A 72,089-nucleotide genomic window follows, 5' to 3' on the forward strand; every position below is an offset into this window, starting at 1 on the left:
GATCATATGGTTCTTATCCTATCTTTTATTAATGTGGTGTATCACGGTGATTGATTTGGGAATATTGAAGCATTCTTGCAGCCCAGGAATAAATCCCACTTGATCATGGGGAATGATTCTTCTACTGTGCTGTTGGATTTGATTTGCTAGTATTTTGCTGAGAATTTCTGCATCCCTGTTCATCAGGGATTTTGGCCTTAATTCTCTTTTATAGTGGGTCTTTGTATGGTTTTGGAATCAAGGTAATGCTAGCCTTGTAGAATGGGTTTGGAAGTTTTCCTTCCACTTCTATTTTTTGGAACAGTTTGAGGGGAGTAAGTGTTAACTCTTCTTTAAACGTTTGGTAGAATTCCTCTGGGAAGCCATCTGGTTCTAGACTTTTGTTTGTGGGGGTGACTTTCAATTACTAATTCAATTTCTTTGTTGGTTATCAGTCTGTTCAAGTTTTCTATTTCTTCCTATTTTAGTTTTGGTAGTTTGTATGTTTCCAGGAATTTATCCATTTTTTCCAGATTGCCCAATTTATTGTCATATGACTACTTGATACTATTCTCTTATAATTGTTTGTATTTCTGTGGTGTTCATCTCTCCTCTCTCATTCATGATTTTATTTGTTTTGGTCCTTTCTCTTTTCTTTTTGATAAGTCTGATGAGGCGTTTATCAATTTTAATAATTATTTCAAAGAACCAGCTCTTGGTTTCATTGATCTGTTCTAATGTGTTTGTTTGTTTCTATATCATTTATTTCTGCTCTATTCTTTATTATTTCCCTTCTACTGGCTTTAGGATTCATTTGCTGTTCTTTTTGTAGCTCCTTTAGGTGTAAGGTTAAGTTGTATATTTAAGATTTGTCTCGTTTCTTGGGGAAGCCTATATCTTTATATACTTCCCTCTTAGGACTGTTTTTGTTGCATCCCAAAGGTTCAGACTGTTGTATTTTCACTATCATATGTTTCCATGTATTTTTTTCCACATGTATTTTTTTTAAGATTTTATTTTTAAGAAATCTCTACCCCCAACCTGGGGCTCAAACTCACAACCTTGAGATCAAGAGTTGCACACTCTGCTGACTGAGCTAGCCAGGCAATACTCCATGTATTCTTTTTATTTATTTTTTGGTTTCCTGGTGGCCCATCCATTCTGTAATAGGATGTTCTTTAACTTTTGTGTATTTGTGGTTTTTCCTTTTTTTTTTTCTTGTGGTTGAATTCAAGTTTCACAGTTTTGTGTTCTAAAAATATGCATGATATTCTCTCGGTCTTTATACTTGTTGAGGCCTGATTTGTGGCTTAGTATGTGATCTATTCTGTAGACTGTCCAATAGGCAATTGAAAAGAATGTATATTCTACTGCTTTAGGATGAAATGTTCTGAATATATCTGTTAAGTCCACCTGGTCCAGGGTGTCATTCAAAGCCATTGTTTCCTTGTTGATTTTCTGCTTAGGTGATCTGTTGGTATAAGTGGAGTGTAAAAGTCCCTTACTGTTATCAGTGAGTTCCTTTTTGTTTATTACTAATTGTTTTATATATTTGGCTGCTCCCAAGTTGGGGGCATAAATATTTATAATTGTTAGCTGTTCTTGTTGCATAGACCCTTTATTATGATATAGTGCCCTTCTGCATATTTTGTTATAGTCTTTGGTTTTTTGTTACAATCTTTGGCTTAAAATCTAGATTTAAAATCTAGATATAAGAATTGCTGCCCCATCTTTCTTTGGATGTCCATTAGCATGATTAATGGTTTTCCATTCCCTCACTTTCAATCTGGAAATGTCTTTAGGTCTAAAATAAGTTTCTTGTAGAAGCATATAGATGGGTTTTGTTTTGTTATCCATTTGACACCTTATGTCTTTTGATTGAAACATTTAGTCCATTTACATTCAAAGTAATTACTTTAGATATGAATTTGGTGCCATTGTATAATCGGTAAAGTCATTGTTTCTAGAGATTTTCTCTGTTCCTTTCTTGACATTTTTGCTCTTAGTCTTTCACACTCAAAGAGTCCCCTTTAATATCTTGTAGCAGGGCTGATTTAGTGATCATAAACTCCTTTAGTTTTTGTTTGTTTGAGAAACTTAGGTCTCCAAATTTCAATTTTTTTTATTAAAAACATCATTAAAAAAACTAGTCTATTTTTTTTTCCAGTGGGAAAAGTAAGTGTGAGAATCTTTAATTAATAATAGGTTGTTAAGCCAAGATTTTTCCCAGTGTTTATTGCTTTTTCACATTTTTCAACTTGCCTAAACAATTTTTCTTGACTTTACAGTGCTTATATCTCTCTCCTACACACACAGAATGATCTGATTTCAAACAGAAGACTTCCACATGGAAATCATGTTTAGGTTGCATCCAGGTGGGTCATCTTGAAGCCCAGAGTGTTATTTTTCTGTATTAAATTTGTCTATCTTAGAGCAACAGATAAATATCAAGCCATTAAAAAAAAAAAAAACCTCTTTGAATACTTGAAGTACCAGTTGGCTTGAAAAAATGCATTAATGGAAAGAAAAAAAAATTATATATTATTAAAATACAGCAAACCATAAAATGGTAAATAATGGCATAGTGAAGCCATTTTTATTTTATTATCACTTATATGAAATTGCCTAATGTAACTCAATTGTAATATTCTTTCATGTAAGCATTCGAAAATAATGTGCATTATAACAATAAAAATCAGAGTAAAATCCGTGGTGACTGAAAAAAAAGAATTTGATAATTTTTAAAGTGACGTTTTCTTTCTAGTTCTGAAATATTGCAAGTATGTTACTTCAGTTGATTGCCTCATAATATCTAACAGTGTCTGGAATACAGTAGGCATTTTGAGAAGTTTTTTTTTTTTTAATTAAAGGAAGATGAAAGAGAAAACAAATGAATATTAAATGGATACATACATAGCTGTAAATAATGCTAGATCTTGCTATTATCCCAGTTCCCAGAGGCTGAAACAAATTTAAGTGTAAACTGAGTACATTAGCTTTATCCAATACACTTGAAGAACTGGACGGAAAATGTTAGCATGTGTCAATATATTATGTACGCTACTAAACCAGCAACAGTGGTTTGAGCTTTGAACTGAAACTAAAACTCATGAATTGAAATAGGCTTTACCCAGGACAAAGCTTACATAGCTTATAGAAAGGATACTTTTAAAGAAGGCATCTCATGACCACTTGACTATCCCACATTTGCCGCATATGTGGTACACTTATTGTCATGATAGATGTGACTGGGAGAGCATGGACAGATTCATCTAGGAAAGTTATCATCTCTGAGGTCACTTCAGCTTTTATACTTGCTAGATGGGTAGCCCTTAGACTTGTATGTAACTAACTCTTATTCTCCAACTGAACTGTGGTCACAAAGTTTACTCATTAATATTTCATTGATAAATAACTTTGACTATAAGATATAGAAACCTAGTTTAATTCATCGTTAACCTCACCAGATACTTGTTCCACTTAGATCTGGATTAATTCTATAAATGCCTTGAGTTAGTGTTGAAATTAAGATTCAAACCTCAGGCATTGCTCAGGCAAGAAGTAAGGTATAAACCAGCTCTTAACTTTTCTTTTTTGGGCTGTCAACAGAAACATCTTTAGAGAGAGTCTCTTGACAGAGCTTCTTATCAAAGACAGCTCAGAATACACAGAACAAACAAAATTGCATACAGATATTGAAGTTTGAAGAATCTCTAGTAATTTCTTTGGAGATCTCACAATTTATACTTTTCCCATTAAATCAGTGCTTGACCATTATTAGCCAACAACAACAGTGAGTTGCTCTCACAGTTAATTTTGCTTTTATCTTTTTTTATCTTTTCCTTTTATTAATTGAGATATTATTTACAATAAACCACATATTTAAACTGTACATTTGATAAATTTCAAATTTTAAAACTGTAGCCACAATCATAATAATGAATATATCTGTCATCCCCAAAAGAGTCTGTACCACCCTCTTTGAAACCTACCCCTTGAGCCAACCAGTAAATTGTTTTATATCATTGTAGATTATTACACATTTTCTAGAATTTATATTAAAAGAATTATAAAGTCTACTTGTTTTGGCTTGGCTTCTTTCACTCCACATAATTATTTTTGAAATATATCCATCTTATATCATGCATCACTCCTTTTCATTTCTGAGTTGTATTCTGCTGTGTGGATATAGCATGGTTTATTTTTTCATTCACATGCTGGTGGACATTTTGTATTGTTTCCATTGGAGGCTATTATAAATGAGGCTGCTGTGAACATTCCTGTATATGTCTTTTTATGGGCATATGCTTTCATTCCTCTTAGTTAAATACTTAAGTGTTAAGATTGTACAGTAGAAACATGTTTAAAATTTGTATATTAATTCAACAAACAAGTTTTGAATGGCTATTCTGTGCCAGGCACTATTCTATATATTGAGAATACAGTCAAGATTATAAGCTGCTGTCACACAGCTTATACTCTAGGAACTATTGTATTACAACTGTTTTTCACATAGTTTTTTAATAAGATAATGAAAGTCCCTTAAGTATATTCAACAGATTAGTATGTCCAAACTTAAAAAAAGAAAAAGCGGAAAAGATTTAAAAGGGGAGAAAAAAGAAGCATCTCTAAAGGAAGAGAATCCTTAAAGGACTGGCTGGAACACTTACAAGCTCTTTATTAGTTTCTGTATGTGTTTGTAAGTTCTAGTTATACTTAAGCCATATGCAGTAGGAATATCTGGGAGCTGGATATAACCTGAGTTATATATTGGAAATTCATGTATACGAGAATGATAAAAGAAATGACTGGTTTAATCATATTCTAAATCTGAGGGAGAAAGAAAGAGAAGTAAATTATAGTGTGCCCCACATAAGCAAATGTGAACAATTACCATAATAATATAAGTTTTAAATTTCTTTCTAATTAATTATAGAAACGATCATTTAGAATTCATGTATGTGTTACAACTACATACCCTTACGTGAATTTGTCTTGGAAACATACCAAACCAAGATAGTAAGTATATATACCTAATTGCCAATGATTTTCAACTTCATAATACATTTGAAAATTTTAAAGTCACAAGCTATTTAAAATAATTTTCTTTAAAAAACTCTTAGGAAAACAGAATATCTTTTTCATCAGTTACCCAAGCCTTTTAATTTTTAAATTTATTATAAAATTAGTTTTTCATTTCATAATTAATAAGATAATAGACTCATATTTAGTAGGTATTATTAAAAAAACCTCTTCAAAACTACATGGTTACAAAAAAATTCAGAAAAATATGTATTTTCTCAATGTCAGAGTTCTATTCTTTATATTAAGATAGTCCATGTTTCTTTGAGGATAAATATTAAAACAACATAGTTGAAAGCCATTTCTGAATACAGTGTCTATTTGCAGACTATATCTATATCTATCTATCTATCTATATATATGCATATATATATATATATATGTTAAATTTATTTAGGACTAATTTGAAAGGGTTCTGGGAGATGCTTTTTACAACTATGACCACCTCACTTCTCCTCCTTTAAGGACCCATTTCTCACATCACTCATTCTTGTTTTATTTTATTTTCAACTTGCATATACCCCTAATCCACTGGTAAATTTCCACTTAATTTACTCAGGAACTTCGTGATAATTTGCAAAGTGTTCAGATGTTTGTAATCATCTATTTCTATAGGTTTCAACTTATAGAAATTCTTACTTTTATGTAGCTTGGGAAATTCACTCTTCTTTAATATATGCTTTTGTAGCTCCCATCAAGAAATGGCTTCTAACTTGTACAGTTATGAGACTATGAGAAGTTTACCTTAAGAGCTACTTCCAGCTAAAACTCTATCTGAGAAAGTTACCCATATTAACATAATGTTACTTGCTTTGTCATATTATCCAATCATATTCCACATCTAACACTTAAAGAATGTCAGAAATGCAAAATCAACTATATGTAACCAATAATGGCATTTTGAAGAAACAAGAAATTGAAATATAATTTGCAAACTCAGTTTCCTTGCTGGCTGTCCTTAATGATAAGTCCAATGCAGAAACTATTATATTTTACAGGATTTATTTATTCAAGGTAATATTTCTTTTTTGTAACTACAGGTCTTTGTTCTGAAAATTTCAACAAAGGATTACCAATGCAAAAATATTTCACTAAAGCAATTAGATATATCACACGGAATATAATAATACACTGATTTTATGTCTAAATGGAAGGATCGTTTAAAGTTAAATTAAAATGATAATGAGAGGTGCCTGGGTGGCTCAGTAGGTTAAGCCTCTGACTCTTGGGTTCAGCTCAGGTCATGATCTCAGAGTCCTGGAATCAAGCCACACCTCAGGCTCTGTGTTAAGTGGGGAGTCCACTTGAGAATTCTCTCTCTCTCTCTCTCCCTCTGTCCTTCTCCTAATCTTTTCTAATTAATTTGTTTGAATTTCCTTTATTTTTAGTTGATGCTTCTTTCTTATAATGTAATATGTTCCCCCAGAGAATGATGATAGATTCTTTTATCTTTACTGTGGGTGGAATTTTCTCATTTTTTTCTGTCAGATAAAATCTAAATTAGACTAATTGTAGTAACACTGAGAACTAAATTTCACAGGCCCAAGTAGAGCTTCTTTGTCCAAGTCAAAATATTGAACAAGCAAATTCCACCTGCCTTAACAATAGGTGAATGGAAAATATTAAAAAGGAATTCTATCTTCTAAGGATGAAGATCCAAGAAAGATATCCTCATTGCTCTGGCAGGAGAAGAAGAGAAGTCAGCGTTAAATATGCCCCAGAGCACTTTCTATGACAAAGTTCTACTTTTCAGAGGAAGAACTTTATCCTAGATGAAGAAAGAACATTCACTTCACCCCAGCCTGATCTTGACTTCCTGACTCACTAAAGCACAGAAAGACACATAGCAAACAAGGTTCAGAGGATGCAGGAAACCTATTAGGAACACCATAACTGACGGAAAGTAGAGGTTGTAACATTAGAGAAACACTTCTGAGGTCATAGGCCTGAGACACAGGATCACTAAAACCTCAGATTTAATTTGGAAGTTTATGGAAAACTTCTGCTGCCCCAGACTTTACAATTCCAAGAACAGAATTTCAGTATAATAGCTGAAAGAGCTTGAATAAACAGAATTTCTCTGAGGAGTAATTTGAAAAGCACAAAGAGGGAGACAACAACAAAGATAAGAAGCCTCTGTAACCTATAGCCACTATAAATGTTAATCACAGCCCAACTCATATCAGGATTAATATATATCCTCACACTAAACAACTGTTTAAGTCAGTGCCCATTATCCAAGGCAACATGCACGACTTTCAATAAAAGATTGCAAGGCCTTTCTAAAGGCAACTTAAAACACAGTCTGAAGAGACAAAATAAGCATTAGGCCAAATTCACACATGGCAATGATTTTGGAATTAAAGGAGACTTTAAAACTATGATAATATATTAAAGCATCTCATGGAAAAAATAGGTACCATGAAACAACAGATGGGTAATATAAGCAGAAAGTCTGCAAATCTTTAAAAAAATCAAAAAGAATGTTAGAATTCATAAACATAACAGAAATGAAGAATGCCATTCAAGGACGCACTAGTATGTTCAACATGACCAATGAAAGGATCAGTCATTAGGAACATCCAAAACTGAAATTCAATGAATGAATAAAAAAAGAGTGTTTAAAAAAAAAAGAAAAAAGAACTAAACATCCAAGAATGGAGGGACAATTTTAAAAGTTATCACATATGCAAATTGAAATATGAGGTGGAGAGGAAATAAAGAATGGAGCAGAAGAAATATTGGAAGTAAAAACAACAGAATATGTGTTCTTCTCAAGCTCACATGGGATATTCATCAAGATATACCACATTCTGGGCCCTAAAATACACTGTAACAGTTTGGAAGAAGGGAAATCACACAAAGTGTATTGTATGTTCCCAGACAATGAAATAAATAAATCAATAACTGAAAGATAGCTGGCATATTCCCAAATATTTGAAATAAAATGACACACTTCTAAATAATACAGATGTATTCACCTAAATAAAAATGAAAGTGCAAGTCATCAAAATTTATGAGATGCACTGAAAACAGTATTTGCAACATCAAATGCATACATTTACAACATCAAATGTGTATTAGAAAATTTACAGCATTAGAGAAAAATTTACAGCATCAAATGCATATATTAGAAAATAAGATCCAAAATCAACTTAAGCTTCCACCTTAAGAAATTAGGGAAAAAAAAGAAATTAGAAAACAATTATTTTAGAGTTAAAGTAAGCCTAAGAAAAGGTATAATAAAAATTAGAGCAGATATGGGGCACCTGGGTAGCTCAGTGGGTTAAAAGCCTCTGCCTTCAGCTTAGGTCATGGTTCCAGGGTCCTGGGATCGAGCCCCACATTGGGCTCTCTGTTCAGTGGGGAGCCTGCTTCCTCCTCTCTCTCTGCTTGACTCTTTGCCTACTTGTGATCTCTGTCTGTCAAGTAAATAAATAAAATCTTTAAAAAAAATTAGAGCAGATAATCAATGAAATAAAAAATAGGAAAACAAATCAACAAAAGCAGATTGTTTATAAAGATCAATAAAATTAATAAACCTCTAGGCACATAAACTAAAAAAATTCAAAATATTTATCCACATATTTCAATCTTCTTTTATTATTTTACCACAATCAGATCCCATACATATACATATATATATGATAGATAGGTAGATAGATAGATAAGAATATACCCTTAGTAGTATATAATAAGACTGGTATTTATTTTATTTTTAATTAAAATATATCTAGTACTTTATGGTTCATCATCCCAAAACACATATCCCCAGAATAACATGAGAAAAAAGAACAGACAAATTCCAATTGAGGAACATTTTACAAAATACATGACCAGTATCCACCAAAACTATAAAAATCATCAAAAACAAGGAAAGTTTGAGAAAACTTTACAGCAAAGAGGAGCCTTAGGAGACTTGATGACTAAATGTAATGTCATCTCCAGTATGGGGCATAAAAGAGACTTTCAAACAGATATTTGTGGGACATGCAGTATATTCTCATTACTAGAAATACTCTGTGTCTAGAAAAATGATAAATGGTCTTTCTGATCTAAAAAATGAGCATTATCATATCAAGTTAGTGTTGTTGTTAAGATAAAAATGTGAGGTGCCTGGGTGGCTCAGTCAGTTAAGCACCTGCCTTCAGCTAAGGCCATGATCCCAGAATCTTGGGATCGAGCCCCACATCAGGTTCCCTGCTTGTGGGGGATGAGGGTATGCTTCTCCCTCTGCCCCTTACCGCACTCATTCTCTCTCTCTCTCTCTCAAATCATTAAGTAAATTAAATAAAATAAATTAAAAGAAAAGATTAAAATGATGTAATATATGAGTAGTTGCAAATGGAATGGTTGATAATGGGCAGCTGATGAGTAACACAGGTTGTTGCTGTTGTTACTGGTTTTGTTGTTGCTACTTTATGTAATTTTAGAATAAGTGAGCAGCTCTTTAAAAATAATGGATAGATTTGATTACAGTAACTATTTTATAGGTGAACAGGAAGATCAGATGAGTAGCCTACCCAAGGTGTCACAGTAAGGAGGAGAGCCTAAAATTACATTGGTCAAAATGTTATAAGTAATTTAAAATTAATCACATTCCTAATATAGACACATTGCTAACATATTTTTCATGAGCTCCCATTCTCATCTCACAAGCCTAATTTTCTTCTATAAAATTATAGTAACATGAAAGCATATTTAAACAGTATAACACAACTTTCTGGTGCTTGCTCAGATTCTCATAATAATCTCAATCTGGCCTTGAAAAAATAAAATAGGCAGCTTTATTTGGTAAACTATCAAATTATACATATTCTAATTATTCCACGGAACATACTACTCATTTCCACTGATCAATGATCAATCAGGCAAAAGAATTTCATTCATATCATTTGGAAGAATCTTACTTATTTGCCAAATAAGCCTTGTCTTAATGTGAGCAGAAGACCCATAAAGAGATGTATGACTGAAACAGACCAGAGTGTGGTCCATCTGCTTTAGTTGATATAGAACCAATTAAGAACCAGGTTTCCTCCAACCTACTTTCCATCCTAAAAATAAAATAAAATAAAATAAAAAAATTAGACTAAATTATCAAGTTCAGATTCATTTTAGAAATGATGGTTATGTCAAATTGCTGTTATTTCTACTTATAATCTTATGAATAAATACGGAAATATATTTTGCAGGTAAGTAGAAATATTTTGAAGATTAGTTAGCCTCTCATCATAACCCAAGTATGGGAAAGAGTACAATAAGTTAATATATCACCAAACACAGGAGGAGATGCTAAGTTAAATTAATGTAGATCAAGTAATTTTAGGGAACTTTCTTTGTAACTATAATGTTTGGAAAATATTTGCCCAGAAAAAATCTTCCCCACTTCCCCATTTATCTACCCATTGAACGCCTGTTAAAATGTCATGAGCTGGAAAATTTGGTTTCTAAAATAGTTTTAAATTCTTAAATTAATAGGCAGTTTGCTTTGAAAACTCAAATGTACATTGTCTATTACCCAACTGTGATTTAACATTAGTGGATAATATGAACCCATATGTTAGATGATACCTAGATTGTGTGAGTTTCAGCTAAATGATTGCTACAAAATAATAAATTAGCAATATTTACTTAGCTTCTATGCTTTTCTGCTCAGTAATACCACGATAAAGACAATAATGAAATAAAAAATATTGAACATTCTTAAGTAGTACGCACCATGTTAAGACCACCACTTGATTGTCTCATTTAATGTTCAAAACATCCTTTTTACAAATTTTAAAGATGGCATAAAGGCATAAAGAATTTGTTAAATGTAAGCCAAGTCATACACTAAGAAATAGGTTCAGGATTTACACTCTTATTCTATTCTTTGTCATCTATTAAGTCAGGATACTCCAGAGAAATAGATTGAGTAGATGAAGGAGGGAGGGAGAAAGAGAGAGAAAGAGAAAGAGTTTGATGAATTTCTATGGTGTATTATTGAGGCACAGTTTCTCTTCAGAGAATCTTAGTGTTGCTCTTAACACTTGGGGTCTTGAATGATCCCTTCCAATTATGAAGAGTAATCTGATTTGCTTAAAGTCAACTGATTATAAATGTTAATCACATCTAAACAATACCTTCATAGAAATATCTAGACCAGTGTTTGACAAAATTGGGTACCATAGTCAAGCCAAGTTAAAGTTCTGAAATTAACTTTCAGAACATGGTAGAATAATGGCAGTGCTGGACATATTAGTTGTGAAACTCAGATACCAAAAGTCTGCCTAGGGTCAAAGTGAGAGCACATGATATAACATCTTTCTTTGAATAGTAGTTATGGAAATGAAGAAAGCATATCTAAAAGAACATTGAAAAGTGTAATGCACTCTACTTAAATAGTGAAATTCTGTTTAATATCTATATTAATTAAACTTACAGAGGAAAATTTCTCTGACACATGAGGATTTTTTTTAAAGTAATCTTTATGCCCAACATGGGGTTTGGACTCATGACCCTAAGATCAAGAGTCATGTGCTATAACTGATCGAGCCAGGTGCCCCCAAATTAGGATATTTTAACACAAATGTAGTATCACAAGACATGGATATAAAATTTAAAAGGAAAGAAAGGAGGGAGGGAGGAGAGCATGGGAGAAAGATTTGCCGCAGTTCTGCTTAGAAGAATGAGTCTTGTCAAACATTTTATATATGATTCAATTTGTAACAATATTATTTGCATGCAATGTATTGAGACTACAGATATTATATAAAATTTTATGCGTATATATACATATTTATGATATGTAGAGATTATGAGAATATTTATAAATCATTCATTTTATTTTACATCAGCTAATTTACATAATTTTTATTTCTTTCAGCTATGTGATTTTGTAAATGTCACCCTTTTAAATTACTTCTTTTTAGATTCAACTGTGTTCAAATCTTCATTTATTTTTATAATAGAATGATGAATAGCCTTTCCTGTTATTTTTCTATATCCATTTACTCCTTTCCCCTGAAATCAACCTGTTGACTATTATAAATTTTTTATATCAAAAAGAATCTTACTATCCATGAATTTTTGGTATGTTTATTGACTTATGGATGCCAGTGATTTAGAACAGAATGGGACACATGGTAGAAGCATATTAACTATATTGATAAATTAGATTAATGACAAAAGCAGAGTGATCTTAGAACTCAGCATTATTTTTTTAAATATTTTATTTATTTGAGAGAGAGAAAGAGAGAGAGAGAGAGAGCATGAGAAGAGGGAGGGTCAGAGGGAGAAGCAGACTCCCTGCCAAGCAGAGAGCCTAATGTGGGACTCAATCCTGGGACTCCAGGATCATGACCTGAGCTGAAGGCAGTCGCTTAACCAACTGAGCCACCCAGGTGTCCCCAGCATTAATTTTTTTTAAAGATTATATTTATTTGTTTGTTTGTTTGAGAGAGAGTGCACGAGTAGGGGGAGCAGCAGAGGGAGAAAAAATCTTAAGCTCCCAAGTGACATAGGGCTTGATCTCACAACCTAGCAACCATAACCTGAGCCAAAACCAAGAGTTGGAGGCTTAACCAACTGAGCCAGTGAGGCACCTCCTCACTGTTACTCTTTATAATCCTTTACAAAAGATACACTTATTACATCATGATGTAATATTTTATGCAAAGTTTGTAAGGTAACTATAAAATTACTCACTGATCACTAATATTCTATTTACATGTTAATATATATTAGCATTAATATATCACCTTCAAATGGGGCTAGTTGCATGATGTCACATATTTAATTTAATAACAAAGCTCAGTAGAAATGACATTGAAATGGGGTGCCTGGGTGGGTCAATAAGTTAAGACTCTGCCTTCAGCTCAGGTCATAATCTCAGGGTCCTGAGATTGAGCCCCAAATTGGGCTTTCTGCTCAGCAGAGAGACTGCTTCTCCCTCTCTGTCTGTTGCTCACCTCCGCCACTTGTGCTCTCTTGCACTGTGTCAAATAATTAAATAAAATCTTTTAGAAAAAAGAAAAAGAAATTATATTGAAATCAGGAGTTTTTTAAATTAACTAAAATATTAACTTCTCTTAAAATGTGTTTGATTATCTTTGATTATGAAATTGATTTCCTATTCATATATGTGGCAACACTGCAATTTAACAATTTTAATAAATTCAGTTTTGTTCTGTAGAAAATAATGCTCACATTATAATAATACATAATTCCATTTGTGTTGCAATCATCATAAATTTGTAATTTTAAAAACCCAATAATCCTTGGAGTGCCTGAATGGTGCAGTCAGTTGAGCTCCTGACTCTTGGTTTCAGTTGGGGTCATGGTCTCAGGGTTATGGGATCAAGCCCCAGAGTTCGGCTCCACGCTCATTGTGGAATTTGCTTGGGCCTTTCTGTCCCTCTCCTTCTGCCCCTTTGCCCCATGCTCTCGGGCTCTCTCTCTCTTTCTCAAATAAGTAAATCTGTAAGAAAAATAAATCTGTAAGAAAAAAAAAAAAACACAGTAATCCTTACTGCTGACCAAGAGTTAATTTAAGCTTCATCTTTTTTAAGTGTAACATCCTCCCTTGCACTAAGTTGCTAATTTTGCATTTCTTTTTTGTCATTCATAGCCATGAATGTATCTGAAAGAGACTTGTCCTTTGATAGGTTGTTTACTCTTTGTTTTAATAGTCTGCTGAATAAAAAAATAATTTTTTTTTTTTTTTTTTTTTTAATTTCCATCCAAGAACCCTGGGACCAGGGTCAAAGGCAGATGCTTTAATGACTGAGCCATCCAGGTGTCCCCCAAATAACCTTTTTTTTTTTTTTAAGATTTTATTTATTTATTTGACAGACAGAGATCACAAGTAGACAGAGAAGCAGGCAGAGAGAGAGGAAGGGAAGCAGGCTCCCTGGTGAGCAGAGAGCCCAATACAGGGCTCAATCCTAGGACCCTGGGATCATGACCTGAGTGGAAGGCAGAGGCTTTAACCCACTGAGCCACCCAGGCGCCCCCCAAAATAATCTTTTTGATAGCATTTTTGAAAAGTGCAAGGAGAGTTAGTGTAGTTAACTAAGGAATATTAATATAGCACCATTCCTTACTTATATCTGTGTTCTAATTACTCTATTTACCCTTGTGCAACACTTGAAAAGGTCAACTTTATCCAGCTGATTCAATTTTAGGAAACAAAGACTAGTTGTATCTGGAATGTTCCTAGGCAACAGGAAATGACACTTTCATATAGCAGAGATGAAAATACAATAAAGACTGTGACAAGGCAGCTGGCATACTATCCTATGCTAAAACAGTCCTTGACCTCTGACCTGTTCTGTTAGTAGCCAGATGGTCTGGGATTTGTTTGTCAGTGTATGATACCAGATATGGGCCAAGAAGGAATATGAGGTTAGATCAATCACAATTCTCTATATATGTCATTGACCTAAATTAGGAAAAAAAATGAAAAGAAAAGCAAGCATCTTTTATCAGAAAAATGCTTGTCAGAATCTACCTAAAGATAATAAAGACAATTATTAAACACATTATCTTCCAGCATATTCTTTGCTTCCAAGGGAATATAATGTCTTTTTGTTGTAATGGCTGTTTTACTGATACTGGCTTAGTTTCTCAGGACATATGCACATTCTATCAGTAGGTAGGTTTTTAGAAGTTTCCATTTATCATCTTTAGTCCCTCAAGGATGTGATATTGAGTTTTCTTGGTTTTCAAAGTAATAATTATTATGATTGTCACCTTAATAAAAATCATATCTACCTGTGGTTAAATGAGCAGGTGTATTTGTGAATAATTTCATTCAATAGATGGAGACAATTTGACCCTTATTAATATATTTTAATTTACATTAAAGATTATTTGCATGGAAGTACACTTTAGTACACTAAAGTGTTTTTAGACATACTTTCCTATGTCAAAATGTTTGAAAATGATTTTAACTGACACTGTTACAGTGGTGCAAACCACAGTAATGTAAAAATTATTGTCACGAATGGCAGAATGTTCTTTTTTAAGGGGGAGCTATATTTCATTGTATGTGTATACCACATTTTCTTTACCTTTTCATTTGTTAATAAACACATGAGTTGTTTCCATATCTTGGTAGTGCAAAAAAATGCAATGAATATGTGGGTGCAGGTAACTCTTTAAGAACCCAGCTTCTTTTGAGCATATACTCAGAAGTTCTATTTTTAATTTTCTGAGGAACCCCCATATTATTTTGCACAGTAGCCGGACAGGTTTATGTTTCATCACATTCCAATTTCTTCACATTCTCACCAGTACTTATCTTTCATTTTATTTTTTATAATAGCCTTTCTAACAGGTATAGGTGGTATCTCATTATGGTTTTGAACTGCATTTGCCTAATAATTAGTGATACAGAGCATCAATTCATATACCTATTGACCATCCATATGTCTTCTTTGGAGACATGCCCTTTGCTATTTTTTAATCAGGTTATTTTATATATTTTTCCCCACTATTGAGTTGTGTGAGTTCTTTTTATATTTTTGATATTAATCCCTTATCAGATATATTGTTTGCAAATGTTTTCTCCCATTCTGCAGTTGCCTTTTTACTCCTTTGATTTTTGCTTTGCTGTGCATAAGCTTTTTAGTTTGATACAGTTCCACTTATCAAGTTTGGTTTTATTGCTTGTGCTTTTCGTGTCATAGCCAAAAGACCATCATTAAAACCAACATCATGAAGTTTTCCCCTATGTTTTCCTGTAGAAATGTTATAGTTTCAGCTCTTACATTTAAATCTTTAATCTATCTTCAGTTTGAATTTTCAATATGGTTAAGATAGATGTCTAGTTTCATTCTTTTGCATGTAGCTGTGTCCAGTTTTCCCAACACTATTTATTGAAGAGTCTATTTTGTTTCATTCTTTCTCAGGATTGTTTTGGCTACTGTCTTTTGTAGTTCCATAAAAATTTTACAGCTTTTTTTTTTCCCATTTCTTTGAAAAATGCCCTTGGCGAGGATGCGGAGAAAGGGGAACCCTCCTACACTGTTGGTGGGAATGCAAGCTGGTGCAGCCACTCTGGAAAACAGCATGGAGGCTCCTCAAAAAGTTGAAAATAGAGCTACCTTACGACCCAGCAATTGCACTACTGGGTATTTACCCTAAAGATACAAACGTAAGGATCCGAAGGGGCATGTGCACCTGAATGTTTATAGCAGCAATGTCCACAATAGCCAAACTATGGAAAGAACCTAGATGTTCAGATGTTCAGATCAACAGATGAATGGATAAAGAAGATGTGGTGTGTGTGTGTGTGTGTGTGTGTGTGTGTGTACAATGGAATACTATGCAGCCATCAAAAGAAATGAAATCTTGCCATTTGCGACGACGTGGATGGAATTAGAGGGTATTATGCTTAGCGAAATAAGTCAATCAGAGAAAGACAATTATCATATGATCTCCCTGATATGAGGAAGTTGAGAGGCAATGTGGGGTGTTTGGGGGGTAGGAAAGGAATAAATGAAACAAGATGGGATCAGGAGGGAGACAAACCATAAGAGACTCCTAATGTCACAAAACAAACTGAGGGTGGCGGGGGGTGGGGAGCGGGGTAGGAAGAGGGTGGTGGGGTTATGGGCATTGGGGAGGGTGTGTGATAGGGTGAGTGCTGTGAAGTGTGTAAACCTGGCAATTCACAGACATGTACCCCTGGGGCTAATAATATATTATATGTTTATAAAAAATAAAAATAAATTAAAAAAATATTGTGTGACAACTGATCAAAAAATTACCTGCGTCACAAAGTGGTATAGAATGTGGTCCATTATGAGGAGAAAAATCAGTCAGTAGATAGTGACTCCAACATAACACATGTGATAGTATTAGAAAAAAATGACACTCAATTAGCTATTATAACTATATTCCTTATATTCAACAAGGTACAAGAAAGACTAAACATTAAATAAAAACAGAAGATTTATAGTCATATGAAACTTCTGGAAATGAAAATCAGACTATGGGGAAACAAGTAAGGATTAAAAAATAGAGGGAAAATTAATGAAATCGAAGACATAGTAATAGAATGTATGTGAAATGGAACAGAAGAAGAAAAGAGAAAGAAGAGAATACCAGTTAACTGTAAAACAACTTCAAACATCCTAGTTTACATACAATGTGGGCCCCAAAGAGGGAGAGAGCAGGAAATATTTGAGGAAACAAGGTCAAAAATTTTCTAAAATTCATGAAAACTACAAACCCACAGTTCTAAGAAGGTCAAACAATACCAAGGAATAAGAACATGAAATACAAAAGCAACTAAACAAAGACACAGTATAATAAAATTGCTTAAAGCTAGAGAAAAAGAACAGTTGGATGGAATGGATTTTTTAAATCTCCTTTTCATACTTTTAGCTTTTATCATGAGGTATTTACATAATGAGAAGAATGATCTTTCATATGTGATTAAATATGATAACTCAAAATAATTTATGATTATCTTTCTTTTCTGAGCACTTTTCAGATGCTCAGAACTAATTAACACCTCCTTTTCAATGAAGCACACAGTAAAAGAAGCTCTAATAAGCTATAATTGGCCATAAGTGCCTAGTGTCAGCTCACCGTGGGAGTTCATGGTTTTGAGAGGCATGGTTTGAGTTCATGCCCCTGACTAAGACTTGATGTGCTAACCAGTTGTGCTTTTGCTAATGTGCACAAAATCACCAAGCTGCCAGTTGTCATGACAAGTGGGAAAGGTAGGAAACTATAAATTGGGTATGCAAATTAGGTATGCAAAATAAAGGCCAAGCCATTCTGCCTAAAGAGAGTATCCATAGGAGCTTAAAACTTTTTACTACAGTGTTCTAAGAAAGGTGTGATGACCACACAGTTGACTCGACTTATTTTTGTATTTTGCCACCCACATCATGAAGGTGATGTCCATAACCAAATGAAAATCTTAGGACGAATTTTGGAAAGGAAGAACCAGCATTTCCTTCAAGTTTGGTAGTTAATATAAGGTGACTGGCCCTGAAGATGATGATTTAATGCCTGAAGCTATAAGAATGTTAATGCATCACTCTTTGATGTATGGTTTTCATTTACATTGAGTGCATGTTCTTCCAAATTAATTTCACTCATTTTTAATCTCAAGAAATCTTTGGAGTATACAAAAAGTAAAGCAGCTCCTAGGAAAAAACATAAAAATGTTATTTATATTAAACTTACAGTCAAACAAAATGCTTTTATCTTGCAGACAGAACTATAACAAAGGAATAAGTATTAAGAAGTCCTTGACAATGGGGGCACCTGGATGGCTCAGTTGGTTAAGTGTCCGGCTTTGTCTCAGGTCATGATCTCAGGGTCCCAGGATCAAGCCCCAAGTTGGCCTCCCCACTCAATGGGGAATATGCTTCTCCCTCTCCCTCTCCCTCTCCCTCTGCCCCTACCTCTGAGTATGCTCATATTTTATCTCTCTCTCAAATAAAAAAATAAAATCTTTTTCTAAAAAAGTATTTGAAAATGCTACAATAAAGACTTTAACAAGTAAAATGGTTTATAAATTTATTGCAAAAATATAAATTCCAAAATTATTTTGAATCAATAAGACCATAAAGAAATGCATTTATATTCTTATGATAGAAGCTATTTTGAAGGACTGGTCTTTTGTCTAAATTGTAGTATTGTTTTGTAACACCTGTGATGTTATTGACATATCAAAGATAATAGCCATATATCAAATAAAATTCTTTAAAAATCCTATACCAATTGTACTTCTGTGATGATGTATTTTTAGTTTGTTGGCCACTTTATTTCTCATCCTGGACTTTTACAGTAGTTTCCTGGAGGTTCAAAAAAAAATTCAATTGCCAATCTGACTTAAATATTTTAAGTTTAAATGCATATAATTAATTATTTTAAGCAGATTTTGTTATATCTGTGTTTCTGTTTCTATGCTTATGTGTATGAAAGAGTGACTTGTCATGGGGTGTTAATTATGGAAAATTTACTTTTTAAATTTTTATGTTTTTTATCTAATCTGGGCTCCAGAAAAATCACTATCTTGTTATATGTTATTATGGAGGAATTTGGGTATCTTCCATCATAGACCATGAATTTTTAAAAAATATTTTCAGACTTATATTAGGATTAAGTTTGAAATCCTGATTTCTTAGGAGATTTTTTCCTATTCAGAGCCTTAGCAGTAGCAATCTTACATATCTCCTACTAGAGGTAATAGGCCAAGTTTTTCAGACCTCCTTTCAGTAAGAATTCTGAATTTATTTGTATCAGCTCATGCAAGCTTGAAATATGTTATCTTCCCCTACATGGATACTAAAACCCAAACTTTTAGCTTGTAATACTTTTTCCAGACTTGGATTTCTTCTGAAATAACAGATTTATCATCCTAACACAGTGGTTATAAAGTAGAAATATAGAGAAGATGATCATTTATACAAGAACTGGCTTTCTTCATTTCAGGATTAAACTTAAATTGTTTTCATTTGTTTTCCATGGGCTATGTTTCCAGTAACAATTCTATATATCTCCCTCTTGCTACCTTATTTTTCTGTTTTTGTTAGATTTTAATAAAAAAAAATCTACCCAAACTCAGTCCAAGTGGAAAATTTGATTAATTTAAAAATTGTGCAAAAACAATGTAATTAGAGACCTAGACAGTTTCTAAATAGCTTTCAGTTCCCTCCCACACAACAGGACATAAACCAGAAAATCACTTTGACTTTGATTTATAGTGTCTAAACTTTCATCTAATATTAAAATTTCATTGTTTCCAAAAATCCAAATGTGGAAAAGCACAAAGTATGATATATTATATGGGCAGAACTCAACTTACATCAATTTACACTTATGGCACTAAACAAGTTATATGTATATTATCAACTCATCACATCAGTCAGTCTGAAGAATTCTTTGTGCCACGGGAAGGGTTTTCTCAGGTCCCTGACCCTTCTCTAGATATTTTCTCAATTCTAAGACAATACAGATATGAGGTAGAAATATAAATATGTGGAAAAAGAAAAGATTGGTGTTAAGCTGAAGCATGCTAAGAGGGCAAATGTTTGTGTCTATTGTGGAAAAATGTTTTGTGTCTGTCCAAAGTTCCTGTCGAAAACTTACCAACCACTGTAATGATATTAAGAGGTAGGGCCTTTAGGGGCAAATTAGTATTAGTATTAGATGAGGTCATGAGAGTGGAGCCCTAGTGAATGAGATTAGTAACCTTGTAAAAGTTACTAGAGATCTTGCTTCTTGTCGCGTTCTGCCATGTGAGAATTTGCGAAGTTGGCAGCATGCATCCCAGAAGATGGGCATGTTATATGTTATGTGTGCGTGTGCATATACATATATGTGAGAGAGAAATGAACACATTTAAATTTATATCACTGAGTATGGAATTATATAGATGTTCAGAAGTGTGTATGTGTGTAGGTATATTCTAGAAAGCATGCCAAAATAGTAATTATATTAGTTTATTTATGGTCTAAGAATAATGATTATGGTAATTATTTAACTGTTTTCATGTACCGGGCACGTACTTGCAATTTCTTTAAACATTCTATGACTGCTATATAACGCCAAACCCTGAACATTGCCTACATGTCCTAATACAATTTGACCACTGGGTTTGTCTTCCAATTCACACCATATGCCAATTTTCTGAGGGGCTAATGAAGCATAAGCTATAGGTTACCTCAATTGCACAAGCTCCTTCTCTGTTGTGTGGGTCCCCAGCAATGCATTTTAACAGTTTCATGTCTTTTAAAAATAAAACTTGCAAAAGAGAGATATTATACCTATATAAATTTAAGACTACTGTCTTTTCTAACTTTTCCTCCTGCTGGTGATATTGGAATGACTGTGGGAATTTTTGGAATTTAGGGAGTTGACTTGAGAAATTTTGTTTTATTGGGTTAAAAAATACCTCCAAATAGAGTTAAGTTGTTACTGGTCATCCTTAGAGGGAGTAATATCTAGGAGGATAATGTTCTGAGGCTTAACAAATTGACTTACCTAGCACCATGGCCCAAATTTATAGTATCAGATTTTTTGCAAAAGGAATAGATCTTCAGGCTCTTGACAATGAAAATATATGAAATATGCAGAGGATGGAGAAGAAACAAAATTTTAAATGCATTTTAAGGCCAGAAGCACACTCTGGAAACTTAAAAAATCATTATATGTGCAAGATTTTTCATGGAAGATTTAATCCCATCAATGCCTAGTAACAATGAAATTCTCTTTCTCAGAATATTCTGAACAATGCAGCATTTTAAACTATCAGTGCCACACAAGCCTGTGGAGATTTTTCTATTGTATTTCCATAAAATATTTGCTGTAGGGCATAAGCTTAGTAACATTACTACAAATAACAAGATGTCTGTATGTGAAGTCTCATTTTTCACACATCCCAAAATATAGATTTGAATATTAGCATATTTGACTCACCATTTCTCTTCATAGAAGCTGGTAGTTCCAATAATATGGTAGGCTAACGTGGTAAAACTGACTAAAAGTGTACCAGTGAAAAAACTCCAGTAACTATGAATAAATCAAGGTATATAGTGTAAGAGGAATTTGATTACACAACTGAATATAAATGTGCTCAAAATTTTAAAGGCTGTTGATTATGTCTTCATATTAATTTTATATGTTCCTTCATTAGCACTTAAACCACATTTTGAAAATAAATAGAAAGAATTACCCAAGTAGAACCTAAAAGCATAAACAGGCAAAAGCAAAAACAGGCAAAAGCAAAAAGTTACCAAAAACTTCAAAATAACAAAAGCCTCTTTTTATAAACCAAAACCTCTCATGTTCAATATCATAACAGTAAAGGAAAACATCACTATAGCCAAAAACTGTAGATAATGAAATGATAATTAACAAACAGAAAAACAAATGATCAAGATGTACCCAAACTGGAAAATTATAAGCAGAATGAAGATGAAAATTAATAAAGAGACATATTAGTTGGCTGATCAAAACATACATGTGAAGGTAAGGAGCAACTTAATTCTATGTATCCTTTGAGGAGTACAGTAATTCTGTTATTTTGGTCTTTTAAAAAAATGATGATTTCATGGAAAGTCAGTATTTTTACAATATTATTCCACTTATATTTACAGAGAACCAAACCAAACAGATATGTGTAAACACATGATTTTTAGTAAGAATAGTCAAATGATCAGATCATCACTAGCATTTTCTTTTTCCAAAACCAGCGTTTGAATATATTCTGCAGTTGGTAACTTTTTTTCAGCAAGAAAGATATTACATTTGATGGGCTTACAGACTGGATAAATATATGAAAAATCCTAAAATGTCTTAAGGGTGCCACAGAGCACAAAGCTATGTTTATTTGTGTTAAGGGGGAAAATATTTGTAGTATTATGTTTTTAATATCTATAATGGGGATGCCTGGATGGCTCAGTGAGTTAAGCATCTGTCTTTGGCTCAGGTCATGATCCTGGGGTCCTAGGATACACCCTCGCTGGTCTCCCTGCTCAGCAGGGAGCCTGCTTCTCCCTCTCCCCTTGCCCCTCCCTGCTGCTAGTGCTCTCTCTCGTTCTGCTCTCTCTCTCAAATAAATAAATAAAATCTTTAAAGAAGTATATAACACTTTCCATTTTTATTCTAATTAAATATTCACTTTCTTATGTAATTTGCTCTTATAAATTTTTCCACAATTCTTATGAGAACGGCCCCAAGTTATTTCATTGTTATGCCTCATTAAACCTGGGTCTGCCCTTTCTCAATCCTTACCTCCTTACCAACCTTCATCACTCTTATCAAGCTGCTGGTTTTCTTGATTTTTCTATACATATAATTGTAGTTCCAGATCAGGAAATTTACACTCGCTGTTTCCCTTTCTCCCCCACTAAACTAGTTTTCTAATGGTTGCATGTACAGATCAGTGCCCACTTTGTCTAGAGATCTGCTCAAGCATCACCTCTTCAGTGGGGCTTTCTCTGACTGTCCAACCAAAAAAGTAGCTTCCATAACTTTCTTTTTCTTTTCTTTGTATTATTTTTCTTCATAAAACAATTTTACTTAACATAGTACATAATAACCTGTTAATTTTCTTTTTAAGACTAATAAAATATAAATTCTATAGGATTTTGTATGTTTTGTTCACTCTATGACCTTATAACAGTCCTTGGCACATGGTGACTACTCAATAAACATTTATTGAACAAATAATTGAACACATTATTATATATTGTTGCAAAAGTCAGAAACTAAAGGTTAGATACAGAGCAACCTATAATTTTTTAATCTTTTAGTCTTATTTCCCTCTGATTTTTTTTATTATTAAAGTATATTTGTCATACAAAGCATATTTGTTATATTAGTCTCAGGTGTAACAACATAGTGATTTGGCAATTCTGTATATTACTCAGTGCTCACTACCATCTGTCACCATACAAGTTTATTACACTATTATTGACTATATTCCCTATATTGTACTTTTCATCTCCGTGACTTACTTATCTTATAAGTGGAAGTTTATACCTCTTAATCTTCTTAATCTATTTTTCCTATCTCCCCACCCATCACCCCTCTGGAAAGCACCAGTTTATTCTCTGTATTTAAGAGTTTTTCTTTTTTGTTACTCTGTTTGTTGTTCATTTGTTTTATTTTTTAGATTGCACATGTAAGTGGGTCATATGGGATTGTCTTCCTCTGTCAACTTATTTCACTTAGTATAATACCCCCAGATCCTCTATGTTACCACAAATGGAAAGCTCTCATTCTTTTTTAATGCTGAGTAATATTCCATTATATATTCCAATATTCCAATATGTGGTATATTCCATTATACCACATCTTCTTTATCCATTCATCTATCAATGGACATTTGGGCTACTTCCATATTTTGGTTATTTAAATAATGCTACAATAAAAATAAGGATGAATTATATCTTTCAAATTAGTGTTTTCACTTCCTTTGGGTAAATACCCAGTAATAGAATTAATGGATCATATGGTATTTCTATTTGGATTTCTTTTAGGAATCTACATACTGTTTTTCCACAGTGGTTATACCAATTAACATTCCCACCAACAATGCATGAGGATTTTTTTTTTCTTGCACATCTCACCAACACTTTTTATTTCTTGTCTTTCTTATCCCAGCCATTCTGACAGGTGTGAAGAAATATCTCATTGTGGTTTTGATATGCATTTTTCTGATGATGAGTAATGTTGAGCATTCTTTAATGTGTCTGTTGGCTATCTCTATGTATTCTTTGGAAAAATGTCTATTAAGGTCTTCTGCCAATTTTTTAACTAGATTATTTGTATTTTGAGTGCTAAGTTGTATAAGTTCTCTATATACTTTGGATATTAACCCATTATCAGAGATATCATTTGTAAATATATTCTCCCATTCAGCAGGTTGCTTTTCTTGTTTGTTAATGATTTCCTTTGCTGTGAAAAAGCTTTTTATTTTGGTGTAGGCCCAATAGATTATTTCCCTCACACAATTTATACTTTAAAAAGCTGTTATGGGATGCCTGGGTGGCTCAGTGGGTTAAGGATCCAACTATTGGTTTTAGCTTAGGTCATGATCTTAAGGTTATGAGAGTGAGTCCCATGTCAGACTCTGCACTCAGCATAGTCAGCTTAAGATTCTCTCTTTCTCTCTCTGCCCTTCCCCTTAGATTTTACTTTATTTATTTGAGAGAGAGAGAGAGAGAGAGATAGCAAGAGAGAGCACAAGCTGGGGAGGGGTAAAGGGAAAGGAGAACCAGGCTCTCCAATGAGCAAGGAACCCAACAGGGGTCTCAATCCCAGGACCCTAGGGTCACATACATGCTTAACTGAGCCACCCAGAATGTCCATAAATAAAATCTTAAAAAAAGAAAAAGAAAAAAAAGAAAAAAAAAGCTGTTAAGTGGTAATGCTAAAATTCAAAGCCAGGTTATTTTTTGGACTCTTAAGATCAGTTTGTAGCCACAAAACATCCCTTTACTTTAAAAAATCCTTTAAAAATAGGCTCAACTTTGAAAAGTGAAATACATATTGTTACTAAGTTTTTAAGGCTTGATATTTAATGTTTAGGATTTAACAGCACAATAAAATATTAAAAGATGAAATAGTAATTTTAAATAAAAGTTAGTTTAGGTTTTCAAGGGAAAGTATGATATCATAATGCAGTGGGAGACATTTATTGCTGAAACAACCTATAAGAAAAGGTACTTTGTAATGACATCTTAATTTACAAAAGTAACTATTAAAAAGGCACAGTAATTATAATGTGAAAAGTAATACACAATCCACCATAGAGGAAATATATTGAGAGATGAACATATGAGAAACTTTTAATTGTCTTATTAATTAAGGAAGTGTAAGATTATAATGCTACATAAAGCATTTAACCCATTAAATTAGCAATTCATTATCTAAAACATAAAAATCGCATTTTCATGAACTGCTGGTGTCTATGTAATAGAATTGATAATATGAACTCTCTTTGATCTAGTTAATCTGATTCATGAAATAAATCATGAAAAAGAATTATCAAAGCTGGTCATGCAGAAAATGTGCATTTTGATAAGTAGTATATTATAAAAAACTAAAAAAATAAAAGTTTGAGTCATGTTAGAAAATTAATGAAGTTATCATATAGCTGAATGAGTGTTCCAAAGACATCAAGCTGCAAAATTTATTTTAAATTTATTGTAGCATTTGCAGGGACTTGAAACAAAGCATAGGCAAATACTTTCTGAAAGAACCCAGGCTCAACCTGGACCTCAAAGTGTCCCTACAAATAAAGTTCCTGGAAAAAATGACATCACAATTTTAAATTAAAAAAAGAATAATAAAAATAAAAAATAACAACCTCATACATAAAAGAAGTCACTGTCTGTGACATTCAACAAAACACATCAGGAAAATACCAGATTTTGACAAATCTGATGCAAAATATTGAATAAATGTGTTGTCATGTTTGGGGCCCCTGAGTGGCTCAGTTGGTCAAGTGTCTGACTCTTGATTTCGGCTCATGTCATGATCTCAGAGTGATGGGATCAAGCCCCACATTGGGCTCTGAGCTCAGAATGAAGTCTGCTTGAGATTCTCTCTGTTCCCCTCCCTTCACCACTACCCTCGCTCATATGTGTGCACAGCTCTCTAAATAAATAAAATCTTAAAACAGAAGATATATATTTCAAAAAAGAAAAGGAGTACATGGGTCGTTCAGTCCGTTGAACATCTGATCCGTGACTTCAGCTCAGATCATGATCTCAGTGTCATGGGATCAAACCCCCTCATTGGGTTCTGTGCTGGGAGTGGAGCCTGCTTGCCTGCTTGGGAAGCTCTCTCTTTCTCTCCCTCTGCCCCTCCCTTCTCCTCTACCTCGCACTCCCTCTGTCTCTAAAAATAATAATAAGAAGAAGAAGAAGAAGAAAAAGAAAGAAAGAAAGAAAGAAAGAAAGAAAGAAAGAAAGAAAGAAAGGTGAATTTACAAACTGGAGATAATAAACTACCAAATAATTTTGAAAAAAATAATTACCTAGGAATTATTTGTATATTTATCTTAAACAAAAACTAAATGGAATCAGAACATACATTTTAAAAAAGAAATTATACACATGATACTATTTATAATAACATCAAAATTATTAAGTATCTAGGAGCAAATGTTATGAAAATGTATAAGACCTCTATATGGAAAACTCAATATTATTGAATAATATTGGAGAAGAAATATAAATAGAGGATATGTCATTTCCCTCAATTTGAAGACTCAATTTTTGAAGTGTTATTTCTCTGCAAATTAACTTATTGATTCACTGAAGTCAAAAATAAAGATTATAAGAGGTAGTTTAACAAGCTAGGAAGTACAAAGAATCAATGATAGTTATGATACTCCTGACAGGTAAGCTAAGTTGGAGTTATTCTATGAGTTACCAGGAATATAGATACACTGTGTGTAAGTTACTGTGGTTTATAGGGCTGAGGGTAGAAGGTATAGACCAGTGAATGAAGTGGAGTATACAGAAACAGACCTACATATATTTCATCTCTAGATTTAAGGAAAACATACCATTGCAAACTAGAGGAAAGGTGATATCCTCAAAACATGATGAGGGGTTAACTGCATACTCATGTTTCAGTATTCCAGGTTGATTACAGATATACATATTAGATATAAAACCAATAAGCTTTCTGGAATTAAAATTAAGAATTCTTGCTCAAAAGGCGTTAATAACTGTGCAAAAAAGGAAGCCAAAGAATGGAAGAAGATATTTGTAATATGTATAAATGACAAGGGGTTTCAACAAAACAAAACAAAAAATACAAAACAAAACAAAGCAAAAGGACATATAATGCATTAGAAAAATGGCAAGAAAACTAAATGGGCCTTTTGCAGAAGATATCCAAATGACAATAAACATATGAAAATGTGATTTAGTGTCATTATCAGGGAAATGCAAACTAAAACCACATGAGACCAACTGCAAATGAGACTAGATGACAAATATTCAAAAGGCTAACCTACAATATAAGTTTTCTCAAGTATGTGAAAGACAAAAGAATTATCAGTAACTGCTAGCAAAGGGTGTAAATTGGTACAGTTACCAGTAGGAGAGTCTGTGCTGTGTGACTGGAGGTCTCAGTCCTTGACTTCCCCATGAGAAGATTTACGTGGTGATCCATGCTCCATTAAAGACAGCCAGAAGGAAAGTAGCAAGCACAAAGCAGTTTATTAAAGTGAAAAGTACAGTCTCAAGGTGGGAGAGTGGACAGTTTCTGCAAGGTGGAACTGGCCCCTAGGTTGTTTTGGGGTTGGATATTAATTGGGTCTCTCTGAGCTGGGAGGAGCTGGGTTGTACAGTGAAGGCTGCTTCCAGTCTTTTGAAGGACTCATTCCACAGGTTGGGAGGGGGAGTTTTTACGCTACAGGGCTGTACTGGAACTATCATGGGAGACTTCCTCAACAGTGGAAGGGGGTTATAACTGCAATACATATGCATTATTATGAGTCTAGGGTTTACCTTGAAGTAGAGGTGGAAGAGGAAAGCATATGTTCCACAGAGTGAGTATATGGGAAGGGGGAGGAAAGGGACTTCTTAGTGAGGTAAAGTTATGGTTTTTTAACCTAGTTGTTAGTTGCATCTTTGTATTCACTTTGTAATAGTTTTTTGAGCTGCATGCTTAGGAATTTTTTTTTTTTTACTTTTTCTAATGTAAGTTATCCTTTAATTAGCAGCTGTAACAACAAAGGCAAAAAGCATGTATGTAACTGGAAATTATGTTTGAATAAATTATTCAGAGTATAGCATGTAACAGTAAAAATGTGTATAAATAATTAAGAAACAATACTGACAAAAAACCAAGATTAGTAATATATTTGTAGATTAAAATAAGATTAAATAAAAATATCCAGATCCCAATTTTAATTTGGCAGGGGATCAATAAACAATGGTCCAGATGCCAGCTGGGTGTCCTAGAATTTAACTCATTTCTGACATTATCTACCCAGAGATAGCACCAGATTCCAAAGGTTAAGGGTTCAGTCCTATAAGACTGTCCTCACTGTCCCCCATCATCACCACTTCAGCTGCCAGTTCCAAGCCCAATAGGCTATAGATTGGAAATTCCAACTATCACCTCCTTGGACTTCAGAAGTTAGTCAGTCACAAGTCTGGGTAACAGCTAGCTAGCTATGAATCAGAGATTCCCATGGCCAGAGCTCTTTCACTTGTCTCAGTCTCATTTCGCTTAATAACGGACCTAACAATAGGTACATGGTTTCTAATAGAAATATCCTTAGGGGGAAACCATTAGGGTTTCAATAAAAGGGATGAATCCAAGATGGGGTCTGTTTTAGGCGAAGTCTCACAGATGGAAACTTCAGCCTGTTATCACAGGGATCTAGCACATAATGGGAACTCCGAGTTGTCCTGACCTGACAAAGGGACTGGAGTCTTTACACTCCCCCATCTGCCAGAAATGGTCTAGGACTGCCCAGGTGGTTGTAAAGCCCTAGGTACTTCTGTGTCTTTCCTAGATGCAGGCAAAGCAGGTTCCAGCAGCCTGAGGCCCATCCTCCAACAAAGAGTGGCAGTTGTTCGCAATTGGAAATGATAGGCCACGGGGATGGAGGGGATTGTGGCACAAGAACAGCTTTAAACAGAGGATTTGGGCACAACACTGATACTTATTACAATCCACTCATCTACATTCCATTTGCTCCAACCTGTCAAGGATTTTTCCAGAGGGCTCTTCGGAATGTATTTTTTAAAATGTTAAAAGGAGGTTGGAGAGAGAAGTTGTATTTTCATTTGCTGTAGTCATTCTTAAGGCTAAAACTGATATTCAGTAAGTCCCTCCTCTACCACTCTTCCTAGATTACTTCCTGCCTTCACTAACACATCTTTGTACATCACTCCCTATTTTCACTAGTACCAAGTGCTTTGCCTGAGGACTGACTCAGGATCATATGTCCTGCTCAGACCGTGGCTGTTGTAATGTATTTACAGTTTAGAACTGGCATAGGAATCACTGAGAGATGTCCCAGTCATTTCTAAATGTTCTCTCAAACTTGTCCCATCCGGGGAGAGCAACCATACCTTTCAATATGATCGGAGTTGTTTACACCTGCCAGTGTGTTATTTTCTTTCATTGCCTGCTAACCAACACAAGGAAGCCAAAAAACCAATGAAGAGACACAGATGTAATTTCTGTGAGTCTTTCTGTGTCTATTTGGGGAGCCATCCCCTTTTCAAACAAGGAGAGCCTAAAGTTGTGGTAACAGGATTAAAAAAATCCCCTCAGTGGGTGATTGATTGAGTGGTTAATGATGAAAGGGGCATCTCATATTCCCATTTCTCCATCTGTTGCATGTCTGTAGGACAATGTCCCAAAACTTTAGGTAAGAGTTTTTATAATTTTAACCAGTTAAGATTTCTTTTTTTCTGGGAGAGGATCCTCCTGAGTTGCTTACTCTTCCATTCTAGAATAATTATAAGTAGAGGCCAGAAAGTAATTTTAAGATTTTGAAAATGGTAGCCATTGAAGGAGGGTAGAGAGTAGTAAAACAGGGATTGTTTTATGTAGTGCTATTTAAAATTTCAATGCTAAAATGTACAACTTTGCTCTTCTAATTGAGCTTAGAAAAGAAAGATAATGAATAAAAATTATATTATTTACCCAAAATCTCTATCCAATTCTTAGAACTCCTTGTACTTCCCTATTTTTTATATTGCCTCTAATCAGATAAAAGGAGTGTTAGCATCTGTGAGCATTTAAACACAGATAACATTGGGGGGATTTTATTAATGATCCCAATTAAGGAGCATGTCACATTTTTTTTAAAGTGTTAGTGTTGGGGAACCAGAATTCCTGTCCCTTCAAAGGTCCTTCTCGCTGACTGAGAATCAAATTGATAAGAGGCAAATTAACAGGAGAAAATCACATTTAACAGGCATATGTAAGGAGAATCCACATAGACTTGGAAATTCCAAAGACAGTCAGACAAAATGAGGTGAGGTATACTTGTCATTCTGAACCAAGAAGAAGGTGGTAGGAGCCTTGGACTTTAGGGGAAAGAAATGAATTTCACAGGGTGAAAAGAAGAGCAGATGTTTGGTGATTAGATGTTTGCCTTGCCATACAGATGGGTCACTCAGAAAACATTTATCTCTGCTAATAACCCTTATTCTCAGAAAGACTGGCAATTGAAATACTCCTGTGTGGTTAAGGGAGGGGCAGAAGCTTTTCTTGAGCCCATTTGGAGGCCAGGTGCCTTTGCCTTAAAATAATCTACATGCCAAATGTCATTTTGTGGAGTCAGGGGGAAGGGGTACCTATCCTGAACCTCTTCATTAGCATTGAACAAACTTTTCCTACTCAGGAGCAAGTAAATCCTACTTAAATCAAACATGTCCACATGTTGTCCTCCACAATAGAAATTGTCTTCCAGGTTCAATATTCTGAAATAAAATGAATATGTTGGCTTTGCAAGGCACGTGGTAGCTCTCAGGAAGAAAAGTTTATTTCTGCCTAAAAGAAGAAAATATAGACTGAAATGTAAAGTTTAATTCAGTGAATATACAATGTATATCCTATGATTTCTTTTCAATGAGTCTATTAAGGAGATATATATATTTATGTATGTATAGGTATTTATCTGTTATTTTAAAGATAGAACAAGATAAACATATTTTCTGCTCTTTATGTCTAATGATTTTAAAGTTAGTTTCATAATTTTTTAGATATCAGGATCTTCCAGAATTAATATTTATTTACGGTATCACAAAGAGTTTTCAAATTTTTCTACATAGAAAATCATTTGTCTCAAAACCATGTAACAGATCATTTCATCAACACTGCTTATTCCTTACCTGTGTAGAAAAATATCTGCATGAGTATTAATCTGTTTCTGATGTTTTCCTCTTCAATTAATCTAGTCATATATTCTGTCAACACTCTGTGTATACATATTGCTGTCAGATAGGGAACATGCTGTGAGTGTCTTATTCTCTCAAAATTGTCTTAATTATTCTTGAACATTTGTACTTTCTTTTGAGACTCTGCAGGGTTACATAAAATTTATAAATGATTCATGAAGAGAAGTCATTTTTGAATATTAAAACTCTCTTCTACCCTTAAACATTTCATTTCTCCCATTCAAGTACTTTTGTATTTTAGTTTTTTGATACTTTTCTCTGTAATAAATTTCTTTCACATTTCTTATTAATTTATTACATTGGAAATTTACAGCTTTTATAATTATTTCCTATGAATGGAATGTTTTTACTACAATATCTCAATTATTATTAAGGCCTTTTCCTATTTAAGCCTTTTTTTTTTTTTTAAGATTTTATTTATTTATTTGATGGAAAGAGAGACAGTAAAAGAGGGAACACAAGCAGGGGGAGTGGGTGAGGGAGAAGCAGGCTTCCCGCCAAGCAAGGAGTCTAATGTGGGACTTGATTCCAGGACCCTGGGGTCATGACCTGAGCCAAAGACAGCCACTTAAGTGACTGAGTCACCCAGGCACCTCTGAGACCTATTTAGGCCTTTAATATGGCTGTTCTTCTAGCCTATCTTATTAGTTCCAGGAGCTTCCACTGTGACCCTGTGAAATTTTATGTGTATGATCACACAGTTTGCAAATAATGGAGAAGCAACCATATATACAGTTAAGAATATGTATTCTGGAAGTAATAGGTCCACTAGAAGTAAAGGACTCAAGCCCCAAAACATAATAGTTATGTTACCTTGGGTAAGTCATTTAACCTCCCTCTATATCAAGTTCCTTATCTATAAATGAGTATGATAATAGTAAGTACATCATAAAGTTGTTATGAAGTTAATATTTTAAGTACTTGCAAAATAATCTGGCTTGCAGAAAGCATCATATAAATCATGATTAGGTAAATAAGATTGTTTCTTAGTTTTTTCCCCAATCTTGATAACTTTGATTTTTAAATCTTATTTCATTACTTAGAATACCCACAAGATACTGAATGTTAGCAGTAATTTAAACATCATTTCTTGTTCCTACTTTTAAGGTAAATTATACATAATTAAGTATGATTTTTGTACTGTATTTTTGAGTGATACATTTATCATGTAAGGAAGTTCTTATTTTTCACTAGTCTGCAAAGAGTTCACATTAATAATTAATATTGAATTTTTGAGTTTCTTTAGTGTCAATTAGAATGATTATTTGATTTTCTACAAAATTTTGTAAGTAATGGATTATTTCTAACTATATAATAATTTCAGCAAATGACAGTAGGTTAAATCCAGTCATTAAACACTATCAGTTGTCATATTTCATATTTCCTAAGTTTATTTTTTGTTGCAAATACATCTTACTGTACACCTAGAAATTCAAATTTTACACTACAAATTGTTATTATTTTATTTAGGATGTTTGCATCTGTGCTTATAAGTGTGATTGTTCTTTAACTAGCTTAGGCTATCCTTACTAAGTACTGACACTGATATTTTTAGAATAATACTATATATGCCATACCTAATATGTATTTTTCTTAATGTTGTGGAAGATTTGTATAAAATAGCTCTTATCTTTGGGATTAGAGTCATTAGAACATCTCATTTTGGTGCCTATCTTTGTGGGTGCCATCTGTACATGTGTGTATGAATTGAAAACACTTTTTCTTTTTAATATATTTTCAGGTCATCTATAACTGGAAAAATGTAATCAATATTTTATTCCTAGAGACCTGTAGAGCCTCTCTAAATGTTTCTTTTTATTTTTTTTAAGATTTTATTTATTTATTTGACAGAGAGAGAAAAAGCACAAGCACAGAAGTAGGGAGAATAGCAGGCAGAGGGAGAAACAGCCTCCCCATGAGGCAGGGAGCCTGATGTGGGTCTTTATTCCAGGAATCTGGGTTCATGACCTGGGCTGAAGGCAGAAGTTTAACCCATGAGCCACCCAGGGGCTGGAGCCTCTCTAAATTTTAAAGCTCTTTGGCATAAAGTTATTTGGAAGCATTGCTTATTTTGTTTATTCATCTTATATGTTAGTCCTCTTTTTGTGATAATTTTCCCAGTTTTTCCAATTATTTTTTGTATTATCAACTCTATCAGATAGTTTTTGTTATTGTTTTTCATTTTATTATGTTCTGCTTTACTTCAGCAATTATTTACTTTCTCTATGTATATTTGGTAATTTTGTTCTGCTTTTTAATTTTTCAATTTCTTATCATTAACTTTTTTGTAACAATAAATGCTTTTCTAGTTATATTACTTCCCAGTTTTGACATTTTGGGCTTTACCATCATTTTATTTCAAATTATTTTATTACGACTTACTCTGTTAACCTGTAAATTGCTCAGAAGTGTGTTAAGTTCCAAATATTACAACACATGAGTTTGTGTGGGGAATGAAGAAGGGTTGGGAGATCTTTTAATCGGCATATTTGCATGTTATCACTTTTTAATTGATGAAAATACATTGCATATTTTTAGTTTATGACTATTTTTTGGTTAAGATGAAATCATTTTTGAATAATTTTAATGTATATCTAATTACATTAATTACATAAATACTTCCAAATATATATGTATTGATAATAAATGCTTAAAGTTAAACTGATAATTTAAAGGCTAGCAATTTTCATCTTAAATAAAAATTAGACTGGAAGCTGGTTCACCAAAAAAGACATTTTCCTTCTCCATATTTTATGGAAACTTATTTTTGTAAACTCAAGTTATTGTAAACTATGAGACAAAAATTCTTTATTTTCTGAAAAATCTCATTCTTCAAAATATCCACTTAAACTTACTGATTTTTTAACATTTATTTTCTTAGACCAAAAAATATGTTAGACAAAGAGTAGGGGGTGTGTGTGTAAGTGTACCTGTGTTTGGGTGTATATACATGCATGTATATATCTGTGTGTATACATATATTTTTACATATACATACATACATACACTTACACACATATATATACTTACATCTATACATGCATATTACCTATGTTTGTATAAATATCTTCTAGATTTCAAGTTAGAAAGGCATTTCTAAAAAACAACTGTATACTCAAAATATTTAGGAAAATGGGAGAATGGGAGAATTATTATTATAGGGAAGGAGCTCAAAGTATTTGGAATAGATAATGGCAACCTTTTAAAATCAAATTAAATATTTCTACTAATATAAGCACACTTTAGAATGTTGAACCATTTTTCTTTTGAAATAATAGAAAATTTTCAAAAAAAACCCCAAACTAATAGAGCAATAATAAATGCTAAGAGAACATGTATTTTATCTAATGCTCACCCAGAACTGAAGAAATTATAGATGTAAGCATAAGCTAAGTAATATTTTTATTTACACTACTACCTGTAGGTTTTAGTGTTTTCTCTTGTGTAATTATGGATGCATGTTATGAGCCTGCAATTATATAGCTTAATTTTGTTTTCTTTTAGAATAATAAAGCTATGTGTTTTTTTGCTTTGTATAATCAATTTCATTTACATCTTAATCTGCATTTTCCAAGAAAAAGCTGTAAACACAAGATATAGACAACACATTTCAAGTCGAAAACAGAGTAAATACAGAAAATAAAGATAATCTAATGACGTTTCCAACAGTCTTATGGACATTTATTAAGCTTACCCAGCATGTTTTCTGAATACTAAATTGTAGATGCATGTATAATGGTTTGAGACTATAATCCTAAACTGAATATGAATATAGCAGGGCAATGAATTATCAAAAATACTTCATTTTAGCCCTTGTATTACATAGAATTGTTATTGTTTTCTCTATATAACTTCCTGAGTTACTAGCCCCAATTAGTCAATGAGTTATTAAAACATGCATCCTTATTTAACACTGCATTTTCTCAGTGAGTGATATAGGTAAAAACCTAATAGCAGGGTGCCTGGGTGACTCCGTCCACTAAGTGGCTGCCTTTAGCTTAGGTCATGGTCCCAGGGTCCTGGGACCCAGTCCCAAATCAGGCTTCCTGCTCAGCAGGGATCCTGCTTTTCCCTCTCCCTCTGCCCCTCCCCCTCCCCCTGCTTGTGCTCTCTCACATGCCCTCTCTCTCAAATAAATAAATAAAATATTTAAAAACAAAAACAAAACAGGGTGCCTGGGTGGCTCAGTCAGTTAAGCATCTGCCTTTGGCTCAGGTCATGATCCCAGTATCCTGGGATCGAGTCCCACATCCCTGCTAAGCAGGGACCCTGCTTCTCCCTTGCCGGCCACTTCCCCTGATTGTTCTTGCTCTCTCTCTCTCTCTCTCTCTCTTTCTGTCAGATAAATAAATAAAATCTTAAACAAACAAAACAAAACAAAAACCTAGTAGCATTCTGTCTCAGAGTAGTATCAGTATAATAATTAAAAATCAAGGTGCTTCCTCTCCCCACCAAAACTAAGGTCATCCCAATAGAGACAGTTTCAATCCATGATACCCTAGAAGTTCAGAAACACATAGAATCTTTAGAGAATGCTTTGATGAGATACTGAATACATTTTAAAAAGTTAGGAGACAATGACTCCCTCAAGATTGTATTTATAGTGTCAGAACTAGAGCCAGTACTAACATTCAGGGTAAACAGCATTAGATGATCCTTCAACTCCTGATGACAAGTTTTAATTATTTCTAGGCAGATAATTTACAAAAGTCCTGTGAGTTCCCTTAGAGCTACAAGTTCTTAAGTGGCCTAGGATAATACTACAAAATAGCGTATAGAAGAATAGTCATGTTTAATAGAAAGTAGGTTCCTACTGATATTAAACCTTATTAAAATCAAATTTCAATCTACTAAAATTAATCCTATCACCCCAGATCCGCCTCTCAATCCTAGAAAAAATTCCATCCCTATATCTTATATTGGATATTGCATACTATAATTTTGTGAACTATTTATTTTATTTATTCTGTCATTACTTGTGAAGTCATTCACTCAATTTTAAATTACTTTAATTAAATAGAAGTGCAAACAAAAGCATATTCACAGAATTTGTATAACACATATATAATTGCAATGAAATTAACATGTATTTACTCAATATCCAGCTCAGGAAATGGAGCATTAAGATAACAGTTCTGTCCCTTTTTGTCTCTTTTTTCTCTCTTCATCTTATTATCTTCTTCCCCTTTGACGGAGACAACCACTATCATGAGTTTTGTTTATATGTTCTTCCTCTTTATTGGAATTTTATTTATGTAAGACTTTGTAATTCATACATTGTTATTTTGTGGTTTTCATACCCTAAGGGTCTGTTGTGAATATATCCTTCTGCCACGTTTTTTTATTTCCATGGCATTCTACTCCTGACAATTACTCATATTGAGACACAGAGATATCATTAAATATTTTCACTGAAGTATAATATCCACTCTGTACAAACATACAATTAATTTATTACATGTATGAACTTTACACCAATTAATACCTAAATCATTCTTAGATATTAAATAGGTCAGGGTATATTTGATTATTTCAAGTAGGTAAATACATATTGATAAATGTAGTGGTTTTCTTTTCTTTTTTTTTTTATTTTTTAGATGTTACTTACTTACTTGACAGAGAGCTAGAGAGAACACAAGCAGGGGAAGTGACAGGCAGAGGGAGACACAGGCTCCCCGCTGAGCAGGGATCCAGATGCAGGAGTTGATCCCAGGACTCTGGGATCATGACCTGAGCCAAACGCAGACACTTAACCAATTGAGTCACCCAAACGGCTGTTGTAAATGGTTTTCTTAAGACCATACAGCAGTATAATGGCTCTGGGGAAAAAAAAATAATAATAGTAATCAGGACTGAAGTACAGTACAAATACTATACACTTTATTCCAAACTGCTCCTCATATACTATGTGCTATGTGTATCGAACCACACAATCATTCATATATCATACTGGTTTTTCTCCTGGGCTTCAACATGCTTGTTGCCTATGCTGTGTAAGCCATTGTCCCAGGATCATTAATGTGAAGATCTCCCAGTTACCTTTCATTTCATGCACAAAATGGTCATTTTTATTTTTCCACTACTGTACTCATTTTCTAAGCTTGCACATAGCTTTGTTAGGAGCTGCACATGACCTCTGTGATAGTAATATTATATTTTGGGTACTATTTATATTCCTAGAGCACCTAAAACAGTTCTGAGAACAATACAGCTATTAATACTTATTCTTTGCTGCTTGAAAATAATAAGAATCTCTAAATGTTGTATTAGGTGTCATGTGGTAACTATTAGCATTTTTTTTTAATATTTTATTTATTTGACAGAGATCACAAGTAGGCAGAGAGGCTGGCAGAGAGGAGGAAGCAGGCTCCCCACGGAGCAGAGAGCCCGATGTGGGGCTCGATCCCAGGACCCTGGGATCATGACCTGAGCTGAAGGGAAAGGCTTTAACCCAGTGAGCCACCCAGGCGCCCCAACTATTAGCATTTTCATGTGATTCCAAACTCTCTAATTTCTTAAATTAATATAATTATGATATAATATTCATTTATTTATTTTTTCCAAATTTACCATAACGTGTCAGTCTTTTGCCTGGAAAGAATATAAGCTTTTTTTTTTTTTTTTAAGGATTTTATTTATTTTTTTGAGAGAGAATGAGAGGGTAGAAGGAGAGAGGGTAGAAAGTCAGAGGGAGACGCAGATTCCCTGTGGAGCTGGGAGCCCAAATGCAGGACTTGATCCAAGAACTCCAGGATCATCACCTGAGATGAAGGCAGTGATTTAACTGACTGAGCCACCCAGGTACCCTGTTTTGTTTTGTTTTTCTTTTTTTAATGTATAATATGGTTTCAATCGTCCTTGCTATGTCTCAGTTTAAGGTTATTTCTTCCACTTCCAGAATTTTCTGATGAATGTTCTACTTGTTTTGTTTTTTTTTTTTTTTTAAGATTTTATTTATTTATTTGACAGAGAGATCACAAGAAGGCAGAGAGGCAGGCAGAGAGAGAGGGGGAAGCAGGTTCTCTGCTGAGCAGAGAGCCTGATGCGGGGCTCAGTCCCAGGAACCTGATATCATGACCTGAGTCGAAGGCAGAGGCTTTAACCCACTGAGCCACCCAGGCGCCCCAATGTTCTACTTGTTAATATTTAAATTGTCTGTTCTGCTCCAGCAATGGAAAATACCTACAAATAACAAAGTAATAATATAAAGATAAAAAGTTTATCTCAATTTTCAAAACTTTTCCTTTTTGTAGTGATATCTAATCCCTCTTTTGATAATTGTCCTGAAGATATTTTTATGCTGGTAAATGATAACTTTTCAAGATCCTCCTTAGAACAAACTTTCTCAAAATTGCTGCCCTTTCAAGTTCTCTGTGTACTCCATAATTGGCTGGCTGCTTTGACTCTTGCATTTTGATCCACACCCACACAAAACTTAGAAACCAATAACAATGTTTCTGTTCAGTTTGACGGTTTCACATCTTTTTCCTTTGCTTCCTTGACTATCGCTGCTTGTGGCCAATGATTTCATCTCAGTTCTCTTCTGGTTTCTGTTTCTTTGTGATTTAATCTGTGATGGGGTTTGCCACTTTCCAGTCTTCAGTATCATGGTGACATTTCTTCCATCACCACATTCTCATTTACTCTTTTTTTTATTACTGTAAAAAAAAATCACTTATTTACATGCACTCTTTTAAATGGTAGCTTGTAAGAGGTGACAGAGAAGCTCATCTCCAAAGCATCATTTAGAAAGAATTCCGCAGCTCATCCATCACTTCTTCATTGGTTATGTTCCCTGGTTGGTCTTAAGATGTTATAGCATTGCTTCTCCTTTGCCCCAGACAGCTGTATTATTGATTTGGAGAAGGAGAGATTATATTCCCCACGACAAATCAAGAAGAATGTGCCACCTAGGAAACAGAGCTGACCTCTCTCGACTAGAAATGAAATTTCTGTGTAACACAGTGTCTTCTTAAGCTGACTGCCCTCCCTGAAATACCTGTACATGGAGGTTTCCAAGGATACACTGGTACAAAATCTTTTCTCACATTAAATGGAGGTAATAAAAGCCTTGCTACAGTAGCCTAAAAGCCACTGATCTTTTAGAATATCTACCTACCCTTGTATGAAATTACATTCCATCGGATTTGAAATATTGTGTAGGTTTTCCTCTTTCAAAGATAAATTTTCTTAACAAGTAAGTCATTCATCTTCCTCCGTGATTTCAACACCAAATAACACCCCATTTCTTTACTGCCACTGATTATATTCACTCTCTAATTCTTTTAGTCTCATTTTCCCATCAGTATTCCCAAATAGGATTTTGCAGCCATTCTTCCATTGAAACGGCTTTTATTTTTATGTCTTTAAGATTTATTTGTTTATTTGAAAGTGAGAAAGCAAGAGAGAATGAGAGCAAGCATGGGGGGTGGGCAGTAGGAGAGGAAGAGAGAGAAAGTCTTAAACAGGCTCAAAGTTCAGTGCAGAGCTGGATATGGGGCTCACTCTCACCACCCTGAAATCATGGCCTGAGCCAAATCCAAGTTGGATGGTCAACCAACTGAGCCACCCAGGCTCCTGGACCTGTTTTTATAAACATAACCACGATCCCCACACTGTCAGACTTTATCTTATTTAGCACAAAGTGACATTTTATCAGTCCTTAGAGACCATGTTAAATTTCTTCTCTTACCTTGGAAGACTAGTTGGTTTTATTTTATTCATCTTTTTTGATTTCTCCTCCCCCCACACCCCCACCCTTAGGCCTCTTAACACTGGAATAGCTTGGATTTAAGTTCCTCGATTTTCTTCTCTATCTCCACATAACATCTTGGTGATTCTACACATTCTCTGGTCCAAAGTTAGATCTTTAGTTGAGACAGTTCTTATAAACGCCATAGTCATATAGAAAGTTGTCTATCTGATATCACCACTTGAGTATCTAATAGACATACCTAATTCCATATGTCCAAAATTAAATGGCTGACCATCTCTAAAAACTTAGCTCAAAATTGTCTCCTTGAATTCTACCTTTCTAGTTATGCAGGCTAAACCTAGGAGCAAACCTGATTCTCTCTCATTCACAATCCACATTCCCTTGGTCATGAAATCCCATTGCCTTTAACTCTGAAATACAACCAATTTATCCAGTCTTTTGTTCATGGCTATTATTTTTGGTTTCTTGCTGAGAAACCTTTCTATAGCGTGGTAATGATTCTCTCTAGTTTACTTGTAGAATATTTACTCTTTTTAGGTGTATAATCCATGTGAAATTGTTTTTTAAGGTGTGGGAAGGGGTTTCAGTTCATATTCACCACAGGACCCATGCAGGGATGTTCATACCATACTTAGTCATAAAAGCCCAAATCTGCATATCATTAATAACTGGATAAATTGTCATATATTTATGCAGCGTAATACTACTCAGTGATGACATGAATGGATCTCCAAGATATAATTTTAAACTTAAAAATGACACAAGAAAAGAAACTCTGTATGGTCTAGTTTACATACATTTCAAAATAAGAAAAACAAATCTGTGTTAATAGATGACAAAAGTAGTAGAGTGTGTGTGTGTGTGTGTGTGTGTGTGTGTTGAGGAGAGTCGTTTATTGCGGCAAGGAATGAAAGGGTTTTGTGAAATTCTGGAAATGTTTTATAAAACAATCTAAGACGTGTTACATAGATATTTATATGTATTAAAATTAATCAAATAAATACTTAAGATCCTGTACTTTACCAAATGTTTGCCATACTTACATAAAAACTATATCCACTTCTAGCTCTGGGAATCCATCTTTCTATTGCATCTGTTTCTACAGCTCTGTTCCTATCCGCAAACTCTTTTCCTACCTTACTAGGCTAGTCTTCTGTGGTAGGCAAAATAATACCCCTCCTAAAAGATGTCAACTTCCTAATACCCCAGATCTGTTCTTTTGTACATGCATGGCAAAAGAGACTTGGAATATGTCATTAAGTTAAGAATCTTGAGATTGAGAGAGTATTCTGGATTGTGCGGGTGGGTCCAATCACAAGGGTTATTATAAGATGGAACAGGGTCACAGAGGATATAATAATGGAAGCAGAGTTCAGAGTGATGCCGTTGCTGGAAAGGGGGCCACAAGTCAAGAAATACAGGCAACCTCTAGAAGCTGGATAAGACAAGAAATAGATTCTCCCCTAGAGTCTCCACAAAGAACACAGCCCTTCTAACACATTGATTTTAGCCCAATAAAACTGATTCAGAATTTTTAACCTATAGAACTGTAACAGAATATATTTGTGTTGTTTTAAGACAATGTTTGTATTAATTTATTATCAGAGCAATAGAAAGTTAATATACCTTTTAAGATGAAAACATATTTACTTTTATGCCTATGAAGTTCATTTTCAACACAAATGTCAGAGTAGCTCTTTAAACACGTAAGTAAAATTATACAGCTTCTCAGTTGAGAATTCTGCATTGGTTTCCTATTTCACTCAGAGTAAAAGTTAAAGTCCTTAAATTATGTGATCTCTGTGGCTTTTCTGATTTCTTCTTCTGCTACCTCTCCTCCAAACACTATGAATTCCTTGCTATTTTTCTTTTCTTTTCTTTTCTTTTTTTAAGATTTTATTTATTTATCTGACAGAGAGACAGCAAGAGAGGGAATACAAGCAGGAGAGTGGGAGGGGGAGAAGCAGACTTGGCACTGAACAGGGATTTCCCCACTTGGGGCTGGATCCCAGGACTCTTGAGATCATGACCCCAGCCAAAGGCAGACACTTAATGACTGAGCCACCCAGGTGCCCCTCCTTGCTATTTTTCAAACACAGCAGTCATACTTTTATTTTCAGTGTTTGTTTTCTACTGATATTTTCTTCCTGGCATATCTTTCTTTATATATATATATAGATAGATAGATAGATAGATAAAAATACCTCAACTCCTTCAGATATTTGCTGATTTTCACCTTTTCAAAGAATACTATATGGAATTCCTCCCCTCTCTCACACATTCTCTTTCCCTGATCTTTCCATGCTTTAAATTTTGGTTTGTTTGATTTTTCTATTGTAATGTTTATAATGTTACAATATAACAATATATTTTTATTATGCTTCTTTTTCATTGTCTGTGTATCCAGTTAGAATGCAAATGCCATAAAGATAGTGATTTAAAAAAAAAAAAAGCCCCAGTATGGGGCTTGAACTCATAACTCTGAGATTGAAAGTTACATGTTCTACCAATTGAGCCAACCAGATGTCCCTAAGGCAGTGATTTTTGTCATTGAAGTAATTTAGGTACTTAGAACAATTTTTAATATATAGCAGATGTTAAATACTTTTTGATAAATAAAGATATTTATTGAGGGATGTCTATGTGGTAGGTACTGTATCATGTGCTGTATTTACAACAGCAAATAAAATACAGTGCCTACCTTTACTGAAGCAAAACAGGGAAGAAAAGGCAATTAGTCAAATGATACATAATATGATATGTAAAGCCAAGTATATTACATGAATACATAGAAAGTCATTTAATCGGGTTTTGAGCATCAGTGAGGACTGCCTCGAGGAGGAGTCTGGAACATGAGAAATGAATGGGTATTTGCAAGATAAAAGATGACAGGATGAGACAGTGAAAAGTATTTCAGGCATATCAAATATAAGGGCATAGGAATGAAAACAAGATAAAGCATGTCTTTGAAGTCACTAAATTTGGTGAATATAGATTGAAAAGAGAGGTCACTGATGAGATATGATGAAAACAGGAGGAATGTTCATACCATGCAAAGTTTTTTTAGGCCAGATATAGTGATTCAGATATTTACCGAAAAGGAATAGGGACACATTGATTGGTTTTATGGAGGGCAGTGAAATGATCAAACAGCTGTTATAGAAAGATAACTATGGCTACAATGTAGAGAACAAGTTAAAGAAATATAAAAATGGAGACAAGGATATTAATTAGGAAGATTTATATTAAGCAATTCAAGAAATAATGATGGATTCTAAAGAAAATACATGGAATTCATACGGAAGAGTCTGACAGAAATTTAGAAGCCAGATTTTTCAGACTTGGTTATTAACTAACTATAAATGAGTAGGAAAAAAAAAAGGTAAGATTAATGCTATTTCTCAGGTTTGCAGTCATATCAGAAGCAAGAAATGAGAAACAAGGATGGCATATTAACATAGATTTGATAATCATCATTTTATGGTAAGTGGATGAAATGCAAGTGTTCACTGTAAAATGTGAGGGGAAAATGAAGATCTAGTAAAGAACCCTGAAGACTACAATTAAAGAAAAGACAGGTAAATTCATAAAGATTCACAAAAGATATGGAATGTTCAGGGAAGTAGAGTTTCAAGGGATATGATGTTTTAAAGAATGGTCGGTTGTTTCAGTTATTGCAAGAGCTCAAGCAAGGTAAGGGCAGATTAATGTCAATTATTTTTAGCAGTAAAGGTATCTGTGATAATCTTGGAAATAATGAAGTCAGTGGAGTGATGGCCATGAAAGTGAAGAAAGTGAAAAAGTAGTGAAAATGACTAAAGAATCCAAGAATTTGAGGGAAACAGAGATATAACACTTACTTAAATACAAAAGGTTTACAAGTTTGAGAAAAGTTCTTTGCTTTTCTGTTTTATCTTGAGTTACTTTTGAAAGAAATGAGATGAGGTAAATCAACCAAAAGGGAGTAAAAGGGGCCAAGTTATTCTCCCACCTGAAACAAGAAGAGAAAAGCAGAAAATATATATAAAATGATGGTTTGCAAAACATTGAATATCAGACAACAAAGGACAGTAATTCCTGATAATCAAGAAACAAAAATTTGAGATCTGTTATTGCCTCAGTTTCCTGCCTAAAGAGAATTTTCAGGAAATGCAAAAGGAAAAAGAACCCAGGCAAAACCCAGCAAACATTCAGAGTTGAAGACATAGAGAGTCTGAGGACATAGAGAGTGCCAGGGAAAAGGGACCTGTAGAGAGAACTCCAGAGATGTGGACAATGTCCTTTGAGCGTTCAGTAGAGTACGGATCTGTGCGTATGTAGAAGGAAATTGCCTAAATCCAGTGAAAGAACCAAATGAGAGGATTAGTGGGAACAGAGTTTGGCACTCACATGGGGTTGGCATGTTGCCTATTTCTATCAGGCAGGTTGGAAAATTTCATAATTCATGAGGTCAAGAGTAGATTACTTATAAGGGCTTTAGATTGGTAGTGAAGAATGATTAGTCTACTTTCACTTACATTTATTTTTTTAAAGCAGGACCCCCAAAGGATCAAACTAACTGTATCCACTGGCATTTATAGTAATATTGAATTACTGCTCAAGAACAGTTATATGAATACAAAATATGAATATAGTTATATGAATACAAAAATATCCATCACTCAACAAGGTAAAATGCACAATGTCTGGCATCCAATAAAAAATTGGTTTGCTGTCCAAAAAAGCATTCAAATTCAAGCCAGAATGGTGATAAAAGTCATTAAGAGAAACTGATTCAGAAGTAACACAGATAGTAGAACAAGCAGTCAAAACACCTTAAAACACTATATGTTCAAAAAGTTAGAGAAAAGATAGAATATATAAGTAAAGACAAGGAAGATATTAAAAAAAAGGAAGATATAAAAATATTAAAATCAAATTTCTGGATATGAAACTACACAATCTGACATAAAAAATGAACTTGATGGGCTTAATGGCAGCTTAGACATTACAAGGTAAAAGAATAGTGCATTTAAAGACAGATCAGTGGAGTTTATCCAAAATGATAAATGGAAATTAAAAAAAAAAAAAGAATAAAAAAGCAAAGAGCATTAGTGAATGGTGGGACAACACCTGGTGGCCTAAAACACACCTGTGGAGGGGGATAATTGCAAATATAACAGGAAAAAATTTTTCCAAAACTGATGAAAATGACAAACAAAATCCAAGAAGCACAATAATCCCTAAATACAGAAACATGAAGAAAACACCGGTGTATCACTGAAATCCAGGGATAAGTAGAAAATACTAAAACAGCCAGAGCAAAACATGCATTACATACAAAGGAATAAAAGTAAAGATCATCAAAAATGATGCCAATGATGGGGCACCTGGGTGGCTCAGTGGGTTGAGCCTCTCTCTGCCTTTGGCTCAGGTATGATCCCAGAGTCCTGAGACTGAGCCCTGCATTGGGCTCTCTGCTCAGTGGGGAGCCTGCTTACCCCTCTCTCTCTGCCTGCCTCTTTGCCTACTTGTGATCTCTCTCTCTGTGTCAAATAAATAAATAGAACCTTTAAAAAAAATGATGCCAATGAAAAGACAGTGGAACAACAACTTCAAACATCTGAAAGAAAAAAATTGCCAGCCTTGAACCATTCTCAGTGAAAATATATTTCAAAAATAAATAATTTTAAGATGGTGTTTGATAACATATGAAAGTAAAAGATTCATTCTCTGAAGACTCATGTTATAAGAAATGTATAGAAGAAAAAAAAAGAAATGTATAGGAAATCCAGCAGGAAGAAGGAAAATGTCACCAGATGCAAATATGGTTTTACATAAAAGAAAGTTGAGTGTCAGAAATACTTTCTACTTTGGTAAATATATAATATATATTTTTACTACTTAAACCTACTTAAGGTAATATGTTATTTAAGATAATATTTACATAAAAACAACAGAAATTCACTGTGGAATTTAGAACAAATGTATATATAAAGTTTATAACCACCCTCCCAAAAAGCATAAAGACCAGGAGGTGAGAAATCAGAGGATACACTTGCAAGGTTCAGTATTTACACTACCTTGAAGAAGTATCATATCACTTAGAACTGAACTGTTAGCCCAATGATGAATGCTATAATCTCTAGAGAAACCACTGTAATTAGAAAACAAAGGATTATAACCAAAATGCCAAGAAAAAAACTAAATGGAATCATAAGAATATTAAATTAATTCAAAGAAAGTAAAAAAGGCAAATGAAGCAAAGAACAGATGACAACAGATAATAGATCTATACCTAACCACGTCAATAACCACATTGAATGTAACACTCCAAGCCCAGTTTATTGGATTGAATAAAAAAGGGAAGACTTAAATATAAAGACATATATAGTTCAAAGGTAAAGTTGGAGTGGATATGTTAATATTAAAGCAGATTTCAGAGAAAAGACATTTACCAGAAATAAAGGAAGTCATATCCTAATTATAACGGAGATCAATTAATATAGATGTAACAATCCTAAATGGTCACACATATAACAAAAGAGCTTTACAATACATGAAGCAAAACTGATAGATATGCAAGGGGAACATTTTGCACAATGATCTATAATTACAACCATATATTTTAATTTGTCATCTTGTGCTCAGTTGAGTGGAATTGAAATATTCTTTGCTAAGCTGCCAAAATTGCATATTTATGAGAAAAAAATGTTTTTTTATGCCTCTAAGTTCGAGGGTGGTTTTCTTGGTATTTGGAAATGTGTTCTTTTTGCAGCAAAAATTTAAAAGACCTGGAAGTGTCTTAAAGACCAGGTGGCTGGGTGAAAGGAGCAATGTTTGGAGATGTCAATAAAAGTGAAAAGGATTCAGGAAGTCATTTAGCAGAAGCTTGGTGTTGGTAAAGAAGAGATCAGTAGAAGCTTATAAGAATGTGAAGAACATGCTATTAGAAGCTGGAGGAGGTCAGATTTTAATTAGGTAGTCAGGAGGGACTAGAGGAAAAAAAAAAAAACCTATCACCTATGGTCACCTGAAAAAATAGAAAATGTGACTAAAGATCTGGTGATTCAACTAAGAAGATTTCAAGGTAGAATGTTTAAAGCACCACTTGAAATTTTTTACTGGCTATGATAAAATGGTAGAAGAGAGGGATGAGCTGAAAATTAATTATTCCATTTTTAAGTAAAAGTTATAAGAAATAGAAAAGCACAATACTTACTGAGTTAAGAAAAAAAAAATTAAGTTTCACGTTTCCAGGCCTTCCCATGTTTTCAAATTAAGAAAAGACTTTAGAGCAAAGGTGAAGTGCAGAATGGGACTATATAAAATGTCAGAAAGGCATAAAATGCTTCCTTAGGGAACTATTCTGTTAGAAAAATGCCCCCCCTAAGAATCTCAAGGATATGTCCTACAAATCGCTTCTCTTAAACAATAGACCATCTAAGAAACAATGTGCTGTCCTCACCAGCTTTTCAGCTCTATAAGAACTTTAATGCAAAGCATGGATTCTCTTGATGAAATTTTTGAGTACTGGGGGTAGGTCAGACTTCAGTGTAGGTCAGCTTGATAAACTCCAGATGTAGGAAACTATAAATGAACCCTTGAACCCCACCACCCCAGCATCAGAATAGTTTATTATTTTGAATCCTGAAAAATAACTCCTGAGATCAGATCTTTGTTTTCAGGGCTTCAGCTTCAGCTGAAACACTGGATAGGCTGTAATTCACAAGGCTCTGAGGATTTGGAGAGGGAAGAAAATCACATGTCTTCATCTAGCTAGTGCCATTGTTTTCCTCAGCTTTTCACTTTTACAGGGCTTTCCTATTGCCCTGATTTTACTCTGGAGTACACTAGCACTGGAGAGTTGAGTTACTGCTAATATGGGATGTAACTCATTCTTCCAAGGCAATGGCTGGGGAGAAGCAAAGCAAACTCCACTGATTTCTTTCTTATCTTACCTTCCATAACCTGCTTCTTGCAGTATAAAGCCTCTACTCTCATCTCACATATTAATTCAGAACATATTTCAAAATTTTCTAATTCCTCCTGGGTTACAGGAAGGGTAGCTTGTTCAGCATCTTATTAAAATTTGAATTCTCCATGTTCCATGTTCCATGAATGCAACCTAGCCCATATGTTTTTGGTGTTGGATTTACTGCTTTTTTATTTTACATTGAGGTAGTTGCTACTGACAGTTTCTAACTGTAACTGTTGCTTTACCATTGGAGACCTTGATACTTAACTTTCCTCTAGAAATTAACAGAAATATATCTGTATCTATATGTATAGATATGAAGTATGAATCTTCATCTGATAGAGCAAATATAAGTATCTGTGGGGGAAAAACACGTTTTTGATAGAGTTCTAACAGTTAGTTAGGTTTCAACAAGATGCCTAGCGGCCAGTAAATCATGACCAACTATGAGAAAGGCAGGGGCCTGTCCTGGCAACACTCCAAAACAAAACCACAAAAAACTGGATCAAATCAGAGAGGCCCAACATGGCTGACAAAGTAGGCAGGATAAAGTTCATATTATTCCTTCATTATACTACATTATCATACTAAAATCTCCTCCCTAAAGGTGCCATGACAGGAAACCCCTGACCAAATAGGGAAGAAAAAGCACATAACCACATTCCTGGAAGAAACTACCCTGTTTCCAAGGAATCCCCTTTCTGTCTCAAAAAATGAATATTCCACCCCTTTGCTAACAACTGTCAATAAAAGATAGCAACCAGCTCTCCCTGGAGCTCACCCACTTTCACACCTGGAGAGTGTACTTTCACTTTAATAAACTTTCCTGCTTGTACTGCTAATCCACTGTGTTGTGTCTGTCCTTAAATTCTTTCTGGTGGCAAGACCAAAATCCTTTGGCAACATCTTTGGAGGGATGGGTTGAGGCCTCAGTGGCTGAGGTCCCAGTTCCCCTCCCCTGCCCCCCAAACAATATTTTTATTGATTAACCTTTTTAATCCTTATATACATTACATCTTCAAAAGAGGACACTTTTTGACTTCATTTTGTTCTCAAATTGGAAAGAAATAGTTCTGTGGAAAAAAAATTTCCCTCAGCCTCACCTTCTGTGGTATTTCTCCCCTCAGTTCTCCTTATGACCTGTGAAAACTCAAAAGAAACAAGCATTACCATGAAGACATATAAAAACATTGTTTATTCATTTTCACAAATGACACAGAAGTAGTAAAATAATTACTTCAAGTTCAATAATAATGATATTCCAATAACTAGGTATGATCATTCCACTTCAGTTAAATGCAGACTAAATTATATATGTATATATACACACATACTTGTATATGTATATACAAATATATGTATTACAATCAAGTCCTAATTATGCTTATCAGTTCAAGGATTATGCTTCTGCGCCACATAAATTGTAACTTGAGCATTATATCCTTCCTCAGCTCTGTCATCTTTGTTCAATTTATAAGGTGTTTCTATTAATTTGAATATCCTAGGTTTGCAGTACTACAGTCTTCATATACGTTTCTTTTTATTTTTTTTTTTTGTCTGTGGAGTGTATGTTTAAATCTTTCTTTATTTATATTAAATTGATGTGCTTGATTCCTCAGCCCAGTGTTGGAATTGGTTAATCTTTTCCTGCTATTCAGATAAATGATGAGATATGACTGCTATTGTCCCTTTGGGGAAAAAGTATGTTCCCTTTCAGTGAAAAGACTCTAGGTTTCTGAAGTGATCAGTGAAATGAACCTTCTGGGGGCTAACAATGTACAAGCAGGTGGTGTTGAAGTGGGGCAGTTAAAAATTTAAGACAGTTCGTCAGAAGAAAAAAGAAATTAAATTTGTGAAGGTCACATCTGGACATTGAAACTTTTGGATATATTGCACTTCTTCACATACCTTTGGGAGTCTAAATAGTATCATAGCATAGAGCTAAATAAGCCATTTTCTTCCTGATGTATTTTATGACCACTCTACATATTAATAATTCTTCTTCCTCTATGAAATTATGCATTGTATAGTAGGATATTTCAGTTTGAAGCATTACCTTTCACTTTTTTTCAGAACATAAGATCAAGCTATATTCTTTCACTTTTTTTCAGAACATAAGATCAAGCTATATTATTCATGTGGTTTTTCCAGAATCTACAACTTCAGCTTTTTCCATGGCTGACTTCTTGTTTAGGTTGACTACAGCAATAGTTAAATGTTGACTACTGAAGCATTGTGAACCTGCCTCCTATAATGCCAATGCTTCCTGGAGTTGCTACCCCTGGAATGGAGCTGTTTGTTACTAGGAATGTCTATTCTTTTTTTTTTTTTTTTTTTTAAGATTTTATTTATTTCTTTGAGAGAGAGAAAGAGAGAGTACAAGCAGGGGCAGGAGCAGAGTGAGAGAGAGAAACAGACTCCTCGCTGAGCAGGGAGCCTGATGTGGGGCTCAATTCCACAACCCTGAGATCACAACCTGTGCAGAAAGCAGCCAGTTAACCAACTGAGCCACCCAAGTGCCCCATGTCTACACCTTCTTGTTCCAATTTGACCAATCCTCTAATCTAAAAAACTCTTAATGTTTAATGGACCTCAGAACATTTTGACTATATTCATCTATGAATCATTTAGCTATATTAAAGTGTGCAAAGTTTGCACTATACTTTGTATTTAACAAGTTTACAACTTGGGATTTGAAATAATTTGAGGACTCTGCTATTCAGAGCACAGAACATTCACGGAATGTTTATAGAATTTTAGAAATATTTAGTTGAGTTGTTATCTATTGTTATGTGTTCTAACTGGAACTTGTTTCAGTCAATTGATTACCAACTCCGGGTTCTACAAGTTTTAGTCTTTTTCACAATGTAGGGCTCTTCTTTTCAAGTAGCCCAAACCCCAACAGAACTATCTCTGATATTAGAGACAATGGACTGCCTTCTTCAGTAAATCACATGCCACAGAAAACCACTATTGTTCAGATTGTTTCAAATACTTAACTAAAGGATTATCTAAAATTTTTTGAGTCGTGAACTTTTTTCTCCAGAGAGAACTGCCTTACATATTGGATGGAAGCTTACACATAACTAGGGTAACAACAGTAAAGCTTTCACTTCAAATTTTCTGTGGTATGATCTTCGTGCATTATTCCTATTGCTACTATAATGAATTACCACACATTTCATGGCTTAAAACATTAATTTATTGCCTTTCGGTTCTGTCCATCCAAAGTCCGAAATGGGTCTTGTGGGGCTAAAATCAAGGTTATCAACAGGGCCATGTGCCTCTGGGAAGCCCTAGGGGGCAATGTTTCCTTCCCTCTTCCAACTGCTGCAGGCCACCCTCATTTTCTATGGGAGGGGTCCCCTTCTTTAACAGAGCAATGGAGCATCCTCACATCTCTGACTCTGTCCTTCCCTTCTGCCTTCCTCTTTTGTGTTAAAGCACTTTGTGATTCCACTGGGTCCACATAAGTATTCCAGGATAATCTTTTTAAGGTCAATTTATTAGCAATCTTAATTCCATTTGCAAATTTAATCCCTCTCCCCCTTTCTCATGTCATAAAACATATTCATAGTTCCAGAAAGTAGAACATGGACATTTTTGGAGGTGATTATTCTGTAATTGACTTTTCAGAACTTTTTGCATTTCTAGCAAATATGATATGTAAATACATTTAAAATGCATATATATGTATATAGATAGATAGATATTTACATCTATATAATCTACAGAATTTTTAGATATCTAGTAATTCCAATATTTAAATAAATACCTTCAGGATCTATCTATATATCTATCTGAACAAACATAACTTTGGAAAAGAAATTTGTAAGGTTTTTAGTTGAGTTCAACCACTGTCAGTTTTACATTGGTCATGAGTTACTTAAATTCACAGAAAAATGAAAGGCACAACAAAATTGTGGGGTTGGTTTGAGAAATAGAGGTATTTACCATAGCACTTCATACATTGTAACAGCTTAGTTACAGTGTTAGTTACTAACAGCTTAGTAAATGGCATATATTATTATATATTATTATTTGTGCTGAAAACTGATCTAAAGGATATAGGATTTTTAAAAAAATATATTTTTGGGGTGCCTGGGTGGCTCAGTGATCTCTGTCTGTCAAATATATAAAATCTTTAAAAAATTTAAATAAAAACTATATTTTCTTTAACTATAATAAACACATACCATGCAAATAAGTGAACTCTCTGAAACTTCACAAATTGAACAGACTTGTTCAATACACATCCATACCAAGAAACAATAGTATTAACAGATCTCATTAATACTGTATCACTTCTTAGATAATTACTATTCTCACCATTCATAGCATAAATTAGATTTATCTTTTCTGTACTTTAAATAAAAAATGCATAGATACTCTTTTGTGTTTGACTTCTTTGGCTCAACATTATGTCTCTCTTTAACTCACCCATATGTTTATGCATAGGTAAGGATTTTTTTGTCATTGTTCTATACGATTCTGGATAGCATTCCATTCCATATTATATTCCATTGAATATAGTACAATTTTTGATCCATTTTTTTTCTGATAGGCACTTGGGTAATTTGTTGTGTAGTTATTATACATAGTGTAGTTCTGAACAGTCCAGTACTTATCTTTTGGTTAACACATGCATGCTTTTGTTAGATATAAACCTTACATTGGATTTACTGGATGTGTTAGACAGAATAATGCCCCCTAAAGATGTCCACATCCTAATCCTTGAAACCTGTGGATATGTTACCTTACCTGGCAAAAAGAATTTTACAGGTATGATTAAATCAAGGATTTTACTATGGGTAGATTATCCTGAATTATTAGGTCTGCTCAACCTAATGACAAGAATCCCTAACATCTGAGAACTTTTCCTGTCTGAGTTCAGAGTGGAGGGGAAATGTGATTACGGAAGAACACTTAAAGAGGGATGCGAACTTGCTGGCTTTGAAGATGAATAAATGACTCCAAGAGCCAACAAATGGAGACAATTTGAGAAGTTGAAAAGGGCAAGGAAATGATTCTCTAGAACTTCCAGAAAGGAACTCAGCACTGCCAACACCTTGATTAAAACCCATGATGGACTTCTAACATACAGAATTGTTAGATAATACATTCGTGTTATTAAAAGCTACTAAATTTGTGACAATATTTTATAGTAGCAATAAAAACAAATAACTGGATGACTGAGTAGTCATGTTCAGCCAGACCATACAAATATACTCTTTTGTAAAATGAATTTAAGTCTGCATGACTTAAATTATTTGAAATTTGTTGAGGTTGTTTTTCAACATTTTACTGTCAATATTCTGTCTTCTTATATTTGAAGTCTGTGTTTAATAAGCAATATATAGGGCACCTGGGTGGCTCAGTTGGTTAAGTGTCTGACTTCAGCTCATGTCATGATCCCAGGATCCTGGGATCAAGCTCCGCTTTGGGCTTTCTGCTCAGCAGTGGTGTCTGCTTCTCTCTTTGTCTCTCTCTCTCTCAATCATGAATAAATAAATAAAATCTTTAAAATAAAAATAAAAAGAAATCCTTTAAAAAATAATAAGCAATATCAATACAATTTTAACCATTTACTTATAGTATTAAATCCATTCCATTTATTAAATAATTGATATGACAAAGATTATAGCTATCAGCTTATTGTTTCCTATTTAACACGTTATCTTTTTAAAAAATCTACTTTGAGGTATAATTTATATTTTAAAATGCACCCATTTTCCATACGTCTCATGAATTATAACAAATATACACACTCATGACTATCACCAAAACCAAGATGCAGAACACTTTCTTCGCCCCAGGAAAGTACCATCATGCTTCTTTTTCAGTCAACTTATCACAACTCTGGTACCAGGAAATAATAATCTACTTCATGTTACCATCAAATTTGTTTTGTTTTGTTTTTGGCTGATTTTCAGATAAATAGAAACTTGAAACCTGAATTATTTTGTGTCTGGCTTCTTTACACAGAATAAAGATTTTGAGATGTATTCATACTGTTATGTAAATTACTAGTTATTTTTTAACTCAGAGTAGAATCCTATTGTATGGATATACCACAATTTGTTTATCCATTCACCCTTAGGTTTTGATGATTATTAAGTAGAGTTAATAAGAACTTTTTCACATAAGTCTTTCTGTATGAAAAAGTTAGCATTTCTTTTGGGGAAACACCTAAGAGTAGAATAATGGTTTATATTTAACTTCAAAAATGACTACCAGTGATTTACCCAAAGTGGTTAAAATTTTGCATTCCCACCAACATTTAAAAGAGAATCTGTTGTTCCATGTCCCCACTGACAATTGGCATATTTAGATTTTTTAATTTACTTTCAATTTAACCATAGTTGAGTGGAATAGAATCTCAGTTTTGTTTAAGTTGACATGTTCTTGATAACTAATTATGTCAAATGTCTTTTTATGTGTTTATTGGCATGTATATATTCCATTTTATGAACTCTTTTGTTCAAGATTTTCACCCATTTTTTGGGGTTGTTCATCTTCTTGTTACTAAGTTTTAAGAGGTTTTAGATATTTTGGACACATATTATTAGTCTCTTAGATGGATTACTAGTTTTTTCCCAGTCTGATTTTAGCCTTTGCATTTTCTTAATGATGCCTTTTGAAGAGCAGAATTTTTTTTTCTTTTAAGATCGATTTATTTTCTTATTTTTATTATTTCATTTTATTTTCATTGAATAACTTGTGATTTGTATGTTAATATATATAGGATTTTATAAATATAAATTATGGATGCCTAATTATAGTCTAATAAAGTTATTATTTTTCTACATTCCCTATTTTGCTAGTACCTAGAATCTTTAAAACCTGTTTTCATTTTGTATTATTGTTGTGATGGTGTTTTGTTTTACATATAATTTAAACTTCACAGGACTCTCTATAATTGTTTTGTACACTCATTTATTTACCTTTTGTGGTGTATTTTAATTCCATTCTATATTTCTATGTCCACATTTTAGATCAGTTTTTTTCCTGCCTGATGGAAGATCTGGCTTTAATTTAGTCTTTTATTTTTAATTATGTCCCTAATATTGACAGCTTCCCTCAGTTTTTGCCTGCAAACATCTTTATTTCACTTTTGCTTTTGAAGGATAAGAATATATTCACTTGTTATAGAATTCTAGGTTGGCATTATTTTTTCTTTGGAAAAACAAAGATGTCATTCCACTGCTTTCTGACTCCCATCATTAGTGGTGAGAAGACAGCTGCCATTCTTATGATTGATTTTTCTTTGAACACAAGGCATCTTTCTTCCTCTGACTGGCTTTTAGGATTTACTTTTTTAGTCTTTTCTTTGCAACAGCTTTACTGTGAAGTGCCTAGTTACACTTTCTTTTGTATATAATGCTTAAGGTATAATTAAATTTCTTGTACTTATGAGTCATCATTTAAAAAATTTCATAGCCATTATTCCTTTTAATACTGCTTTTGCCCCATTATTTCTCTCTTCTCCTTCTAAGACTTTGATTATAATTATAATAGACCTTTAAAGAGTGTCCAAAATATCTCACATGGTCTGTTCAATTCTACATTTTTTTCTCACTACTTCAGTTTGTGTATTTTTTAATAGACTTTCTCCTAGGTAACTGACATTTTGTTTTAATGTGTCCATTTAAAACTATCCACTATTCATAATTTTAGATATCACATTTTATTTTCTGTTTGTAGTGTCAACTTATTCTTTTTTTCTTCTTGAGAGTCTAATACTTGGGTAAATTTCATTAACTTTTCATCTATTTTTTCACTATGTTATTTAACATTAATCATAGTAATTTTTAAGTATTTAGTTGTGCATTCTAATATATGGATCTTTGGTGTTCATTCTAATATATGCATATATTCACTGCCCTTTTCTTAATTGTTGGTCATATTTTCTTTTATTCATTGACTGTTTGAAACTTCTTTTAAGTACCAATCAGTGTGCAATGACATAATTCTAGAGGTCCTAGATGATACTATATTCCATTTAATAAAGTTTACCTTTTCCTCTGTAAGGCAAGTACCTGAAGAGTTAACCACCCAAACTGAATCAAATATTCAGATGAGTTGGCCTTTGTTGAAGTCTTGAAAGACTTTGTATACATCTGGTTTGTCTTTTTTCCTAAATATGACTCTCACAGACTTTCGATTGAGAGCTTTCCAAGTCAATATCCTTTACCTTAAAAGATTAAAGAGATTCAGTTCTCTCCAGTCAAGGATTTACCCTAACTCTACAGTCTTCTGCACCTGTGGCTTCACAGTTGTACATATGTCTTACTGACAATGTTTTTAAAATAAGTGCCCTTTCTGTCACATCTTGGTTTCACAAGTATCACAGGTGTGATTTTACTGTGCTTTTTGAAAGATTTGTTTTCTATTTTCCCAGTCTCCTATGTCCCCTCACTTTCCAGGTTATCACTTTTATTGAACTACTAAAAAGTTGAGTTTCTTCTTTGCCATTTTCCTTCTAGAGTTTCTATGCTTGTCCACAATCTGAAAATGTCTCCAGTAAGAAATGGCTGAATATTGTCAACTTACCTTGGGAAAGGTCTCAACTTCTTTGATTTATGGATTTTTAGAACTGTATTCTTTACTGTTTCCAAGAGTTTTTGTTGCCTTTAAAAAATGTGATTAAAAAAAAGAAGAAGAAGAAAAGAATCCAATATGTTTTTATTGTTGTATCAACCTTCAGGGTAATTTCGTCTCATGTGGATTTCCAAATGTTCAAAACAGCAGTGCTGTGTCAAATTCTTACCATGTTTCATTTCTCTTTGACTTCTTATTCTGCAACCAAAAAGAAAAAGTTCTCTGACTTAATTAAAATCTCGTGTAATTACACTATGCTCCTCTGGATAATCTCCTTTTTTTTAGTTACTCAAAGTCAAATGATTAGTAATTTTAGTTACATTGGAAATATTACAAATATGACATTTTATCATAGTCACATTCCTGGGGTTAGGGCATGAAAGTTCATCCATTTTGGAATTCTACCTACCAAAATATCTATATTTAAAATATCCCAAAACATTCATGAATTTACTCTCTAGTTAAATCAGTAAAATAGGCAGCAAGCCATCTATGTATAGAACTGAAAGTACTCCCAATATTGTTATTTCTGCTCTCTTTATTCTTTAACTTCTCTTTAAGAAGCATTCCCTCTATATGAAGGTTTGCTTTGATGACAGCGGGTGCAACGGTTGTTAGCTGTGGAAAGACAAAGATCTTCTAGACAAAACACTGCTTTTCCTTCTGCCTCATAACTACTCAACAATTAAATAATGAGAGTCTAATTTGTGTCAGATTCTATTCTGGGTACTAGAGAGAATGCAATGAGTAGACAAAATACCTGCTCTCATACAACACAGTAGTAGCCCCAGAAAAATAAATTTTTTAAATATACTATTAGATATAGAATATCTATTATGTCAGAAATTAAAGACAACTGAATTTTTAATTTTTTTTAATAAAGCAGGAATGGGGGCTAGAAAGTGTCTTAGAAAGAGTTGGTGGTTGAAATTTTTTATAAAGTGGTCAGTGAAAGCCTCACTGAAAGTTGATATTTGAATAACAATGTTAAGACCATCCTCTTCAATTTTGTTTTTGGTTACTTTTCTTCCTATATTTTAAATCTTAGTTTTCTTCTTCAGAGCTCTATCAATGGTCTTTTTAAAATTTTAGGTCTACTTGTACATTTAATAATCTGTGTTTCTCAAAGTGCAATCTGAAAACCAAATGTCTTAGAATCATCTCTAGTCACTTTGCTATAGTAATTTCTAAACTGAACACAAAAATTTGAGTCTGAAATTGGTTATTATATTCCCAACTTTTAACAAGCACCCATTTTGATGGTTATGCAAAACAAATTTGATAACAACTTCCTTTGATGAGAAAATGATTAAATCTATTTCCCATGGCTTTCCCTGGCACACATATGTTGGCTACATCTTTGCATCTCTATTGTCTGGTAATAAATATACATTGAATAAATTAAAGCATGAAAGGCTTTCAAATAATTCCTGCACAGAAATGTCACCTGTGTGTTCTATTCATAAATTCCAATGGATTTTACCTGGTTGTCTTTTAAATTTTGAAAAAAGAGCCATCATCTTTAGCAGAAAATTCATATTTATTTTCTAGTTTCAACATCACATTTTAGTCTATATCACATGAAAATTTATTAACCAATTAAACTCTTTATTTGTATTAGTTATATATTGCCACACAATGCTATTCAATAAATAACCACAAAAACCTCAGTGGCATAGAAGAATAAACTGACCACCCATAGATCATAAAGATCTATGGATAGATTGATTTGGGGATGGGTTCAGGTGATTTCAAATGGGTTCACTCATGCATCTGTGCTCAGCTGAAGGCTGATTGGGTTGTTCCTGAATGTTCTGAGCTTAGACAGCCTGTCTTTGTTGCATATGGCATCTCATCTTCTAGGAGACTTGGAGAAGGGCAAAATTTTAGAGACTGGAGAATTTGATATTATGTGTGGGCAATATCTGAGGGGTAGAACTAATAAATAAATCTTAAACTATTCTTATAGTCATTCAGAAATTGGCCGTAACAGCAGTATTGATCGTTAGTTAAGTTAAAATTATTAATAAAATTTGGGGTGCCTGGGAGGCTCATTTGGTTAAGTGTCTGCCTCAGCTCAGGTCATGACCCCAGGGTCCTGTGTTGGGCCCTGTGGTGGGCTCCCTGTTCAGAAGTGAGCCTGCTTCTGTCTCTCTCTCTGCCACCCTCTCTCTCTCTCAGAAAAAAAAAAAAAAGTAAAATTGGATTTTAAACAAGATTTGCATAATACACACATTACTATTATTGAAAGCAATAAAAATTACACTTAAACAACAATAACAACAAAGAGGAAAATGAAGGAATTTAGATTTCACCTAAATATAAGGAAGAATTTTGCATCAGGAGTTCCAGCAAAAGGAATAAGCTGCTTCATGAAGTAATGATTTTTCCCATCACTGACAGCTTTCATGAGCTCTATGGTATTTATATGCATTGTTTTAGAGTGGATTTTAAACCTTAGAATAAACTGGTCTAATCTCTATGATTTCTTCCAATCGTTAGATATTATTATTTGTAAATAAAAATTAAGCTGACATGCAATAATCACAAAAATGGGACTATAAATTATATATAAAGTTCTATGCAAATTCAAATTAAGAATGAACTTAAAATAAATATCAACTAACATATTATGATGTAAGTTGTTATAGTGGATTATTTTATTGTTTGGGGACATTAAGTTTTAATCTAGCCTGTGTCACTAACTGTCATACACATTTTCTGTCATTTGGTATGTTACTTGATCTGTTTCCCTCAACTGTAAATGTATAGTTAGATGACCTAAGTGGCATGAAGGAGAGAATCATGTGAATAGTTGTATTAAGAATATTTTAGGTAGAGGAAATAGTAAGTGCAGAGACTGTGAGGTAAGGACATGCCTGGGTTATTAAAGGAACAAAAGGTTTTTGTGGCTGGAGCAACATGAAAGAGGAAGACAATGAAGTTGAGAAGCTCAGGGGACATTGTGAAGACTTTGGAGTTTTACAGGGGAGGCTGTGCAGAGCAATGACAGACACTTCAGTTCCAGTTGCAGAACAGTGAAGAGACTGGAAGACAAGCAAGGAAGCAAAGAGGTCAGTCTTAGTCACAAGAGTCCAGGATAATGAATCTTAAAGAGCATGTCAGTGGTGAAGTGGTAGAGCATGGTTGCAAATGGATGGCACTTCACTGACAGGATTTGCTGTGTATTATTGGAGGAGATCATCAAGAAGACTTGACCACCAGTTGACACTCGAGTTAGGCTTGGACAATCGAGGCTTCTTACCCCAACTCCTGTTCTTGGAAAGTATGGTGTTGTCCACTGTTCCTACAGAGGGGGCCACTTTCAAGGACTGAGAAAGCAATGTGGTGTTGAGAACCTCTGGACAATATTTGTGACTAAATCCAGTGAGGGCTTCTATATACAAACTTTTAAGATTTGGTGGACTGGTGCAGAAAACTATTCATTTCACAGCTGTCAAAGACAAGCCTGGTAAGTAAATTCCCTTGTTCATTAAAACTGCCATCTACTTGGGGTGCCTGGGTGGCTCAGTCATTAAGTATCTGCCTTCAGCTGAGGGTATGATCCCAGGGTCCGGCTGGGTAGTTAGGCTCCCTGCTCGGTAGGAAGCCTGCTTCTCCCTCTCTTACTCCCGCTGCTTGTGTTCCCTCTCTCACTGTGTCTCTCTGTCAAATAAATAAATAATTCTTAAAAAAAAAAAAAAAAAAAGGCCTGCCACCTACCAATCTGGAGTAAATAAAGATTTTATTTATTTATGAGAGAGAGAGAGAGAGAGCCAGAGAGAGAGTGGGAGAGAGAGAGAGCTCATGTGCACAGAAGTAGGAGAAGAGGGAGGGGCAGAAGGAAAGGGAGAAGCAGACTCTCCGCTGAGCAGCCCCTGAGCAGGAAGCCCTAGATGGGGCTTGATCCCGGGACCCCAGGATTATGACCAGAACTAAAGGCAGATCTGAGCCGAAGGCAGATGCTTAACTGAGTGAGCCACCCAGGCACCCTCTCCTTGCCTTGCATATATGGGGGCTGCTTTCAGATTATTTCCAGGAAATTCCCAAGGAGGTTATGAACCAATGCATATGATAAAGAGAAGCCAATTATAACATGCAAGAAGTGTATCAGAGTTTTGGGTAAGTCAATTATTGGCTGAGTAGGCTGTTTTAGATTTTAGTCAATAGAAGCATGTCCCAAAACCAAAGGTATAACATAATAAAACAAATTTTTCCATACCACAGTTTTTAAAAGTTCTAATTAACAGCATTATTAAATAAACTTCTGAAAATTTTTAGATTTATCTAGGTGTTAAAGCATTACATTATGCATAGGAGACTTTCTTAATTAATATACTGATTTATATTTTTCCGATTTATTGAAAGACGGTATAACCTATGATCAAGTGTAAGACTAGCCTCTTTGAATCTCAATTCTGCATTTTGTGGGCTTTGTGACCTTGGGAACTTACCTAAGTTCTCTGGGTGCTCTAATTTCCTTACCTATAAAATGAGGCTTATTAATTACCATACATGATGCTTCTAAGGATGAGCAGTGTAGGAAAAGATGCTTATAATGGTATTATATAGCTAACTATCACCATCATAAATGAAACTCATTCCCCCTCACAATAGCCCTATGAAGTAGCAGAGTGAAATGCCAGGTAATTTTGATCACTGGACAAACAGGTTAATTCAGAACTTGCAATCTGGCAAAGGAGGCAAGAGTGTTACAGACTTGAGGTTAGTGAGAGGAAAAACCTCTTGATCATGGAGGTGAGATATATCTCATTTTACAGCTTGCCTAGAATAAGCATTTCTCAGCATGTTTTTCCTTCCAGCTCCTAGAATATAAATGTCACCACTGGAAGGAAAACATCAATAAAGTAGAGGCTTGAAAAATCTTCAAATTCATCCTATGAATAAACACTTCGATTTTTTGTTTACAGAGAAAGCACAATGCATATAACATAGAAATCATCTAGAAGAAGAGTCATTGATGTCATCCACACTCTGCAAGTTAAGGAAAATTCTTTGGGTAAATCTTATGTTATTGAAATATGCCACTTGAAGTGTGTATAGCAAATGCAAAATGAGAAGACAGGAATAAACCATTTATTAATAAACACTAACAGTTAAAAATATCCTGTATTATTAGATTATACCTATCAGTTCAGTAAACTGAAACGCAGTACCTAAGGCTAAGAAATAGTCCATTTTTTCATTTATAGAAAAATCATGTTTTTGCTTTTGAGGCTCTGTGGAGTGCAACAGAATAAGCCCACACTAAACTTGTCTTTTTTTAAATATTGAAATTTTGATGTGGAAAGATATTTTATGCCTTAAAAATATCCAGCTTGGAGAGGCATAACTGACATAAAATCAACTGCCAAGTATTTAGTAGGTAGAATCTGGTAAGTTTTGATGTATCTATACACCTGTGAAACCGTAAAAATATTTTTACAAGCCTAAATAAGCTTTATTTTCAACAAATTTAGTACCTCATGCTGACCTTTCATTCATAGCTTGTACACTTACAGTTCTTCCTCATTGATTTTATATGTAAAATTATACAACATTTTCTTACATACCTAAAACTATGTTATCCTTTTCCATACCTTGCCAATTATTCAAGGCTCAGTTCCAATAACACACTCTTTGAAACTTTTCTGATGTCCTCTTCAGAAGAAACCTTTTCCTCTTTGAACAGCCTTTATTCTGTTTTATGGCCCACTGAATATATTATCTTACACTGAACTTGCAGATTAGTACATTCCTTATAGATCATAAGTTTCATGAGGCAGAGAATCTGATTTATCTTTGTACCCATTTCAAAGCCTAACACGGAGTGTGTATTGAACTGAGTATAGTGCAGACTGATGAACAAAGATTTTCTAACCTAAATTTGCAAGCATGTTCTTCATTTAAAGTATCAGTTAACTATCCAGACAAGAGGACTTACCAGAATGAAGGAGAGGGGAAGGGAGGGTGAGGGGTAAAAAGGAAGGAAAGTAGAACGAAAATGACCACCAGGAAAGACAATAACTTCAGTTTTTTTAGTGGTAAAGATTACAGAGATATACTAAAATTCCTATCTGAAAACTATTTTAGAAATATTAGCACTTGCACACATTAGGGCACTCATATAAGAAAAGCAATTACTAGTTATTTTGACATATTGAAATTTAATTGCATAATTCATGGAGGAGTTACATAAGAAACTTAATATAACACTAGTAGGGGGTGCCTGGGTGTCTCAGTCCTTAAGCCACTGCCTTTGGCTCAGGCCCTGGGATCTAGCCCCACATTGAGCTCCCTGCTGGGCGGGAAGACTGCTTCTCCCTCTTCCAATCCCCCTGCTTGTGTTCCCTCTCTCGCTGACTCTCTCTGTCAAATAAATAAATAAATTCTTAAAAAGAAAAAAAAAAAAGAAACAAAACTAGTAGGAACAAAGGAGTCACTTTAATCATACGTGACAAAAATTCATCCTCCCCAGAAAACAAGTTTGTTTGTTTGTTTAAACCTTTGACAATTTAGATTCAGAACTTGCATTGAACCATTTTCTCCAATATGGCATGGCTTGTGTTTAGGGACTTTAGATGTATAATAGCCAAAGTGTAGTCCAAGGGCAATATATGTTTAAATTCCATATAGAACTTTATTTCACTTTTATCATTTGATTTGTAAACTCTCTTTTATTGCCTCCTCATAACGGAGTATACAGTGAACTTGGCAAACACAGATAAGGATATTGTTGCTTTAACACATACAACACATTAGGGGCTGGAGAGAAGGAGCTATATAAATATAGGAATATAAATGAGCATAGAACTGACATACAAAATTGTCCTTTATATATAAACAAAATTTGGGGGTATGACTGGATATTTAAAATGTGACATATTTTAGAGATATTAAATCATGGATATAATGCATATAAATGTATATGAATACATATACATATACAACTTATATGAAGCTCTTCCTTCTTAGCCAGACTATACTCTTCTAAAAAAGATCAGATGGTAAACACTAGTTAGTGCCTTCCATACATTTTTAATATATTTTCATCCACGAAAGGCAAAAAATTCCTAAGACTTTCTGTGTACACCTTCAAAACACAAAACCAGCATCAAAATATTAGAAACAAAGGCAAACATAATGAACCCTGAGAAAAAAATATCAAACATATTAGACTCCTGCAGTTAGGTGTGGCAAGTATTGTTTTTGTTTATAAGACCCCACTAAAGCCGAACAATGGGTCTGAAGGTACAGGATAAATGTCTCTGATAGGACGCCAAGAGTGTTCTCTATGGTTGTTTATAAAATATGCTGTCACAATGGCAGGCTGCTTAGGACCTCAGTATTTATGGAGTAGCCTTTTAGGTGCCCTCTGGTGTACAAAATTTTTAAAGAAGGAATAGAAAGTATGTTTAGCTTTGTCACTGTAAAATTGCTCCTTATCTTTCACAACAACATGATCAGTCAAAAGCCAAATGTGTGAAATTTTCACAAAAGGAAACACACTTGTGTAACCAGCATGCAAATTTCTGTAAGGTTTTGTTTAATCTGTTGTTTCGTTTTACAGAACCTCTTTATCAGATTAAGGATGTTCTCTACTCTTCCTAGTTTGCTGATGAAAGTTGTTTTAATATTTTTTCTTTTTTGTCACATGCTTTTTTGCATCTACTGAAATGGTTTCTGTCCTGAAAACTGTTAATATGGTGAAATATACTGCTTGATATTCTAATATTAAAATGACCATGTGACCCGAAACTAAACCCATTCAGTCAAGGCACAGTATTATTCCTGTATAATTTACTTATAACAATTCACTTTGATCTCCTCTAAGTTTAAGATAAAGACTGACTTGTATTTCTTTCTTGTAAAAGTCCTCGTAAAATTTTGTTACCAATGTGATAATGGTCTCATAGAATGAGCTAACTTTTCTCACATATTCTATTTTCCCATAGAATTTCTTCCTTCAGTGTCTGGGAAAAATTACAATGAGACCATTTAGGACTGGAAATTTCTTTGACAACCTGCTTTTATCTGCAACTTCAACTTCAAATTAAAATAAAATATTCACATCACCTATAATGCTTTTTTTTCCCTAGAGATGTATCTAATTATTTAATTGTCAAATAAATTACCATAGGATTTTCAAAATATCTTATTATGATTTTCAATATCTGTAAGAACTATGTAGATATCTTATTTTTATTCCTGATATTATTACTTCAGTACATTTTAACTTAATATAAACACTGAAATTTCTCAATTTATAGTGGTCTTGCTATTTCCCTTTTTATATTCTCTTGTATTCTTGGTTGTCTTCTTATAGATTAATCAAATATTTTTATTTTTCTATTTTCCCTTCACTTAGCTTTCATTTTATTTATGTTTGTGTGTACACCTGTATACACCCATACTCTATTTTAGCTGTTACTTGAGAAATTACAATATACATACTTCAGTTATTACATTCTTATTTAAATTATTACTTTTACCATTTCTTTTTTTTTTTTAAGATTATTTTACTTTATTTATTTGTCAGAGAGAAGGAGAATGAGCATGCACCAAGTAGGGGAAAAGGCAGAGGGAGAAGCAGGCTCCCTGCTGAGCAAGGAGCTCAATGAGGGACTCAGTCCCAGGACCCTGGGATCATGGCCTGAGACACCAATGCATTGCTACTTCTACATTTTCTAAAACAATACTGGGATCTTAGTAGACTTGAATTGAATTAATGTACTTCCAGATGTTTACATTTTTTCATGATTTTTAACCTACATGTATTAAATTACATTAGACATTATTATTTTTTTGTCTACTTAACAGTTATTCAAATATATTTACTCTTTGTAAGGCTTCTTACTCCTTTTTACATACCTCTACTTTGTTTTAGAATTTTTTCTTCCCAATTTCTTTTTGATTTTATCTTTTTGTTTGTGTGACATTGTTGCTATCAATTTGCTTTAGTATTTGTTTTCTTGAAAATGCATTTATTTTGCTTCAAATATTACAGAATCTTTTGACAGGGCATAAATTTCTAGATTGACATTTTAACTTTTCTTTCACTACTTAAAGATGTCTTATTGTTTCCTTCCGGCTTACTTCATATTTGCTAAAAAATAACTGTCAGTCTTAGTTTTGCTTCTGGCAGGTGTTTTTCCTTCTGATTTAATATAAGATCTTTTACCTTGGTTTTTAAAGCAGTTTATTAGGATATACTTAGGTATTAGAAATGTTACCATTTCTAGTAGATGTTATAAATCATATTGATATATCAAATCCTTCTTGTGATTCATAGAATAAAAACCAAGAAGAAAGGAAAGTACACAAAATAAGTTGATAAAAGAAGATATAGATAATTATTTAACTAACTCAAAAGATTAAAAAGGAGAGAAAAGGTGATATTACAGTGGAAGGTGTGAAATAGAGAATAAGGAAAGGAAACTTGTCAAATGAAATAAATCAGTAATTTTATTTATTTATAATTATATTTAAAATATATAAAATTTTAAAATGTAACTAAAAAGCTAAGATTGTTAGATAAGCTATAAGCACACAAAACCCAGTGTATGCTGTTCTCAAAGGGATTAACTGAAAATTAAGGTAACAGAAAGACTATAGAGACATAGAAAAAGATTAAGCTTGCAAGTAGTATCCAAAAGAAAGCTATTGTAGTTGTTGTCTTATTAGACAAGGTAGATTTAGAGGCAAGTGTTGCTAGACAAGACCTGGAACATTTATTTTATTTTATTTTATAAGATTTTATTTATTTATTTGACAGAGACAGAGATCAATAGTAGGCAGAGAGGCAGACAGAGAGAGAGGGGGAAGCAGGCTCCCTGCTGAGCAGAAAGCCCAATGCGGAGCTCAAACCCAGGATGCTAAGATCACTACCAGAGCGAAAGACAGAGGCCTAACCCACTGAGCCACCCAGGCACCCCCGGAACATTTGTTAGTACAATGAAGGCCCATGCAACACTCTAGAAATATATTAATAGCATCTATTATGTCAAAAATACACCTATAGGTAAATCTGCTCAAAGCATTTTGAATAGGCTTTATTAGGCAAATGTCTGCAAGGTATAGTTATCATTTTTTTGTTTCTAATGTGAAAAACTATTTTCTCTTAGCAAAGAATCAAAGTACAAATTTTAAAGTTGTATGAATATTTACCTCAATTGGGCTTAAAAAAACCCAACTGCTTTTGAATTCCTACTTGGGATTCTTAAGTAAATATTAAAATTCTGAACATCCTGACTGAGAGCCAAAATAGAATGTGACATAAGTATGACCAAAAAACAACTTTTTTACAAAGAGGACATCTAATGCAGGCAACAGAAAGTGCTCTCAGACTATGAAAATCTAATTTTTCACTCAAGAATGTCTTTTAAGCTAATGTTTGTTTGTTTTTTTCCTGGTCAATCTAGCCTTGTCTATCTCGACTTCATGCAATTAATTGATCTTTGCAGAGCCTCTTATGCACTGAGAGCATGTGTAATAGATTGGAGATTGCAATTAGAACTAAACTGACTTTGACTTTAGCTTTCTTCCATGCAGGTAGTCTAACTACCTTTGTTTTTTAAATATCAACTTGGCAGAGCAGAGTTAAGATCAACACATTGGACAATATTACCAACTGATTTCATTTGAAAACAAAATTGAGAATCAAGTGTTTTAAGTGGTTTTATTCCTTTCAACAATTTACTTGAGCATTTGTAGAAGATACTTCTATAGTCATCACAAAATGACCTTTTGGAGAAAGCACTCAACATGCTGAGTGAGTGCCCCTTTTGATAATGGGATTCAAACAACTAAATAATACAATTTACCTGGAAAAAAAAAAAAAGACTCTGACCTGTCTAGAAATTTGCTTCTCATAGAAAAACATCTGATTTTATTTGAGAATATATGAAGCACTTTTCCATATATGAAATTTCAGATTACATTTGAAATGAAATATTTTACACTTCCATGCACATTACGGTTTGGGACAGGTAGTATAATTTTATGTGCATTTTATATAAGCAATCAATAGAAGTTATCTGAATGATGATGTTTCATTAATTCAGTTTGATCACCTCATTCAGACTGAAAAACCATTTTGAAGTCAGGTCTTCAAAATGTCTGTACAGATTATGTACAAACCATGTCCTGGCTAATTTGTTTTCATTATGTAGCCACAGCCCTTTCCCATTATATCCATTAGTTTTTCAGTGTAGACTTGTAGCTAGTAAGATGATCCAAGAAAACGTAATAATTTGCTTTGGGAAATATAAAAAATCACCTAGGTGTATCAAGCGAGAATATATATCAAATGAAAGTAATGGCAACAGAGATTAATAAAGGAAGTGAGACTATTACTAATCCTGTTATCATATTTTAAGTATAAGTAAACTGTGATTCAGTGAAGTTACATGAACTTGATTAATATCATATCACACAGTTAGTGCCATGTTCTCCCATATCTATTTTCCTATAAAGGCTCTTTTCTTACACTACCATGTTTATTCTATATAAATACACATGTTGAAGAACAAATTGGTATTAAAGATAATAGATTAAGCACATAGGCATTTTGAAGAAGTTTCTATAAAAGAGCAGTTACCTAGAGAAAATGATCTTTGATATGGATATATTATTTCTACTGGGGCTGCATAATTTAGAACTTAATTATTGATATAACTATTTATAGTCAACAAATCATGCAATTATAAATATCATATTTGGAAGTATGAAATAGAAGTATGTCTTGCTCAGTTTTTAGGTAGAAGAAAAGTAAGAATTCATATCTCAAGGTGTGAATTAAATCAATGAAGTAGAACTTTCTGAGTACCATAGGTCCTGGGATGAAACCAAATAATATGGAATTTGTAGAGATTGGATCTTAGCAGCTACCTGAGTATGCAGAGATGTCTAGATTACCATATGCTTTTAGTTGTATGTAATATTAGGTAATGGAAAATTCAGTAAGTGTATAAAATATGAGTGAGTAATGATTTGATGTTAGCAAAAAAGTATTTGCACTGACCGATGTCATGTGCTTTTTTACTGTCTTTTCAATTATACTTTTTCTATTTCATTCACACAACTCTTTGATACTAATGTCATGCTTTTACAAAATAGTTCACCAAGATTGAGACATTTCAAAGAACTAAGAGAAAATTGTTTACCGGCCCACTAAATCATTAAATGTAGTAACTTGTTTTCAGGTAAAGAAGTTATTTCTAAATCATTTACCGAAAAGCTGTTTAAATTAAAACATCTATGGATGTTTATATTCTAAAAAATCTGTGTAATACAACTATCATAAACTTTACATACTTTTCAGGAAATCAAATAAATAATTACCAAAATGCCACTTCACAGAAATATTTAAACACAGAACACATCCAAAAATTTATTGTTTATCTATTGCTGATCTTTATCTTTTATTTAATCTTGAAATGTTAAATCCTACCCATTATCTGTTATGACTAAATTTACATTACAGATCATCATAATCCCACTAAACACTCCTATTACTGTAATTTACACACTCATACTCAGCACATATAGAGATTTTAGATGGGTGTAATATCTACATCTAAATTAAATTACATTTAATTTTTAATAAGCCAAGAATGTAACCAATGTACACTGTCACATTTGGAAAGAAACTTCTATTTTTGGTTTTATATTTAAATCAATACTGCTAAAGAATTGATCTTCTCCTTATGCATTTAATAATGATATGCATTTTTATATGTATATTTTCTGTTAAGGGCTTTTTAAAACTATTTGTCATACCAGATACTTTTGCATTTATATACTGTATCACAGACAGGCCAGGCTAGTTGGAGGCATGTTAACACTTCAGAACATTTCTGCATTAGCTCCTTCTCCCAGAAACACATATGATTTGGGTTTTCATCCATTACAGCAGCACACAAATATGAAGAAATCATATCAGTATTGATTTACAACATAGATAATTACAGAAGAATGTGTGAGAAAGCTTTCTAATAGAATTCTGTCAATCAACTCCAGGCCCAACTTTCTCATTATGTGTTTGCTGAAACTATATGATGGAATTTGTCTGGTGACATTTCAGGGATAGTGACTTTGATTTCAAAGGAAATGTTTCAGGTTCATTTCATTACCTTAGAAAAGTAAAAGCAAATTTGCCTTATAAAAAGCAATTACTTCTTAGCTGACCAGTGCACAATAGCAATATAAGAGAGATTTCTCATTCCACTATTCAAATTCTGAACCAGCAAACTAGTGTTTGATTTTGCTTTAAGCCAATTTTACCATGTTTGAATTGCAAAAGCATTTAATCTTCATAAAGTAGGTTATTATAATGGAGATCATATTGTATTGGTATGGAATACCAGCTAAAGAACAACAGGGTGGGATTTCTTCCCCAGGATTTATACCATTTAAAAAATGATATTTGGTAGAAAACATTCATGAAATTTAAAAAAAAAATAAAGAGAACATATTTTAAAGTGAGACATTGTGCTATTTTTTGCTTTGCAGTTGTACTTATATTCATTTCAGATTATAGTTCTATGAATTTTTAAGTGATGGATACAAAAAATATTTCCATTCAACTAAAATGACTGTTATGAACAATATTGGAAAAATCTGATTGAATCTATTTCCATTTATCTTTATAGTATTTTAAATTTACACTCTGTAATAAAATATATTTCATACTTTTATAAGCTTTTTAAAATAAAAGTATTTTTTATTTAATTTTTAATAGAGAGTACAGAGCAGGTAGTATTAGCAGGAAGTGGCATCACACCTCAAGTGCAGACTTAAGGAGGACCAACTCTGAGAACTGCTGTGAAAATTTTATGAAGAAAACCAACATATTAAATGAGGTAAAATGGTTCAAAACCCTGGACTTCCTACCTAAAACCAATGGAGATTTTTACTTCTGGTGGAAGAAAGGAACAGTTAGTGAGACAACATCCTCAATCCTGATGATCCTTCCTTCTCATCTGTACTGCTGGGACTGGTATATTCATCTTACGGATTATTAATTTCTCAAATATCTGAAAGTTGACAGCCTCCACACATTTTTAAATTTAAGGTATACTTTGTACTTCAAAAAAAAAAAAAAAGAAAGAAAGAAATCGGTGGGGCCATCTGCAAGTAGAGATGCCCTTCAGTATCGAATCTAATAAGGGGTTAGATGAAAGCTACTGATCATAAAAATTATCCTATAAATACAGTGGAGTGGTAAAACCTAAAATTTGAAATTAATAAAGAGAAAAAAAAGATGTGCTTAGATTAAACAAGATCTTTTTCATTAGCATCACTTCAATTTACTTTCTAAAATAAATACCCAGTGTGAAAAACATGAAAAAGAGAGAAAAAGTATCAACAAATAACACTGAAATGTAGAAAAAGTTGATCTCCCAATTTAAATGAGTTTTAAATGTCTACCATTAGAATTAGTAATAACCATGGTATAAACAGATTTTAGCATTTATTTTATTTAGTTTTTTAAGATTTTATTTATTTGAGAGAGAAAATGCAAGAAAGGGAGGGAAGGGCAGAGGGAGAGAGACAAGCTGATGCTGGCTGAGTAGGGAGCCCCAACTGGGGCTGGATCCCAGACGCCAAGAACATGACCTGAGCTGAAGGAACACTTAAACGACTGAGCCACCCAGGCGCCCCAGATTTTAGTATTGTAAATAATAAAAAATTATATATGTATTTATCTATGAAAATTATTAAAAGGAAACCTGTTTTGGACTGGAGTCCAGAGGCCAGGAGGGGGAGCTCTCACACCCTACCACTTGTAATTGCAGCCCGAAACAAGAAGAGACTAATCTTTCAAGTCCGTGCTACTTTAGATACTACTTCACTACCCCAGGAGGAGGAAAAAAGATTTTCCTCCTCCCCTGGCAATAGCTCAGCCAATGAGAGACTATAATAACTCTCCCAATGAAAAGCCACTATACTTTGAATTCCCAGTTTACTCCAAGGGCCTTTCTATTACCTGCCTCCCAACATCCCCCTTGTCCTCTATAAAAGAGTTGGGTTTTTCCTTTGTTCTTCAGACTTACCTACAGTTTTTCCATAGCTAGCTTGTCCTGGATTATAATTCTCTGTTATTCTTCAATAAAGCCATTTTTTCTTTTTTTGGTGGCAGTTTTATTTTGAAGGCTAACATATCTATTTATATATGTTTTGTGTGAGTGTCAAAATATCAAGGACAAGAAATAAGAATGTGCCATGTTATTTTCTCTTAAAGTGTGTTAACATTTTTGAATGTTATCTGAATATAAAGTAATGTTTACAGTCTGATATAAGAAGTGATTTAAATATTACTCTATGTTAATAAATGATTTAAATTTTCAATTCA

This window comes from Lontra canadensis, unplaced genomic scaffold (genome assembly GCF_010015895.1).
Source record: "Lontra canadensis isolate GAN:19392208 unplaced genomic scaffold, GSC_riverotter_1.0 scaffold33, whole genome shotgun sequence".
Lineage (NCBI taxonomy): Eukaryota > Metazoa > Chordata > Mammalia > Carnivora > Mustelidae > Lontra > Lontra canadensis.